The sequence below is a fragment of the Thermobia domestica genome, chromosome 11, assembly GCF_964235325.1.
Source record: "Thermobia domestica chromosome 11, izTheDome1.hap1.1, whole genome shotgun sequence".
NCBI lineage: Eukaryota > Metazoa > Arthropoda > Insecta > Zygentoma > Lepismatidae > Thermobia > Thermobia domestica.
The window spans coordinates 196,046,899-196,118,987 of NC_137464.1; the positions used below are offsets into that span (position 1 = coordinate 196,046,899).

Genomic DNA, 72,089 nt, shown 5'->3' on the forward strand with positions numbered 1-72,089 from the left:
GTTACAACGATTATATAGTAAAAGAAATCAGCCGCACAAGATGTTGGTCTCTAAACTCTATGAAGTTACAACGATTATCTATTAAAAGAAGTATCCAAACTCTATGAACTTACAACGATTATCTATTAAAAGAAGTCTTCAAGATCTATGAAGTTACAATTACCTACTAAATGAAATCTCTTAACTTCATGAAGTTACAACCATTATACAGTAAAGAAAACCTACTGCACAAGAAGTTGATCTCTAAACACTATGAGGTTTCAACGATTATCTATTAAACGAAGTCTCCAAGCTCTATGAACTTACAACGATTATCTATTAAAAGAAGTCTCCAAATTCTGTGAAGTTACAACGATTATCTATAAAAAGAAGTCTCCAAACTCTGTGAAGTTGAAATATTATCTATAAAAAAAGTCTCCAAACTCTGTGAAGTTGCAACGATTATCTATTAAAAGAAGTCTCCAAACTCTGTGAAGTTACAACGATTATCTATTTAAAAAGTCTCCAAACTCTGTGAAGTTACGACGATTATCTATTTAAAAAAAAGTCTCCCAACTCTGTGAAGTTACAACATTATCTATTAAAAGAAGTCTTCAAGATCTATGAAGTTACAACTATCTACTAAATGAAATCTCTTAACTCCATGAAATTACAACCATTATACAGTAGAAGAAACCTACTGCACAAGATGTTGATCTCTAAACACTATGAAGTTTCGACGCTTATCTATTAAAAGAAGTCTCCAAACTCTGTGAAGTTACTCTATGAAGTAGCAACGATTATCTATTAAAAGAAGTCTCCAAACTCTGAGAAGACACAACGATTATCTATTAAAAGATGTCTCCAAATTCTGTGAAGTTACAACGATTATCTATTAAAAAAGTCTTCAAACTCTGTGAAGCTACAACGATTATCTACTTAAATAAGTCTCCAAACTCTGTGAAGCTACAACGATTATCTACTTAAATAAGTCTCCAAACTCTGTGAAGCTACAACATTATCTATTAAAAGAAGTCTTCAAAATCAATGAAGTTACAATTATCTACTAAATGAAATCTCTTAACTCCATGAAGTTACAACCATTGTACAGTAAAGGAAACATACTGCACAAGATGTTGATCTCTAAACACTATGAAGTTTCAACGATTACCTGTTGAAAGAAGCCTCCAAACTCTGTGGAGTTTAAACGATTATCTTTAAAAAAAGCCTCCAAACTCTGTGAAGTTTCAACGATTATTTATAAAAAAAAGGCTTCAAACCTGTGAAGTTTCAACGATTATCTATGAAAAAAAGTCTCCAAACTCTGTGAAGTTTCAACGATTATCTATGAAAAAAAGTCTCCAAACTCTGTGAAGTTTCAACGATCATCTATAAAAGAAAAGGTGTCCAAACTCTGTGAAGTTACAACGATTATCTATAAAAAAAAAGGTCTCCAAACTCTGTGAAGTTACAACGATTATCTAAAAAAAAAAGTCTCCAAACTGTGTGGAGTTACAACGATTATCTATAAAAAAAGGTCTCCAAACTCTGTGAAGTTTCAACGATCATCTATAAAAAAGGTCTCCAAACTCTGTGAAGTTTCAGATTAGCTATAAAGAAAAAGTATAAAACTCTGTCAAGTTTCAACGATTATTTATAAAAAAAAGTCTCCAAACCTGTGAAGTTTCAACGATTATCTATGAAAAAAAAGTCTCCAAACTCTGTGAAGTTTCAACGATTATCTATGAAAAAAAGTCTCCAAACTCTGTGAAGTTTCAATGATTATCTTTAAAAAAAGCCTACAAACTCTGTGAAGTTTCAACTATTATTTATAACAAAAAGGCTCCAAACCTGTGAAGTTTCAACGATTATCTATGAAAAAAAAGTCTCCAAACTCTGTGAAGTTTCAACGATTATCTATGAAAAAAAGTCTCCAAACTCTGTGAAGTTTCAATGATTATCTTTAAAAAAAGCCTCCAAACTCTGTGAAGTTACAACGATTATCTATAAAAAAAGACTCCAAACTCTGTGAAGTTTCAACGATTATCTATAAAAAAAAGCCTCCAAACTTCAACGATTATCTATAAAAGAAAATGTGTCCAAACTCTGTGAAGTTAAAGCGATTATCTATTAAAAAAAAGGTCTCCAAACTCTGTGAAGTTACAACGATTATCTAAAAAAAAAGGTCTCCAAACTGTGTGAAGTTACAACGATTATCTATAAAAAAAAGGTCTCCAAACTGTATGAAGTTACAACGATTATTTAAATAAAAAAAGAAATGGTCTCCAAACTGTGTGAAGTTACAACAACTATCTATAAAAAAGAAATGGTCTCCAAACTGTGTGAAGTTACAACGATTATCTATAAAAAAAGAAATTGTCTCCGAACTATGTGAAGTTACAACGATTATCTATATAAAAAAAGAAATAGTCTCCAAACTGTGTGAAGCTCCATTGATTATCAACAAAAAAAATTAGTCTCCAAACTGCGTGAAGTTACAACGATTATCTATAAAAGAAGAAATGGTCTCCAAACTGTGTGAAGTTACAACGATTATCTATAAAAAAAATTAGTCTCCAAACTGTGTGAAGCTCCATTGATTATCTACAAAAAAAAATTAGTCTCCAAATTGTGTGAAGTTACAACGATTATCTATATAAAAAAAGAAGTGGTCTCCAAACTGTGTGAAGTTACAACGATTATCTATAAAAGAAGAAATGGTCTCCAAACTGTGTGAAGTTACAACGATTATCTATAAAAAAAAAGAAATGGTCTCCAAACTGTATGAAGTTACAGCGATTATCTATTTAAAAAAAGAAATGGTCTCCAAACTGTGTGAAGTTACAACGATTATCTATAAAAGAAGAAATGGTCTCCAAACTCTGTGAAGTTTCAACGATTATCTATAAAAATATTAGTCTCCAAACTGTGTGAAGTTACAACGATTATCTATAAAAGCAAATTAGTCTACAAACTGTGTGAAGTTACAACGATTATCAAACTAATTAGTTTCCAAACTGTGTGAAGTTACAACGATTATCTATAAAAAAAAGAAATGGTCTCCAAACTGTGTGAACTTACAACGATTATCTATAAAAAAAATGGTCTCCAAACTATGTGAAGTTACAACAATTATCTATAAAAAAATGGTCTCCAAACTGTGTGAAGTTACAACGATTATCTACAAAAAAATGGTCTCCAAACTGTGTGAAGTTACAACGATTATCTACAAAAAAATGGTCTCCAAACTGTGTGAAGTTACAACGATTATCTATTAAAAAAATGGTCTCCAAACTATGTGAAGTTACAACAATTATCTATAAAAAAAAATGGTCTCCAAACTGTGTGAAGTTACAACGATTATCTACAAAAAAATGGTCTCCAAACTGTGTGAAGTTACAACGATTATCTAAAAAAAATGGTCTCCAAACTGTGTGAAGTTACAACGATTATCTACAAAAAAATGGTCTCCAAACTGTGTGAAGTTACAACGATTATCTACAAAAAAATGGTCTCCAAACTGTGTGAAGTTACAACGATTATCTACAAAAAAAATGGTCTCCAAACTGTGTGAAGTTACAACGATTATCTATAAAAAAAAAAGAAATGGTCTCCAAACTGTATGAAGTTACAGCGATTATCTATTTAAAAAAAGAAATGGTCTCCAAACTGTGTGAAGTTACAACGATTATCTATAAAAGAAGAAATGGTCTCCAAACTCTGTGAAGTTACAACGATTATCTATAAAAAAAAACAGAAATGGTCTCCAAACTATGTGAAGTTTCAACGATTATCTATAAAAATATTAGTCTCCAAACTGTGTGAAGTTACAACGATTATCTATAAAAGCAAATTAGTCTACAAACTGTGTGAAGTTACAACGATTATCAAACTAATTAGTTTCCAAACTGTGTGAAGTTACAACGATTATCTATAAAAAAAAGAAATGGTCTCCAAACTGTGTGAACTTACAACGATTATCTATAAAAAAAATGGTCTCCAAACTATGTGAAGTTACAACAATTATCTATAAAAAAATGGTCTCCAAACTGTGTGAAGTTACAACGATTATCTACAAAAAAATGGTCTCCAAACTGTGTGAAGTTACAACGATTATCTACAAAAAAATGGTCTCCAAACTGTGTGAAGTTACAACGATTATCTACAAAAAAATGGTCTCCAAACTGTGTGAAGTTACAACGATTATCTACAAAAAAATGGTCTCCAAACTGTGTGAAGTTACAACGGTTATCTATAAAAAAAAGAAATGGTCTCCAAACTGTATGAAGTTACAGCGATTATCTATTTAAAAAAAGAAATGGTCTCCAAACTGTGTGAAGTTACAACGATTATCTATAAAAGAAGAAATGGTCTCCAAACTCTGTGAAGTTACAACGATTATCTATAAAAAAAAAACAGAAATGGTCTCCAAACTATGTGAAGTTTCAACGATTATCTATAAAAATATTAGTCTCCAAACTGTGTGAAGTTACAACGATTATCTATAAAAGCAAATTAGTCTACAAACTGTGTGAAGTTACAACGATTATCAAACTAATTAGTTTCCAAACTGTGTGAAGTTACAACGATTATCTATAAAAAAAAGAAATGGTCTCCAAACTGTGTGAACTTAAGTAGATAATTTTCAAAGAAGTAGTTTAACCAATCAGAGAGCGAGTTGATTCATTGGTGTTAAGAGAAGGTTATTTGACAATAGGTCTTTTGTTTACAGGAATGTTATTTAACCTTGACGATATTTGTATACAATAGATGTTTTATTTTTATTATATTTTATTGATTGTTTATATTATTTTATATTGCTGACAGGAATTTCTATTATCCTTGAGTATACACGTACACAGGTGGGAACAATGGATGTCGCAGATGTGTGTACATGTAATCTTTTAAACGATTATTGTTGACAGAGAAGTAGTTGAAGAATGTGGTGGGTGGGGGTGAGAGAAGCGTATATTGTTTATAACATTTTCTATTGTGACAGAAAAGTAGTTTGACCTTGATTAGTCACGTACGCAGAGGTTTGTTTTGGAATTTCGAAGAAAAGCTTTTGTTTGTTTGGGGGGAAGAGGTAGAACACAGGTGTGCGTTAAAAGTTTTTATTGTGGACAGGAATGTCGCTTGTCCTTGACAATATTTGTATACAATAGATGTTTTGGAATTTCTAAGAAAAGCGTATATTGTTTGGGGGAGAGGTAGAACACAGGTGCGCGTTAAAAGTTTTCTATTGTATTCAGAGAAGTAGTTCGACCTTGATTAGTCACGTACGCATATTGAAGAATGTTTGGAGATTTTTGGAAAAGTGGTTAAAAGGTAAATGACCGTGAATTTCATAGAATTTTAATTAATTCCAAGAATTTAAGTAATTCCAAGAATTTTATACGAAGATTACCGAAGATTGCCGAAGTTTTCCGAATGATGTTAAAATTTCCAGAACTTTCTTGAACTTTTACGAAGATACACGAATGAATTAGTTTGGGTGTTATAAAAATTATTTAGTTTGGTGTTTGAATAGCATTAGTTAACATAAAAAGTAAAATAACTATGGAAAGTTAAATACAGTTACGTGAAATTGTTTTTGAGTGTTTGAAAATTAATTTAAAAATTTATAAGATGATATTATCATATATGGATGATACAGAAATATTTTCGGAGAAGGACATAAGATGTAAATGCGGTGTAAATAAAGTAGACACGAACTGTATAAAGAAAGCGATACATGAGTGGAAAACAAAAGATATTTTGCTATGTGCTGCTTGTAGTTATGGATATTTTAATAAAATGGAACATGAATGTTTATTTCTGGATGAAAACGATATGAAATCACGAGTAAAGGATATTATGGAAAACATAGATGTGGAAGAAAATATATTTTATACGTATGCGAAATCACATTTTATCGGTTTGCTAACAAGAGAATCGTTTTATAACACATACTTTAAATTATTGAAAAGTGAAGTGTTTTTAAGTGATCTTGTGGATATTCTTCTTGATAAAGATAAAAGTAAAAGTGCTGAATAAAAACAAATATTTTATGCACATAAGTAAAATTTTGGTGTTTGTGAAAAAAAAACGCGTTTAAACATTTAACGTTTGCAAATATTTCATAAAAGAAGAAGAAGAAACTTTAAATACTAGTAACTATATTTGTATTACGGAAGAAATTAATGTGTGTGTGTGTGTGTGTGTGTGTGTGTGAAGTTTATACAAAATATTATTTACAACACTTGATGTCAGGCAATGTTATTATCAAATATTTTAAGAAATGTTGGAAACTAATACATGTTTAATATTTATCTTTATATTTATTTTCTTATATTATTTGATACATAGTTTTATTTCATATATTTGTATTATATTAATTTTTCATTTTAGTTTACTTCATCTTAAGAAAACATTTAAAGAATAAAATTATTTGGAATTAAATATTATTGCAGACAAGAACATATTTGAAGAAATGTATAATTAAAAACTTTGCGAGTGTTATAATACATAACACGAAAGAATAAATAATTAATATTTCAAAACATTTTAATACGCTCACACAAAGTGTTCGAAACATTTTAACAACTATTTTTATAACTTTCACACATTTTTATATTTTCGAACATTTTAGTATGCTCACACGAAGTGTTCGAGTAATTTATTACGAGAGGTTAAGTAAATAAGGAGTTTACGTAGAAATCATTTAATGGATTATACTCTTTGGGTATTTTTATGGACTTCTACAAGAAGCATATCAATTAAAATTGCACAGGAAACGATCTAACTAAAGTTATATAGGAAAGGAAACATGGAAAAATTACATTAAGATTTATATGTAGTTAAAAATTATTTTGTGTAGAGTTTATATAGAGTTAGTAACACTGTTTTACAACTTAAGATTTTTCCGCTAGAGTGCACTAGTTGTAAAGAAAGAACAAACGATTTTGATACTTTGTTTTAGTTGTCGAGAATATTTTCTTGTTAGAACACGTACTTTTTTTGTGGTGTTAAGAACCGTGTTTTGTGCAAGAATGAATTGCGCGTGTGATAAATCAAGTATTGATATTAATTGTATTAAATTAGCAATAATTAAATGGGTACCGAACAAAGTGTTACTTTGTGGAGCATGTTATTATAATTACTTATTCAAAAATGACATTAGACATATGTGTATGTTGAAAAGCAAAGAAGTGTTGGACTTGGAAGCTTGTAGTATTTTATTAAAAGAAGATACGTGCAAAGAAATTATGAAAATCTATATGGATTTACACAATATCCATAGTAAGAAAGACCATATTCTTAGACAATGCATTTTTAATAATCTTTATGAAAGCATTTTATTTCATGTGATAATGTCTGATTCCGATTTTCCAAGACTTATATTTTTACATAAAGATGTTTTACACGGAGTGTACAAGAATACATTTAAATAATTTGAACGTCGTAGGACGCATGCGCAGTCGTTAAAAGTTTGTGCGCATGCGCATTCGTTAAAAGTTTGTGCGCATGTGCAGACTTGTGATTGTGTACATAGGAACATTACTTAAGTTAACAGTATTTGTGAAGATGTGTAGTAAGCGAGTATCTGTTTCTGAGTATATCTCTCCAAGAGAGAGACAGATTGAGTGTGAAAAGCATCAGAAAATTATTTATCAACAGCCATGGGATCCTGATATTCCTGAAGAAGAACAAGATAAAGTGAAAATATTATATCCTACGCAGGAAATAGAAGAATCGTTTAGAAGATTTTATCGATATGATGATGAAATCCATTTTGAAAAAGTGTTTCCTAATACAGATATTGAAATTGAAGAATTAGACAATGTGAATTGTAAGTGCAATCGTTTTAAAATAAGTGATTTGTGTGTGAAAGAACTTTTTCAGAATTATCAGCTGAGTGAACCATTACTATGCTTTCCTTGTTCAATAAGAATACCAGACGAAAAACTACATAAATGTTTGTTAATATTTAATAATACTTTGAAAGAAACTGTGTGGGAATTTTTAATTCAGAAGAATACTCGTGACATATTGTTTGAACTTTACATACAGAAACACTTTAGTTCTTCGAATAAGAATTATAGAAGAAACAAAACTGTTTTAAATAGATTTAATTTAGCATATGAATCAGTTACATTTTCAGATTCATATATTTGTGATTTAGTTGAACTGTTTTTAAAGAAAGACAGAGATGTGTTTGCAAAACAAATTATGTACGTATGAATGTACTTTTCTTTCTGTGAATGAACTGTGTGTGCTGGAATGTATATCAAGATGGAAACCGGAATATAAACTTCTGTGCGATGGATGCTATCAAAACAGCCGTATTATAGATGAACATGAATGCATTGTTTTAGACCGTGAAATGTTGTGTTATAATGCATGGCGTGTTATGGTGCAATCAGATACGCTTGATGAACTGTACAAAGTCTTTTCTTCGTATCATGAGAGTGAAATTGACGATTGGACATTTGATTATGCTTTATTTAATATTTTATTAAAGAAAAACTACATAAATTTAATTTTAGAATTTCTCTTGAAAAAAGATTTCACTTATAATTTTTAATTCATTTCTTTGTTTGTGATAGTGAAATAACTAACTGAAGTGAAAGTTATATATTGGAAATATATATTACAATTTTTTATTATCAATGACATTTACACAAATTCAAAATTAAAACAACTTTTTTATTTACTATTCATAATATATATGATGCTTTAATACATTTTTATTTGATTATACATACATATCTTTATTACATTTTTTTTATTATATATATATATATGTAATCATTTTATCTTATATGGAAAAAATAAATATTGTATGAATAAAAATATTTTAGCCTTGCTGATTTCTTTAAAATCATTTAGTTTATAATTTTTATATTCAGATACGCTTACTATATAATTTTTTATTCAGATACTTTCCTTTTGTAGTCTCGTCCCCAGGTATATTCAGTTTGTAATCTCGTACCCAGACACATTCAATTTGTACTCTCGTCCCCAGCCACATTTAGTTTGTAATCTCGCACCAAGGTGCAATCAATTTGAAATTTTGTACACAGATACATTTGGTTTGTAATCTCGTACCCAGGTGCATTCAATTTGAAATTTTGTACACAGATACATTTGGTTTGTAATCTCGTACCCAGGTGCATTCAATTTGAAATTTCGTCTCCAGGCGCATTCAGTTTGTAATTTCGTACGCAATTGCATTAAGAAAAATTTCGTATCCAGATGCGTTAGAATCTTGTGTTTATTACATGTTGAATTAATAATTATTATAATTTGTAACTTAAACGATAATCAAATATTAATTTCATGAAATAAAAGTTTTTCAAGCGTATAACTAACAACAACAACAACATATATAACAGAAACAATTTATTAAGAAGTTCACAGCGTACCTGTTCTACCGAGTATGCTTTGGCATACGAATCAATAAAATATTAGTATTTTTGAACATTTTAGTATGCTCACACGAAGTGTTCGAATCATTTTAACAACTATTTTTAAAACGTTCACACATAGTGTTCTGAATTTGCAAAAGCAAATGATCCAATTTAAAATAAATAATACGAATCAATAAATAATTAGTATTTTGATCATCTTTAGTATGCTCACACGAAGTGTTCGAGTAATTTATTACGAGAGGTTAAATAAATAAGGAATTTTGTAGAAAGCGATTCATTAAAAAGATACGAAAGAAAAAAATTATATTCTTCCAACGCTGTTGTTCGTAAAACTTTTACAAGAAGCATACCAATTTAAATTACGTAGCATACACTAAGAACAGAAAAAAGAAATAAAATCAACTTAGTTATTTAGTTAATGAATTAAAATATAAAGAGAATGGAAAAGAATTAGTAGCATACACTTAGAACAGAAAAAAGAAATAAAATCAACTTAGTTATTTAGTTAATGAATTAAAATATAAAGAGAATGGAAAAGAAAAAAAATTATATTCTTCCAACGCTGTTGTTCGTAAAACTTTTACAAGAAGCATACCAATTTAAATTACGTAGCATACACTAAGAACAGAAAAAAGAAATAAAATCAACTTAGTTATTTAGTTAATGAATTAAAATATAAAGAGAATGGAAAAGAATTAGTAGCATACACTTAGAACAGAAAAAAGAAATAAAATCAACTTAGTTATTTAGTTAATGAATTAAAATATAAAGAGAATGGAAAAGAATTAGTAGCATACACTTAGAACAGAAGAAAAGAAAGAAAATAAAATCAGGTTAGTTATCTAGTTAGTTAGTTAAAATATAAAGAGCATAAAAAGACTTAGTATCAAACAAAAAACAGAAAAAAGAAATAAAATAAAATCAACTTAGTTATTTAGTTAATTAATTAAAATATAAAGAGAATGTAAAAGAATTAGTAGCAAACAGAGACAATAAAAGAAAAGAAAGAAAATAAAATCAGGTTAGTTATCTAGTTAGTTAGTTACAATATAAAAGAAAATACAAATAGTAGCAAACAGAAACAGAAGAAAGAAAGAAAATAAAATCAGGTTAGTTATCTAGTTAGTTAGTTAAAAATATAAAGAGCATAAAAAGACTTAGTATCAAACAAAAAACAGAAAGAAAGAATAAATAATTAATATTTTCCCAACAGTAATGTTCCTACAAGGAGCGTAACAATTAAAATTACATGGCAAACACAAACAAGAGAACAAAAATATAAGCAACGATATACCTACTGACTGAAAAATATTACTTAAAGAAAAAAGTATTGCTTAATATAAGAAAGTTTGCTTTGAAAGAAATGTTAAGGTGATACATTAAGAAATATTCAAAAGGATTATTATAGGTATTATAATTTTAGCGGAAAAATTTTTAGTTTAGTTTATCGGTAACTGACAACGATACTTACCGTTTTCATTTATTGTGACTTTCCCCTAAAACATTTACATTAATGAGAAAAAAAAAGTTATATTTTATGATTTGATATACATTATAAGGTAGATATTTAATTTGTACAGTATAAACAACACGCATATTTTCATCTTATTTATTTATGTATTGTATAGTTTATGATATATAACGGAAAGGAAATAAAAATATGTTTGACGTGATGTTTACTATCCAACATATACGCATAGCATTACACATATTTACTGTACTTAAATATAAAATATAAAAGGTACAAATATATGTATGGCGCAAGAAATGAACCGATACAAACTGCTAGGGTGTATATGTACAATGATGTACTAATACTTTATTATACTCACAGAACTCCTATACTTTATTAGATACTAATATAAATCGTTCATACCAATACTAAATGGTATATTGTATGTTTGCTTTACGTGATATGCTTTATTAGGTACGCTGCATAAAAAATCGGTTTAAAAATGTATGAATATGAAGTGGTTGACTTCATATATACCTACCAATCCTATTTGCTATACATAAATAAAATTAAAGTAAACTATATGGTAGACATCAGGCATACCACTCACTGCATGTCAATGCATGTATTATGTAGGGACCCCGGTGTGTTATTTTTAACATTACAACAAGTGTATATTGTGAATGCTATTTTTCTTATATAACTGTATGTTGAGTATAACATATTAGGCATTTTTGTTGACACCCAATGCTTTTACTATTCAGTATGTATTTATATACAATACTGTATCACTTAGCATTCCTTTACATTTGACATTTGTTACATTTACTACGCATTAATCAGCATTTATGTTTCTATGCACAGAGCATGACATTAAGAGAAGATAGTCTTTAATATACAGTATGTAATTGATAATGATAATGTATCATTTATGTAGAAAAGTTGACAATACTATTATTTGTTTGCTAATCGGATGCATGGCACTAGTGTGTCATGGCATGGCATAGCCATGAGAAATTTGCGCGCGCTGTTATACGCGGATGCTGCACGCGGGGCCTGGCGAGTACGGTTTTACGTTTATATTTGCGCCGGACGCACGCGGGGCCGGTGAGTACAGTTTTACGTTTATATTTGCGCCGGCTGCATGCGGCGCCGGTGAGTACGGTTTTTATGATTATACCCACGCCGGGCGCATGCGGGACCGGTGAGTACGGTTTTACGTTTATATCCGTGCCAGAAATATACATGCATGTGTGGAAAAATGGATTTATATTATTATATGGTTGTTAAGTAATAAATCGCAATATTTACTTGTTATACGCACATCTATACATTTAACTCCTGTAATCCGTATATGGTTTACACTGATGTTTCCAATCTTACTTACAAACATTAGAATATGTAATGTGCAAAATATTACCGTATGATTTCCCTTATTTCCTTATAATTCCATTGATATAACAACATTTTGTACCAATTCTACTCACTCGATCTATTTTTAAGTATGACCACATTTGAACATAATACTACTCACTCGACTCATTTTTAAGTATGACCACATTTGAACATAATACTAATCACTCGACTCATTTTTAATTTTGAAATTAATATTTTTAATTCATATTAGTGAGTTCATTGTAAATATAGGAATTAACAGCTTCATTGAAATATGTTTATTTTTTAATAATTATATTTTTATAAAATATGACCCTATATTCTTTAAGTATTATGTTATATACATTCACTTTTACTTGTTTATACTGAAAAGAAAATGTCAACTTCGGTTTCTTTAATCATTTTGCTTGTACTGTATATGTTTATTACGTTGTTTCAATAATTACTATTGTGCTGCCAAAATGTCTTGACCCGTGGCAAAAAATGCAGACTAACGCTCACACCCTTACACACCTACGCGTTGAGCGAATAAGGGTTTAGCTGTTGCTAAGCGAAAGAAAGCGAGTGGAATTCCTTTAACCAATAGCAGCGCTTGCAACGGAAGACTATTTTTAGACTATCTATAGACCATTTTGCTCTCAAAGCTTTATAATAAAGGTTCAGATTCCTATTGATGTAATATACTATTAGTATGTTTTATCTCACTCATATTAATTAATTGATTAACTATGGAATAGAAAAATAGAAGAAGTTACGCATGGCGTAAGTCTGGACATGTCATGCAATTTTATTTTGTGTGTAGAGAAGATATTTAATATAAAATATTCTCATATTAAGTTGGTATTCTTTCCTGAAATAAATTTGTGATCATTTTGCACTGCACGTGCAGTACAAATGATTCTTACCCGGTTCCCGAAACAAAGTCCAATGCTGATGTAGCGCCCTTTCTCTTTCTATCTATTTATCTATATCTGTATTTTATAACGTATCTGCAAGCTTGAATATCTGTAGTTTGTTTGTTGAACTCCTTTCTGCTTGTCCCTTTCTTTTTTCACGTATCCTCTGTATGTGTTTTTTAATCTATCTATGTATTTTATGGCATATCTGCATGTTTGAGTATCTGTAGTTTGTTTGTTGAACTCCTTTCTGCTTGTCCCTTTTTTTTCCACGTATCCTCTGTATGTGTTTTTAATCTATCAATGTATTTTATGCCGTATCTGCTTGTTTTGAGTATCTGTACCTTGTTTTTAATCTATCTATGTATTTTATGGCGTATCTGCTTGTTTTTTGAGTATCTGTAGCTTGTTTTACTCTCTCTTTATGTATTTATGGTGTATCTGCATGTTTGAGTATCTGTAGCTTGTTTTTTACTCTCTTTATGAATTTTACTGACTATCTACAAGTTTGAGTATCTGTAGCTTGTTTTTACTCTATCTATGTATTTTATGGCGTATCTGCTTGTATTTGAGTATCTGTAGCTTGTTTTTTACTCTCTTTATGAATTTTACTGACTATCTGCATGTTTTGAGTATCTGTAGCTTGTTTTTACTCTCTTTATGAATTTTACTGACTATCTACAAGTTTGAGTATCTGTAGCTTGTTTTTACTCTATCTATGTATTTGATGATGTATCTGCATGTTTTGAGTATTTGTAGCTTGTTTTTAATCTATCTATGTATTTATGGTGTATCTGCATGTTTTTCGAGTATCTGTAGCTTGTTTTTACTCTATCTATGTATTTGATGATGTATCTGCATGTTTTGAGTATTTGTAGCTTGTTTTTAATCTATCTATGTATTTTATGCTGTATCTGCATGTTTTTGAGTATCTCTGATTAAAAACTAAGAAAGTACTTTTTAGTCTTATTGTAGAATGGAAATATCGTAAACTTGCTAAGCGTAATCGTAATTTTGAATATAATCATTTGTAATACCCATGACGTTTGCCTTCTCTTTTGTATAACACAAGTTTGTATCCAAGGAAGATCCCCTAAAAAATTTTACGGTAAACTATAATATGTTTCTTAGATTTTGAACTGATTACGACTTTGCTGTAATACCAAAGAATTTATTTCTCACTACAGTTGATAAATATAACTTAAATAAAGACAATCTATAACATAATATAGCACATAGATTTTAACTATGCGGTATGAAATCTGGAACATCACAATTATTCTGTACTAATTTATATTTTAACCGCGAAATCTATTTTAATATTGCTTTTTACATCTATTTTCGGGTATAGGACATGAGTATCTAATTTCCCTATATTTCAGAACAATATACATGATTTTAAGCTTGACATTCTTCACCAAGAGATTTTGAAGTGTGTAATAAGTCAAGTTTCATGTTTTTAGATTCCATCTACTTCTTTTGGTCTTTTCATTAGATTGATTTAGTGCTATACTGTTTTCTTATGGTACATGTGTTCTTTTCACCATGCAGACTTCAATGATACACTGTTTTCTTATGGAGAATGCATCATTTATTCTTCTTCATGAAGAATTAGTGGTAGAATGCTTACTTATGATACATGATGACTCAGTGATACAGTACTTCCTTGCACTAATTGAGGTCCCTGATTGAATTTTGAATGTACTGATTTAGTAATAAACTGATTCCTTATATTACTTGATTCCTTATATTACATGATTCCTTATATAACTTGAGACTTCATCATTAATCTTCAACGTGTTCATTTTTAATACCCATGACGGCTTAGTGCTACAGTGTTTCCTTATGATACTTGAGGTCTCTCCATCAAATTAAGTCACTGATAGACTGATTTCTTATGCTACAAAGTACCTTACTCATTTAATTTTTATAACAGTCACTCAGTGGAAGTGTATTTTACTTCTATATGTTCTTACTCATTATCTTTTAGCCCGAATAATACAAACAAACCCCCCAAAATTCATTGCATCAATCACAAAAGTTCCTGAATGATTTCTATTCATACTCAAATGGTTCTACTTTGTATGCCTATTTCTGCAAGATACATCTTCCCTAGGTCTTCCTAACGGTTGTTTTCCTCTTTTTATTATAACCCTAACAATGTCTGGTAAACGGAATCTAAAAATAATAAGGTTTTTGGTATTTTATTCCTAAAGAATTGCTAAGCTACTTGGTATATTTCTTGAATTAATACTACAGTAATTCACGTAGTATATTCGTTAACGTTCATGCTTATGTTGCATCCCCGCTTACGGTTTTGCTATGTCAAAATTCGTAAAAGTTTGAATAAAGTTTTCCAGGGTTTTTCTTCTTCATTTAATCATTTGAAGCAAATGCTGGGATGGTACCTTACTTATAGTTTTCAGATTGTTTCCCGGATTGTGTGCTCCCTAAAGAATATTATCCTTCAAACCCATCAGTTTCAATACTCAAACTCATCAGTTTCAATCCTAACTAATACTTTTTATTCAAATTGTGTTTTATCTGTAATATACATTCTGTAATATACACTCTCTCAAGGTGTCAAATTTGCTCAACTTTTTCGTTCTACAAGCACCATTAAAAGATTTTCCGTTGTTTCAGAAATTATCATTCTTCTTTACAGTCACATTTTTAAAATGACGTTAAAAGATGCTTATTTTTACAAAGAATGTCATAATGTATCTAATTTAATCATTGATCAATCATTTGCTTTGAACCGATTGATTGATTGAAGATAGTATTTTTCAAAAACCAACACATGATTCTCTATAAAATTTAATGAATCACAAGCTATAGCACTAATTCATTTTAATGGACTTCTCCATGATACTTTAACTAAAATTCTATACCGATCCAAAGAATATTTAATGCTCAAACATATGAAATAACGACCATATTTTTACTTAATTAATATAGAATGAGAAAAATAATAGACTGGCATGAAATATTCATGTAGTTGGACACAATGATTCAATTCCAGTTTGATGCAAGCAGTCCCAGTGGGAGGCACTCGGTCAAAAAAAGTGTACAATACTTTTAAGGCCATCCACCTTGAATGAATTTTTCTTGGATTTTCCTCATCCACACCAGTTAAATGTCTTGATGATACCTAACTTATAGTTTTTAGATCGTTTCCCGGATTGTGTGCTCGCCAAGGGACGTCATCTCTCAAAACATGAAGGGCTAAATGGTCTTAGATGATAAAAGACCAAAATCTAAATCGTAATCTTAATCCTATTCGATTCCAATTTTTGCAAATCAATCTCAAAATGAAAGACTCACATAAGATTTTTAATATCGGGTCAAGTGTTACAGGATACCGTGTGATTTGTATATTTCAAGTTCAACTAAATATTTTTATTCTTCATTTCTAATAGCAACATAAATCTGAAAGACCCTGTTAGAATTTTCTGCTATGATATTATAAGAACAAAAATACATTGGAAAGCGCAGACAATTCATAGCAAAAGATAACCTTCAAATCTTATAGACATTCAGAATTCCTTCCTTCATTCCTAACAGTATTTTATACTTAAAAGGCTATTCCCATCACTTTTGCTTTCTTCAAAAGAATCCCACGTCCCAAAACCAGACCCTCTTTTCTTAGAAAAATACCCAAACAGTAAAACTCCGCTCAAGGGGTGGTGAAGGCAGAGGAAGGAACAAGAGGTTACCGTATTCAACTAAAACTTGTTCTTCTCAAGTGGTTATGAGTGTGTGTGAAGTGTTTATGAATGGGGAACCTTAAAATTATGAATGGGGAAACGTTTCTGAATCTTTCCATGTTAGCAAATGTAAACAAAGAATATTTTTCAGTTAATTTACTTACCACCAATTTCAGGATTTGTTTTTCCATTAAATTTCTAGTCACCTTCAATAACCGTACTAGTCTCATATGATTACAAATCAATATAATAATAATAATAATAATAATAATAATAATAATTGGTCAAGTAGCTAGTGTGTGTGCCTTTGGTACACGTGGTTCTGGCTTCGATTTCTGCCAAAAGAGCACAAAGTTAGTTTTTCTGTCATTCAGTTTCCTTAATCAATAGTCTAGTTTAGCCTAAAGATCATAACTGTTAAATAAAATAATAATAATAATAATAATAATAATAATAATAATAATAATAATAATAATAATAATAATAATAATAATAATAATAATAATAATAATAATAGATCTTCTTCATATCCACATTTGACGAAGATAATTTTGAGTTCAACTTGTTTATGTGGTTCGGATACCATCTTATTCTGTAGATCCATGTCTCAAATAGGATTGAAATTTTAAAAAATAAAAAAACAATTCAAATTGAGCTGATTGAAATCAGATAATAAGTTGCAGGTTCATGTCTCAAAAGTCTTTTTTTTTTTTTTTTTTTTTTGCTGAAAACAATATTTTAAAATAACTCACACATATTAAAATGGGAAAAGAACGATTCTCATTTTCTTGAAATAAAAACATCAAATTTTCAATATAATTAATTTTAAACTAGAAATCACTTTATTTTTTACTATTTACAAATCTTGATTTCTATGTACACTTTTTTTTTTCACTTTTTCTTTTTTAATCTTAATTTCTCCATTGCTTCAACTCTTTTCATTATAATTATGATATTAATAATGGATTCTTCTTCTAAGGGGAACAGTTCCCATAAAGCATCTTCTTCATCTTTTATTCTTTTTCTCCTTTCTTCGTCTTCTCCGTTTTCCTCTCTTTCCTTCCTTTTTCTGCTTTCTTCCATTTCTGATGTTCTTCTTTTTTCTTCTTCCTCAATGTCTATTAAAATACAATCAATCTCTTCAATTGATTGAAGAAGTTGAAAGGTAGATTTAGCCTCTGCCATCCTGCAAAATAACAGAAACAAAATTATCAATAATTAAAATTACAAATCTATTTATTTTAACTTAAGTATCCTTATGGCTAATCATTTATCACAAAAGAGGTAAATTTATATCCTCTAAAAATCAGAACTGAACATTTTTAGCAATACCATACTCTCTAATACTATTAATTTTTGATCTTTTAAATCAACAAAATTTCAAAACTAAACTTCAGTTCTACAAATTAAAAGTCTATGTAAGTTTAATTTCATATATTGGTCTTGTAATATGAAGGTATCGTACGGTCCGTTCCTTTAATTATCTAACGTATCATTCTTATTGGTCTTTGGAATAAAATATGCGTTAATTTACATATATTTATACCTTAAGAAAATAATCAAATCAGTTGGACAGTACAATCAAATTATTTCGTTACGAAAAACAAGCACAATTCTTCCTTATTCCACAGGTTATTTTCAAGTGTTTTATCCTAGCTTAGAATAATAACTAAAATTTAGTGAATTCAAATGATTTTTTTGGGTTCTTGGTGATTCAGTAATACAGGGTTCACCTCTGGTGCTTGTGGTCCCGGGTTCGATCTCCGCCCCCGCCAAGTGAACATTGTGGTGGACAAACACCGTCTGCCTAGCTTTTGTTGGAGTTCTATATAATTTTATGTGGTTTCTTTTTCTAAAGTGATGGCTCAACAAATCACAGTTTCCTTTAGCGTAGCGGTATAACCATCAGACGTAAAACTCAGTTATCGTTCAGATTAGATAACCCAACAGTACACTGAATCATATTGGGTTGCCTAACATGTAGGGATTATACAACACTACAGTAAAACATATTGGGTAGCCTAACATGTAGGGATTATACAACACTACAGTAAAACATATTGGGTACCCTAACATGTAGGGATTATACAGACATTTTCTTTCACGGATTATTCTCTCTCCGAGAGATGTCATCCCTCAAGGGGCACAATAAGTTTAGATGTCCAACTCTATATTCTAATTTCGAAATTCTTTTCTATACCCACATGTAATGAAATATACACTTTTCTACGATATATACTGTCAAATCATTCAATCAAAAAAAGCATTAATGCTTTTCTTTTTCAGACTAGGCAACATATGTCAAGATACCCTTTCATTGAATTGTGTACATGTCATGAGACGTAACGTTATAACATATTCTTAGATGATAAAAAGTTCGGGAAATCTTGTCTTCTGTAAACGGATTTAATCACTGATTATATTTCAAACTATATTCCTAATTCAATAATAATAATAATAGGAGTAAGGGTGACGCGAAAAAATCAATGGTAAAGCCTTCGTTTCTGATACAAGGATTACTTGATTTATGTTTTCAGTTTAGATCTTCCACAAACATCATGCTTCTACATTTTTCGTGGAGAACGCTTTCTACTTTCATTTTAATTTAATCTAATATAATTGTGCGAAACTATAGATTTCATTTTTCCAATAACATTACTAAAATGTTTGGGAAATAATTACTTATGAAAATTATGTAAATCAATCGATCAAATTAAGAATACGATATCATATTATAAAACAACAAACAATCCAAATGTGTTTAGCAATCAGTTCTATTTTAGAAAAAAAAAGTGAAATAATATCCTTAAAATTTTTTTCTTATTATCGTTAATAAGTATCTATTTATTCAAGTAACTAACTCTATGGCTTATGAAACCCGGAGGCCGCGTTCACAAAAGCTCTCCACTGACTTCTATCCATACCCAACTGATTCTACTTTGTATACCTATCTCTGCGAGATCCATCCTCCCATTTGCGCCTAGGTCTTCCTAATGGCCGTTTTCCGATTGGTCTTCCAGTCAAGACTTTGAAAGCGTTTCTAATTTCTTCCATTTTAGCTACATGATCCGCCCCCTCCTAGACTTGACGATCCTAACAATGTTGGGTAAACCGTATAAATTATGTAGTTCCTCATTATGAAGTTTCCGCCATTCCCCATTCCCGTTCCTCTTGGGTCCAAATATTCGTCTCAGGATCTTGTACTGAAATACTTTTAGTCTATGTTTTTTTCCTCAGAGTAAGCGATCATGTTTTGCAACCATACAAAACAATGCAAGCATAATTAACGTTTTATATATTTTAAGCTTCGACAATATGAACTGAATAATGCATGAATTCCCTGGTTTTAGTCGCCATTTAATTTCTCCGTGAATTTGATTTTTTCCTCTGTTAATACTGATCTTAAATATTTGAAACTACCCACTTTATCAAAAGTATTATTTAATATTTTAATGCATCCATAAAATGCAGTATTACGGTCCCAACGCACTTTCGTGTATTTACTTTTCTCTGCATTTATTTCTAAAGCCATGTCCCTGCAAGCATTTCATAAGATCTCTGCATTTATTTCTAATGTTTTCCTATCATCCCCTATTAAATTTACATCATCAGGATATACCATAACTGTCGAATACCGTTCAACTCTATTCAACAATTTAATTATTCTGTCAATATATGAAAAAAAAAAAACACCAACAGGAAGACCAAATATAAAAAGAAAAATCGTTTAATCTACCATGAATAATTCATTACTCTTTCTGATAAATTCACTAAATATTATGATATATTTTGTTCAAACAACCTAGTAATCACGTACAGTATCTAACATCTACCATTTTCACAAAATAATATAAAGATTTCTTTCATTCAGAACAAATAAATGCTCGAATCTTGGTCCATCATACACACAAACAAATATCACTTTGTATCTTTCCACAAATAGTACGATTACTGAAGGAAATATTGTACAAACGTGTTAAAATAGATGTAATTCCGACCTATAATTCAAAACTCGATCTTAATCTTCTGTAAAACATTCCATAAAATTTCATAAAATTTCCTCGTAACTTCTTAGTTATCGGCCATCCCTTTACCGTAAAAGAGCGGTGTTCAATTCTTGGCAAAGCCATGTAGTTCAGATTCAATGTTAATCACTAGGACCTATCTCATATAGACTAGTTATTGCACAAAAAATCGTACTTAGTTATTGTACTTATCGTTAACATAAAAAATCCTAACGTGGTTCACGAGAAAAAAGTTAAATTTCACTTGAGGATCCCGTCTCATATAGTCTAGTTGTGAAAAGGCTATTAATTCGATAACTCAATAATTTTTATAAATGTGTTCGTATATAAAACATGGTTTAATAATACACCATTTGTCTTCCAATCAGTCCAAATATAAAATATGAATTCAACTAATACGTGAAAGCTCGGCACTGATTTCATTTCTTAGCTAAAAAACAATGATTTGGTGTCTACTGTTTGTAATTTACGTTTTCCTTATGCTTGTTACGCTTTCCTAAGTGGGGAAAAATCAACTGGAAGCCTTCAAAATGTAGATATGGAGAAAATGGTAAGAATTAGTTGGGTAAAGCAGAAAAAGAAATAACAGGATGTTAGAAGTGTTGGGTGAGAAAAGAACATTTTTTAGACATTATTAGGAAAAGAAATTGGTTGTGACATTGCCTAAGAAAAGAATCTATCATGAGTGATATCCTAGAGGGTATAATAACCGTAAAAAGAGGGAAAGGGTTAATATTAAAACAAAAAGATCGCACGCAAAAAACAAAAAAGGTTAGCGGTGGAGCATAGAAGCTTCTCAGCTGTCCCCTATCAATAAAAGCAAAATACCTATGATAATGATAAATGTTTGTTTTCAATTAAACTTTAAAAGCAATATGTATTCTAAACACGGTTAATAACCAACTAATAAATGATTTCATTCTGTGGTCTTCAACATTACATATTATATAATAATAAGAAATATATTATTTTTCTTACCTGGTAATTCTTTCTGGAACGTAGTCCGTACTTTGGAAGTGGTATAATCTAAAAAGAAATAAAAAAGGAATTAATATATTTGAATTTTTCTATTACAAAAATAATCAGTGTTAAGAAAGAAAAAAATCAAATGAATATTTATTATAAAATTAATTCTTTCCGAAAATGAAGAAATTTTTTCATTTCAATAAACTAAGTCTAAGAAATTAGGAACAAAAATCCAATTCTTTCTCAAAATGCCATGTTTTCAGGATACTATAAGTCAGCTTGCATGTATTTGGTAAAATAAATGTGATATGAAACAAAAAGAAGTTAATGATTTCCAAATGAATTCATACAATCAACAAAAATTACTCTAAGATAAATTTTCCAATAATAATAATATTAAAAATGTTTCATATCTTGTAATCAATTAATGAAAATGAATTTTTATCTGAATATATTTAAGAAGACAGAAGTCCACTTACCTTTTCAAATATAAAAACAGATGAAGTAACGCCGATAAAAAACAACTTCGAAGCAAGAACACCGTCACAATCTATCCAACTAACTTAAAATGACAGAAATCTTCAAAATTCAGTTTTTATATTGATCAGAAGAAACCCACGCCAATTTTCACAATTCCATACAACAATAATAATAAAAAAGGATTCTCTAAAAAGATTGTAAACCACTTCTCTCTCTCTCTCTCTCTCTCTCTCTCTCTCTCTCTCTCTCTCTGGAATTCTATATGGACGATAACCCCTCATAGCAATAACGGTATGGTTTGCAAAACAACATTTAAAAAAGAAAAAGAAAAAAGAAGCAATTCTACCTTTTCCTCTTACTCCGAGGGTAAGAAATCCTGTCCTTCAAACTGCAATAAGACGCCCAATAGTCTACCACCGGATTTTATAGATTCTGTGAGTATTTTTTCTTTCATTATATAATTAGTATATGTGTAACTAAAGTTCATTAAAGTATGGTAATTAATTATGTTCTAAGAACCTCACCAAGTATGTATTTTTAATCAATTTCATAACAAACATTGTATTGCATTTACTGTACACATGACATACATGTCCATGCATTCAACACTTATTTTTCCTTACATCATGCTTCTTGCCTTTAATACATGTGGTCCTAAGTTCATTTTCAATAGTGTATGTAACGTTTCCAATTTAATTCCCGGCAAAAGCCTTTGGCGTAGGAAACCGAGTTCAATTCCCGGCAAAAGGGCGTGTGGGGCAAATTCCACGTTAAAACCTGTAGGTTTACGTCTCATATAGCCTCGGTGTTAAAATACATACTAATCTAAATCAACTCAACTCGATTCCTGACGGATGCCTTTGGCGTAGAAAACCGGGTTCAATTCCCGGCGGAGGTGTATAGTTCAGATTCTACGATAAAACTGTAGGTTCACGTCTCATATAGACTCGCTGCTAAACGGAAAGTTAAACTCAAAATCAAGTCAATTCCCGGTGGAGGTGTATAGTTCGGATTCTACGATAAAACTGTAGGTTCACGTCTCATATAGCTGCACTGCTAAAAGACACACTAATATAAAATCAACTCAACACAATTCCCAACAGTTGCCTTTGGTGTGTTAGGCTCGGATTCCACGTTAATCAATAAGTCGATGTCTCATATATCCACACTGCTAAAAACACGCTAATCTAAAATCAACACAAATCAAATCTAGTTATAAAAATTCTGTACCAATCGTCTCGTGCAGAACCCAATTAATATAATTAATAATGGTACAAACTAGTTCAATGGTAGAGCATCTACCTCTGCTGTTGGATTTTCTCATGTCAAGCATGTCCATATCATTTTTAGTGTTCTTATAACAAAAAGTATATTCTATAAATTGATTTATTCACCATCAAGTTCATAAGTCTTCTTAAAGTTCCCCGTTCCCTCCCACTTCCTCATTCCGCTATTTTATTTTTCATAAAGGGAATATTACAACAAAAACGGATTCATATAAATTAGTCTAACAGAATAATTCTCTGACAATAAACTTAATATATTCATATAGTCTCAGTGGTAAAGAGTTCTCTAGTATATGAGGTTCTTGGTTTATTTCCTCGTCAAAACCATTTTACTAAACTCAACATAAACAAGTGTCAATCAATATTATCTAAGTAAAGATTCCTCTCACTTTCTAAGGGCTAGTACCACAGTAAAAAGTCTTGTTCTCTGTTAGTTGGGAAATCCTAGGTCACAAATTATTTAAACATTTTCTAAGTATTTAGTGTATTGCTGCTACAATCCACATCTCCACTGCTTGAAATATCTTGGTTCGATTTCCATTCAAGTAAATTTGTAGTGAGCAAACACCTTGCTCATGAGTTTTCCTCTCACTTTCTACATTCCAACATTTTACTTATCATAAGGGGATTGTTATGATATGATTGTTATAAGTTAACCTAAGTGATATAACCATACGGCACAATATTTACAAATCAATAAATGATTTCGTCATACATCATGGACATTACACGTTGCATATGCATTTTTAATCGTAGGAGTTAATATTCATTTATTCAGAATAACAATTTTATAAACAGGTCTTCCCGTCAAAACAAGTTTGGACAACTCGGTCCCCCGCCCTTCCACCTTTGCGTTCAATATGGGATCCGGCGCGGGTCTCTTTCTTTTCCAGCGGTCTTAACCATTAAAAGAAAGAATATTTCGTTTCAATACAATCTTTACAAAAACTCGAGGAAAACAAATTCATGTAACAACCTAACTGTTACGTAAAAGGGGAAGAATACATAAAGCTTTTCCAAGTTCAATGTCAACTTTGGGTTTTATTTTCTCTTTTTTTCTGTAAGGGAGTAAAAAATTTCTTGAAGGACATTCACATTCCTAGGATGCAATCTTCACAAAGCTCTCTAAAAAGTATACAATAATCCCTAACAGTTTCTTTTTTAACACTAACTAAATTGCACAATTGTGTTCCAAAAATCTTTTTGAGGGGTACTCTGGTATCTATGTGAAGGCCACTCTGTAATTAAATCTGATGGTTGTATCTAACGGTCAATCCTAATTTTTTTCACGGCTCCTTTCGGGTGAAGGACGGTCTCACGTCATAAATACCTACACAGAATCACAAGTATATCCTCCAACAAAGATAGATAAATCTTTAAAGAATTCATCAAAGAATTCGTATATAGCCAATAATAAAGCTTTACTTGGCCTTGCATCAACTCTCAAAAACCTTGAGCAAATTGTAATTTCTAAGAATTCAGGTGTCAAGGATTTTTCCAACATCGTTTCACATATTGGCAATAATAAATGATGAAAGAACGTATCAAAAACAACAATAAAGTTTTATTTTTCAAGATAACCTTCAGTCAAATTGTATTTTCTACGAATTTTAACTTTCACAGCCATAAATTGTCATTGAACACATATTTTCACTCAATAAATAACATAAAAAACACTCATAAATAGCAAACATCCCTTTCATTAATCAATAAACAGCATTGTCTCGACTCGGAAATGCCTCGTCTCGCTCTCTGATTGGTTAAACTACTTCTTTGAAAATTATCTACTAACTTACAACGATTATCTATAAAAAAAATGGTCTCCAAACTATGTGAAGTTACAACAATTATCTATAAAAAAAATGGTCTCCAAACTGTGTGAAGTTACAACGATTATCTACAAAAAAATGGTCTCCAAACTGTGTGAAGTTACAACGATTATCTACAAAAAAATGGTCTCCAAACTGTGTGAAGTTACAACGATTATCTACAAAAAAATGGTCTCCAAACTGTGTGAAGTTACAACGATTATCTACAAAAAAAATGGTCTTCAAACTGTGTGAAGTTACAACGATTATCTACAAAAAAATGGTCTCCAAACTGTGTGAAGTTACAACGATTATCTATAAAAAAAATGGTCTCCAAACTGTGTAAAGTTACAACGATTATCTACAAAAAAAAAAAGAAATGGTCTCCAATCTGTGTGAAGTTACAACGATTATCTATAAAAAAAAAAGAAATGGTCTCCAAACGGTGTGAAGTTACAACGATTATCTATTTAAAAAATGGTCTCCAAACTGTGTGAAGTTACAACGGTTATCTGTAAAAAAAAAGAAATGGTCTCCAAACTGTGTGAAGTTACAACGATTATTTATAAAGAAAAAGAAATGGTCTCCAAACTGTGTGAAGTTACCACGATTATCTATAAAAAAAACAAATGGTCTCCAAACTGTGTGAAGTTACAACGATTATCTATAAAAAAAAGAAATGGTCTCCAACTGTGTGAAGTTACAACGATTATCTATAAAAAAAATTATTCTCCAAACTGTGTGAAGTTACAACGATTATCTATAAAAAAATTATTCTCCAAACTGTGTGAAGTTACAACGATTATCTATAAAAAAATTAGTCTCCAAACTGTGTGAAGTTACAACGATTATCTATAAAAAAAATTAGTCTCCAAACTGTGTGAAGTTGCAGCGATTATCTTTTAAGAAAAATTAGTCTCCAAACTGTGTGAAGTTGCAACGATTATCTACAAAAAAAATAGTCTCCAAACTTGTGAAGTTACAACGATTATCTACAAAAAAATTAGTCTCCAAACTGTGTGAAGTTACAACGATTATCTACAAAAAAATTAGTCTCCAAACTGTGTGAAGTTACAACGATTATCTACAAAAAAATTAGTCTCCAAACTGTGTGAAGTTACAACGATTACCTTAAAAAAAAGAAATGGTCTCCAAACTGTGTGAAGTTACAACGATTATCTACAAAAAAAAATAGTCTCCAAACTGTGTTAAGTTACAACGATTATCTATGCAAAAAATTAGTCTCCAAACTGTGTGAAGTTACAACGATTATCTACAAAAAAATTAGTCTCCAAACTGTGTGAAGTTACAACGATTATCTACAAAAAAATTAGTCTCCAAACTGTGTGAAGTTACAACGATTATATATATTAAAAAAATAGTTTCCAAACTGTGTGAAGCTACAACGATTATCTATAAAAAAATTAGTCTCCAGACTGTGTGAATTTACAACGATTATCTATTAAAAATAGTCTCCAAACTCATGAGGTTACAACGATTACACAGTAAAAGAAATCTACTGCAGAAGATGTTGATCTTTAAACTCTCTTATGTTGCAACGATTATTTATTAAATGAAATCTCTAAACTCTATGAAGTTACAACTTTTATCTATTTAAAAAAATCTACCTCACCAGATTCTGTAAAATGTATATAGTTACAGCAATTATCTATTTAAAATCTACCAGATAGGATGCCAAGTCAAAACGCTATGTTTTTATAACGATTATCTATTAAAAGAGGTCTTCCGCACAAGATTCTGACTTTTCAAATATTTGAAGTTGTAATAATTAGCTATTAATAGAAATCTACCGCATAAGATATTGATCTCTAAACTTTATGAAGTTACAACGATTATTGAAAGAAATCTAAGAAATCTACCGTACAAGATACTGTACTCTCAACCTCATGAAGTTACAACGATTATCTATTGAAAGAAATCTACAGTACAAGATAATGCTTTCTCAACTCTATGAAGATACAACGATTATCTATTAAAAGAAATCTATCGCATAATATGTTGCTCTCTAATCTTTATAAAGTTACTAGTATCCATTAAAAATCTGCAAGATAGGATGGTGAGCTCTAAACTCTGTGAGTGTACCACAATTTATCTATTGAATGAAATCTACCGCATGAGATTGTGATAGAAAATAACTATGTACTTAATTAATTATTATTGCATAAAAACATAATTATTCTTAGTAAATATTTTTATAATCTATTTTGCCATTCAACCTATTATTCATCTGTTCATTTTATAATTTAAAAATGAATTTTATCATGCCGCAAGTAGCAAATGAAGAAGTTCCTTAACTACCAGGAAAGATTGTTTAAAACAAATATATTGGATAAATTATATTTTAATTATTATTACCCGCGGACCAACGCTAACGCGGTTTGACCTAATCAGGAAACCGGATAAAAATTGAATAAAATAATGCGATACACTTTTGTTTTTTCTTATCTGGTAATACTATTTACCAATAAATATTACTGTACATTTCAAATCCGTTTACACTTTCTGCAACTCCCTTAGAATTCTACATAACAAAATTTTACAGATATAATCAAATGATTGCGATTAGAACTAATCTTTCTTTCACACTTTTATTTGACTTAACGTAAGTACTAGTTGAATATACCCATGCTTCGCACGGGGGCTGTATTTGGAAGTCAAGGAATGTGGGAGTATCACCATTGATCTCAGCGACTGCGAAAACTATGGATTTGACACTAATATCGGTCATTTTGAATTACTTTTATATGTCTCGGTATCTCTTCCCCGCCCGGTGACCCGGCCCTGTAACGAGTCGCCGTTGAGAACACCCCCCCTGACTCTTTAAATGGATGGACTCGTCCCAAGAGTTTGACAAAGGAGAAGCAAAAGATTGTAAAGAAAGGAGAAAAAAGGGAATAGATACTAATATTATTTATAAGTTTGTGGCTAAAATTAATGTTAGCTATTTTAAGAACTCTTATTTAATAGTAGTTGCTAAGTAATTGTTTTTGTTTTTAAAAAAAAGTAGAAATGAAGAAAGAGTTGGGAGTGCGCGAATGCAAGAATTTTTCTGGAAACCATTAAGCTAAACAAAAATTCATGCACGAATCAACGAATCTTACTTAATCTACAATACCAAAACATATCCATAAGGAATAATTGTCTAGCTTCGTTCTTTTCTCTCAAATTACTAAGAAGTTGTTCTCCCGAATTCTCATTCCACCAAATTCAAATATTCTTCTGGGGAGGATTTGTCTAATACAATGAACATTTCCCTACTTTGGAAAGTTAAATTGAATAAAAATAATAACCTGAGCAAAGCGGAAAGTCTGCAAACGACCAAACAGGAAATATTCATAACGTGACACATCTACTACTTAAAATAATGAAGTTACACTCACCCAACGTTTTGTTCTTTCGTTACCTTTGCTCTCAATCTTTTAACATTGACCTGGGCTTCATCGTCTGACCAAATAAACGTCACAAGGAGCAATCGAACATATTGGTCAAAACCGGCACTGAGTGCATAGAACCTTTTAGAGGATTTTCAGCAAATTTTCTGGCATAGCAGTTTAGCTCTAAAACGGCTTGCTGCATTAAAATTAAAGCAAAAAACTCATTCGTTTCCCAGTTCCTTCTTTTCTTCCACAAATTTAACGTCCCACCAAGCCGCAGAATTTATCCTTAGAGCAATAAAACTCCACAAATTAACCAGAAATATTTCTAATGAGAACCTAATCAAAGGATTATTCTGGTTATTTGGATAAATCCCAAAAATAAGCGGGATAATGTTAACCTCCTTTGGTCCCCCGCAAAAATCCTGCCTCGGCTCCTAATCACCTGGAATCTTTCAACTTTAAATCGAAAAGAAGCTTAACAGAATAGCTTGTCACTGAGAAACTTTGATAAATTTCAATTCACAAATCACTATAACCAACTAAACTCTTTCTTTATTTCTACTTTTTTTTAAAAAAAAATAATTACTTAGTAACTAATATTAAATAAGAGTTCTTAAAATAGCTAACATGAATTTTAACTACAAATTTATACATAATATTAATATATATTCCGTTTTTTTTTACTTCTTTACAATCTTTTGCTTCTCCTTCGTCAAACTCTTGGGACGAGTCCATCCATTCAAAGAGTCGGGGGGTGTTTTCAAGGTCGACTCGTTACAGCCCGGAGCCGAATAGCGTGAATTTGGAGGTTAATGCGATCGGAGTTTCACCATAGATTTCAGCGGCCGCGAAAACCATGAATTCGACACTAATATAGGTAATTTTCTACTACTTGTACATGTCCCGGTAAACGCCCCCCTGAGACTCCCTGCTTCGAATTTTAACAAAAACTTTTAACTCTGGTCTGGAGCCTGGACCAAGGTATTCGTGACTAAAATTTGGTAACTCTCGGTCAATTTGTCTGGTTCGAAAGCCGGTTCCGTAAACGCCCCCCTGAGACCCCTGGTTCGAAATTTTAAAAAAGGGCTTTGTCTTGATCTGGGACCTGGGCCAAGGTACCCCTGACCAAAATTTTGTAACTCTCAGTCCGATCGTCTGGTCCCCAGGCCACACACAGACAGACTGACAGACAAACACACAAACAAACTCTTTATTTATATTAGATTATTTTAATAGGAACAAAATAGTTGGTATATTTTCTAACAGATGGTATTTGTTGTACTTTCATGCAGTTTTCAAATATATTTGTGAAGAAGTTTATACTAATATAGTTGACTGAGAAGTCAGTAATTCAATCATTTCAATATAAAATTTCAAGATTACAGCAGAAATTCAATCTCCATATTTATTTCTACATTCTGAATCTTTTAACCCTTCAGCGCGAAGCTCTGCACATATGCAAAGTTTACTTTGAAATTGTATTGCACGTGGTAGTTTTCAGTTCGGACATAGAAAAGCAGTTTGCGTATCAGCTAAGATGTCCTAATGAAGTTCTGAATTTCCCGCTAGATGCCATAGTAAGCCAGCGTTGGACTCTTTGTCTTACTTGTTATACGCGGAGTTAAGCCATGTTGTCACTTCTGAGATTTCTTTGCTCGTTAGGTGGACAGCTTTGAACTGTTGACTTTTTTCTGTGTTAGAAGTGTAATAACTGTAAAAGTGCAAGTACGCTGACCTAGCTTTAGAGGACTTTGCATATGTCAACGCGCAACTTTGCATAGACCCTATATGCAAACAACATAAAATATCCCATAGACTCCATATTATTTGCAGTAACGTTTTTTAATCCCGTGTTTCCTACACTTAAACCACTCCAAATTTTAAAAAAATCAGTCCGGTCGGAAAAATGGTGCATTAAAGGGTTAATAAATTAATTAACACTACATGCAATTATATTCTATTAAACTCATGCAATAAGCTATTCAACAGTACATTAACATTCACTCATTCTTGGCTGGAAATTATTGATAGGTTCCGGGCTTTCGTCATATACATTTAATACTAACTACCAGGTGTCCCAGAAGTAGTGACTCACTTGTTGTTTGGTGCGATAGGCTAGGTTGTATGATTGATATAGTTTTTTTCTTTGTTTCTTGTTTTGTTTGTGTTTTGGTGTAATGGAGCTTTAGCTTTCTTCAGTTGGCAATACTACAAGATGGCGGCTCTTCTGATGCTTGAGAAAGTGTCAAATGCGTTAGCCTATTTTCTTAGACACACAATGTTACGGAAGTCTGTCAACGAATTAAGAAGCTGTACGGTGATCCTGCGTCACAGCGGAAGACAAAAACAAGGGTAATCAAAGCCATCGATACCACTGGTAGTGTAACTGATACCATGAGGCTGGGTAGCCCTAGGTCCGTCAACAATCCTTGAAAAGCAGCTCGTATACAGGGGAACTTGCAAGGCCACCAAAGAAGTCGAAATCGATGCGACTGTTATCCTTCAACCCCAAATATCTCGAAGTCATCGGTTACCAGGCTCATCAAGGATCTCAAGTTGCGTCCATATCATCCTCGCCTGCTGCATGCCCGATGACCGTAGTTTGCTGAGTGATACCTGCGGACGGTGGAGGTAAATCTCGACTTCGAGAACCACATAGGCTGGACGGGCAAGGCCAAGCTCCATATGTCAAGTTCAGTAAACCGTCACAACTGTTTGTACTGCGTCCTGAAAAGCCAAATGTGGTGATTGAACATAATCACCAGAGTGCTGGTGTGATGGTTTGCAGTGGGGTGTGCTGGGGCCGTTTTTCCTTGATGGTTCGGTGACTGGGAAGACGTACTTGAATTTACTGGAAGAGTCAGTGATACCTCTGTTGCAGGAGAGGGATGATTTTGACACATTATGGTGAGAACAACACCGTGCTCCACCACACTTTGCCCGGATTGTTGTGACTTTTTGAACAACATTTTCCCCGGGCGATGGATTGGTCTTCGCGGAACAGTGGAGTGGCTACCACCGTCACCAAACCTCACCTCTCCTGACTTCTTTCTATGGGGACATTTGAAGAACAAGGTGTATGCAAGACCCATACACAGTGATGCGGAATTAAGGGCGAGAATCTCCGAGGAATTCAACAACATTCCCGTTCAGATGTGCCGAGACGCGTACAGAAATATGCATGCATCGACGTTAGTGTCGCAACGTGGACCTCCAAATGGAGAATTGGGATTAGATACTGTAAGGCAATTGATTTTTACATCATTCTTCTCTGAATACAATTTTGTTTCATGCCATTCTTGTTCATAATAAAAATGAACTGATCAATCAAAAAGTTAATCACTACTTCTGGTATAACCCTATACATAGAAATTATTTTTTTAATTCTATATTTAAACATTACACTCATAATTACGATTTAATTATTTATAACATAATTAGTCCACTTTAGGACCGGAAAACCTCATTGAATCTATAAATAAGACCAATATCTATGCTCTACTATCAATAACTAAATCTGAAGAGAAAAAAATATGTTGACAAATGATCTGCTTACTCTTAACTGAAAATTTATACTTTCATTGTGATAAAATAGATCCGCGGATTGCAATTGTGAAGCACCATTGAAATTCAATCATAGCTTTCGTTCCTGTCAAGAATAATAATGCTAACAAACGATATAAAGTATAAGTCGACCTGAACAAAAATATTAAGGGATGTTGCTCCCAAAACACAATTCTTCTGAATTACCAGGATTAGCTTGCTTTAGGCAAAACAATTTAAATATTCCTAATGTCAAATATAAATTAGTCTAAGCAAAGTGACATAACGTAAGCATTCTGTGGTGATTCCTAAATAACAACCATAGATTTAAAAGACGCTCGCTTCATGATAATATCTATGTCACTGTAGAAACTAAATAAAGATCCACATAACATACTTAGTTGAACTGTTAAAATTTACTTTTACCTCGTTGTGTTGAAATATAATTTCAACAAACAATTACTATTTTTTTTATTTTGATTCTCAATGCTTCGAACAGCTATGCTTTTGCTAACTTCATTAGAATTCATCATCTTCCTTTGCAATTACAGGTAAAGTATAGTCAATAAACAGCTACGTCTTTTTATCTTAAATCTTATCTGAACTTCCCATAACTTCCGTATATTTCAGTTCAAATTCCTCTTATGAGGCAATTTCAGACAACAACTCGTATTCCAAGTAATTGAGGTTGTTGAAATCAGGAAATTTCAATTTTTTACTTCACACAACAAAACTTACAGTAGTTCCATTTTGAACTCTCCAATAAGTATCTTAACCTCGACCCCAGCAACCGTTTTCCGTAGAATTAAATATGTGATGTTTTGAGGTCTATCGCGTGGGCCGCGATGGCTCAGTGGTAGAGGGCTCACCTCTTATACACAGGACCCTTGGTTCTATCCAGTTCGCACCAAGTGAGCTTTGAGGTAGACAAGAACCGTGTGCGTGAGTTTTCTATGGGTTCTTCCGTTTCCTCCTACTTTTTTATTCCACTATATCATTCATTTCTTATCATCACTATCTCCTTTAGCTTAGCTAGCATAAGCGTAGGATGTAAAACTTGAAGATTTCAATATTTTTAATTCTATCGTCATAACAACGCACATAGACGAGATTATGAATATAATTCTATCTTTTCAATTAATCATCGGTTCCTAAAATCGGCTGCAATCAAATTGCGCGCAGTTTTCTGGTTTTGCCAATTGCATCTGATAACCCATTCACAAGCTGTCATAATGTATAAAATTGCGCACAAACACATTAAGCAATGTTGTCAGATGGAAAATATTTTCTCTTCTGTTAGAAAGGAGCAGCGAAATATCCAAACGAAAGGCCAAATAAAATTATTAGGACTGAGGTATTTAATTTTAAAAGATGCAAAGGAATTAATACATAATGATAGAAGAAGTATAGAGAAGCTATGTATTGTATTCGGAAAAAAATTCACACCAGTTCGTCTGCCCAGGTTTGACTCCAAAATTGAACCAATCTCGAATCTGGGGATAACCTAAATATATTTCCTGAAAGGGTTTTATCGAGTAAGTTCCAAACCAAGTTTCAAATTCTTACCTGGAGGTGATCCCATCCCTTCAGAGTTGGAAATATACAGAACAACTTAATATATATATATATATATCCTATATATAAAAGTGATCTGCATGACTAGTAGATTAAGATTATAATATGCACTACTCAATTACATATGTAGTAATGAACAAAACCAAAAAAACATGATTATTTCACTATAAGTACCCTGTACTACTGGACCTATAAGACCCTGTATTACTGGTTGAGAAAAGCATATCTATATGGTATGTGGATTGTAAATACAAAAACTTGGTTTTGCAGGTATCTTGACTTAATGTATTTACTGCTCAAATTATATTTAGGCAATCCTCAATATAATTTGTACTATATTTCTAATTTCTGTTTCTAACCTAATTTGAAGGAAAATCTTGTTTACGCACAGATTTTAAAGCTACCCTTGTGGCAACGTTGGACAAAAATCTCTGTTCAAAAAGGTCAACAGAGATTTGTGCGAAATTTGGGATCTACAGTGTGCGCAATCCAGCTGCTCCCCTAAAATATACCTTTACGGAAAGTATTTCTTGTATATAATAAACCTCATTACTTAGACATAAATAGTTTTATAAATAAAATAAAATGTAATTTAAACATTAAACTTAATATAAAAATTATTTGATTTTATATGGAATATTAACTTAGCTTTTGTGTATCCACGCACGGACACAGATAGCATCTTAAATAGATGGAAAGATTTATTTGACGATTTGCTTAACACGCAGCCATAAACTAATATGAGTGGGAAAAGGGAGATACACACCGCAGAACCGTATATTGCACAACCCAACCGAATAGAAGCAGAAAACGCTATAAACAAATTCAAGAAGCACAAATCTCCGGGTGTAGACGAAATTCCGGCTGAGTTAATTTTAGCTGGAGGCGAAAAATTGTTTAACAAGATACACAAACTCATTCTCCTTATCTGGTAGAAGGATGAATTGCCACAAGAGTGGAGAGAATCAATTATTGTTCCAATTCACAAGAAAGGCGACGAAAGGGAGTGTAATAATTGTCGAGGCATTTCTCTTGTCAACGTCCTATTAAATACTTTCAGTCATTATATTAGCAAGATTGACCCCATATGCAGATGAAATTATTGGAAATTATCAGTGTGGATTTAGACGAAATCGATCAACTATCGATCAAATAATTACCATTCTCCAAATACTCGAAAAGAAGTGGGAATACAATACACCACTTCATCAACTATTTATTGATTTAAGAAAGGCTTTAATCCGGCGGTTAAAGAGTTCAATTCTGCATTTTATGACTAAAAGGTCACACTTCACATACATATTCTTTGGACTCTAGTCAACAATTTTAGAAGGGGAGCCAATCTGAAATTCTTGGCGGGTGACTTTGCCAAGCATGGTGGCCTACCTACAGGAGTGGATTAATATTTGCAGAGTTTGATTCTGTATTTGGCATTCAAACGTATCTCCTACGACACAAAATGTATAAAAATGGCACGAGTCAATCATTATCTAATTCTATAAATAATGTCGATACTATTCAGTTAAAATAGGGCAGTGTTTATGGCGGATTGCCTACATTTGAAACTAGCTCTTCAAATTTCAGCCCTAAAAGTATTTTATCCTTCAAATGTTTTGGCAAATTGTACACCTGAGTAGGTAATCAGAAATCAATTAAACTAAAAATAATGGTCACTAATGTCAGATTTCGAGAGCTGTCTAATTATACCATAAGAATGCCTTTAAGATTAGCACAAATATAAATAAAATACCATCATTGTTGCTTTACAAGAGCAATCCATAGTTAACTGTTATTTACAACACTGTACGCTGTCACAAAGTTATTTACACTATAAAGTAATTGACAAAAGGAAATACAGAATCCAAAAAAAGTTTTTAAAATGTACTCGAAACAGTTTATTCGCAGTCTCTTTCGCACTAGCAAAGTGGTGTACAGATCGACGAAGACTTCCGGAATTTGTATCCTGGAGCATATTATCTTGGAACCGCGTTTAATTAACTCCAAACAGGTTTTTGCAGCAATGAGGATCGGGGTCCCCTGCGGGGTTATCTTGCCTTCATTTTCTTTCCAACCCCACGAAGTTGGTTGGGGAAGGTCATGGTGTGATTTCTAACATTGAGCCCAAATCATACGCTGATAAGGTGCTCTGCGAACATGTAGCATCAGCGCGTCTTGTGTAGGTGGGATTGATTCAATAGTTCCTCTTTGCAAAGTAAATAAATGCTTCCTTGCTTCATTTACAAAATCTATAATCGATGACTAATCATATAGTAGCACAACGTACTTTTCTAATTATGGAATCGTCTCATCTATATTCCCGTTGGGCAGTGCAGTAAAAGCTCCAGTCACTTCTGGTACTGCGTTCCAAATACCTTGTCCAAATGCCGTTTTCGTGCCTTTTCCGTAAAATTAGGATGTGGTATCCTATCCCATAAATGCATGGAACATTGGAAGAGCTTCCGCCATTGATGGTCCCAATGACTGAAATTTTTCTCACGTTTATGTATCTGGAATAAAGAAATAGCATATGCCTTGGGCGTTTGCAATTCTTAAGTAAGCGTAGCGTACAGTGTCACTCGATTAACAGTAAATAAAAGGATATTTCACGCAGATATATGTGAGTGCATTAGAGCAAACACTTTCTCGCGTTGAGGGAAGTGTTGGAGAGCCAGGAACAACAACTTCAGTGGTCCCATTTATAGACATTATATATATTTGCTTGGAACGCCAAGCAATTATTTGTGGATAGTTTATATTTGTAGCAATTATAGTAGTCCATACCTAATTCAGTCTAAATCAGTCAGAAATGGCATTGAAGGATAATCCTAAAAATTTTTGGAATTATATCAAAAATAAGAAGAATCAAAATTTAGAAGTAAATCATATGACTTTCAAAGGTAAAGTAATTACAACAGATGCGGACATAGCTTACAACTTTGCTCAATATTTCAAAAGTGTTTATTCTCCTCATCCTTCTGATTACGATATTATCCCCCATACCAATTCAATCATACCGTATTGTCTAACGGTGAATTCCATTTCTGAATGTGAACTTAAAGAGGCTATTAAAAAATTAAAATCTTCTAAATCAAGTGGGCCCGATCTATTGCCAACTTATTTATTAAAAGGATGTGGAGAACTTTTAATAAAACCATTAAATTACATTTATAGCCTGATATTAACAACTTCAATATTTCCAGAAATCTGGAAGATTAGTAAAATTCGTCCAATACTTAAGAAAGGAGATGCCAAGAGTATTGAAAATTATAGACCAATATCTCTAATTTCCACAGTAGCTAAAATATTTGAGCATATTCTTTATAATAGAATATTTCATCATGTTAAACCTTACATATCTAATTTTCAACATGGATTTTATCCACGGAGATCGACCGTTACCAATTTATTTCTATTTATACAGTCTATTGCGGATTCCCTTAATAATGGTTTTTCTGTGGATGTAATTTATACAGATTTTGCGAAGGCCTTTGATAAGCTAGATCATGCTGTATTACTTGCAAAATTATCTAATTATGGCTTTTCAAAGAAACTACTATCATTAATTTCTTCCTACTTAAATGGTCGAAAACAATATGTTGTGTATAATAATCACAGTTCTCCATTGTTTGATGTTAATTCGGGTATACCACAAGGCTCCAATCTTGGACCTCTCTTCTTTCTACTATTTGTTAATGATTTACCATCTGTACTTGAACATTCACACTGTTTATTATATGCGGATGACATGAAATTGTACAAGGAAATAAGAGAACTTGACGATGTTCTAAAACTTCAGAGTGATTTGAATAACTGCTATTTATGGAGTGTTGAAAATAAGTTACATTTTAATATAAATAAATGTAATGTAATCACATTTTCTAAAAATAGAAACCCTGTACATTACAATTATACCCTAACAAACACTATTCTTAATAGAGTTCAGGAAGTAAATGATTTGGGTGTCATTGTAAATACTAAATTATGTTTTATCGCTCATATAGAAAAGGTTGTCAATGAAGCTTTCAAATCTCTAGGTTTTGTGATAAGAAGTACTAGAGATTTTAATAATCCATATGTCATTATTATGCTATTCAATTTTCTAGTACGAAGCAAACTTGAGTATGCAAGTATAGTTTGGACTCCGTATTATAAGCAGTACATTGCAAAAATTGAACGGATTCAGAATAAGTTTCTGAGATACTTATATTACAAAATCTATAGAATAAACTCTTATGAAAATAAAATATCGTATGCAACTCTTCTAAGTTTATTTGATGTTGGAACATTATCTGCTAGACGAAGGTATTTTCAACTTATATTTCTTTTTAAGTTAGTAAATGGAATTGTTGATAGTCCTGAGTGTTTGCATTTATTAAATTTTAATATTACACATAACTGTTTGAGGACAAGATTACCATTTATTTGTAAAAGATCCAAAACCATTGCACATTTGAATACACCTTTGATAAGTATGTGTAGATTATTTAACAGTTTAATACAAAATAACATTGAAATTGATTTTGCTATGCCATGTGTTGCCTACATAAGATCGCTTATAAAAATTTTACAACGTTTAGATTATCTATAGTATTGATATTTCTATATCTACTTATTATGTAAGCCAATTTAATTGTAATATGATTATAATGTAAGTCTTCAATATTTGAACAATTCTTCTATTGTTACTATTTTGAATTTGCTTAGTAACAATATTGTATATATTAAAAATTGTTTTGATAAGTTGGTTTATGGATTTTGTTACGCTCCTTCACTGGAAGATGGCTTTATAAATCTACTTTAGAAGTATCTCACTGATCCTGTGCTCATAAAAATTATTTTATCAGACTTCTAATGTATTTTCTATTGTTTTTGGTCGTATGTGATTTGATAGTTTGTGTACCTTCTCTTTCTGGTATCTTATTCACATCTTGCTCTCTCTCTCTATGCATTTAGCATTTTGCCATTATATGTTCTGATGTTTTCTTGTGAATATTTTTATTTATTTTTTTTTCTTCTTTTTATTTTTTCTTCTATTGTTCATTTGTAGATGTAATATTAATTTTGTAAGCCTGTTGTAACTGGGATAAAATCCTGTAATAGGCAGCAATAATAAATAAATAAATAAATAAATAATCTTAATCATTCAAAAAAATATATCTGTGGATAGTGTGAAATGTGTATACAGACATTTAATGCCGCATCCAATACCAGCTGAATACGGTTCCGCCGATTCCACCCTTCGCGAAACCTTTATAACATAAAATCCTTCATTAAATGACATTTTGCACTAGCAACGAATATCTCCTTGCTCCTGCAAGTGCTAGTTTGTCTCAAACGCTCTTAGACAAAACCACAATATCTGTGTCCGTAGTTCGAATGAGCACCTTTGGATATCCACAAGAGACAGCGTCTGCAAGATGAAGCATCATCCGTGTGTCCGCTTCCTCGTGGTTGCAGGGGCTTAAAGAATTAATATTCGCGTAAAGAATTAAAACATGTCGTTTATTGCTATTTTATCGTAGGAACTGTAGAAAGTTCTTGGGAATTGAAGAGTTAGGTGAGACTCCATATTTCCAACTAGTTCCCCTTGATTTTTATGCTATTTCTTTTATGGAGTTGGGAAAATATTCATCAAATACCATATCGATTCGTTTCACTGTTGCAAGCTGTTTTCGGAAGTATTTAAAAATATTACTGTCGATATGGTGCCTTCCATTTCAATTCAGGCAGAGCATGTACCATCACCATCTCAGATATTGTTGAAACTTTTTTTATAGCAACTAGACATGTTTTTAAGAGACCCATATTTTTTTGTTTTGTCGAAAAAAATTTTCCCGCCAAGTAATGGGCCATCAAAGACGGGGAGTACAATTTATGAATTGTAGAAGACATGGAAAATGGTCAATTTCGGAGCCTCACCATTCGGCTATGGAGACAGGTAGAGTTATAATTCTTGTTGTGGTGTGTACATAGGGATATAAATAAACTATATTTTATTATAGTTTGGTTTGCGCATGCGTATCTTTTTGTACATAAATTAACAAATGAACGTCAATTTATCTGAAAAGTCGAAGTTTGCGAATTTTTTTCGAGCACTTCTGTTTCGAATTTTAAAATTCTGTTTTCACGGTTGGTAAGACCTAGTTACCCACTTTCCGAAAAAAAATTGTATCGCTTCTGTAGTCAACCGTTTTGTCGCAAAAAATTCGAGAAGTTGAAAAATTTTCAAAAATCGCCATTTTTGGGCGCCATTTTCTCGAAAACACCATTGTTTAAAATTCTGAAATTTTGTCAGATGTTTCAACTTTACCTGAATAATAAACACACTAAAGATCATTCTCGACCAATGCTTCATGGATTAACTGCAGCCTTTTAAAGTTAGCGAAGTTTCGCTAATTTTGATGCCACAGTTAGCAACACTGGGAACAATAAAAGTGCAATGATTTGATGATGTTTGTGGTTCATATTCATTAAATGAAGAATAAAAGGTTTTCTTGGCTGTTTTTTTATTATTTTGAACAAAGAGGCTCTCTGAAATAGTAAAATGAGCCTCCCCCTACTCCTCCGTTTTCTTAAACTGAAGTAATCTGAGGTGGAAATTACGATTACGAAACACACAAATTTTAAGTTTACTTGAAATGGCCATCCAATGAATTCTGATGATCTATAAAAGGCCTAAACTATTACCTCAGTATGATTTGGAATGCTCCAGACAAAGTCTCAATTAAGTGCGATGTCATTACAGTGATCGAAAAATGACAAAAAGTTAAAAAAAAAAAAAATCGAAACGTTTTCTTACGCGTTCCAAAGAAATTTACTGAATTTTTAAACAGAACAATCCCAACATAAGAATGGGTCACTCGGAATTTTAGAGTATTCGACTAAAGTGGGTCAGTCTGCAACCTGCGAGGGAAGTGTTATTTGTGTGTGTGTATTGTGCAAATTTTAAGTTAGCTGCTACTGCGTTGCTGCAAATCAAAGGTGCAACCTGTATTGAAGCTGTCATGAGTGACCTATTTCCTTTAGTAGTATGATCCGTAGAAAATGACAGTTGTCTTCTACAAGAATGTGGTGAATGTCCTGGAGTGGAAGAAATAAGTGTGGTGTCTTTAATTATTGATCCTGATGAAAATGAAAGTGGTTACGTATGCCACATGGGAGAATAATAATCTCGTTAAAAAAAGAAAAAAAAATGCCACTTTCTGTTTTCGTATCGTACATTGCCGGTTTAACTGTAAGAATTGTAATTCGTGACTACATCAAGAAAATCCAAAGAGAATCAATTGCTACCGAAGACCACCGTATAAAATTTCAAGATACAAATTCTATTTTACTTCATGTGGACTTCGTTGAAAACTGGACTGTTTTTCTGCAAAGTGAAATTCAGAGTTATCACCGAGATATGAAACAATTGACAGTTTTGTTGTAATAAACGACGATAAAACACACGATTCGGCTCATGTACTCATAGTCATAGACAAGATTCTAAACATACTCGAAGAAAAGCGAAAATATATTTTATAGAAAAAGGTTTGAATACGTGAAAATAGGTGTCTACAATTTCCCAAACCGTGTCAGTGATTTCTGATGGTGCTGCATCCCACTTTAAAAATCGCTTTCAGATGTTCGAGATGCAGACAGGTCCGATAAAGCAGTGGTTTTGCAGTGAAACCGGCCATGCAAGGGTCTCTGCGACGGTAGTGGGGAAGGGGGGGGATGTGGCAACGCGCCATAGCCTTAGGCTAAAACAGATACACAGTATTAAAACCGCAGAAGAAAAATGAAATGAAATCTTTAAGTTTTACGTTCCACGCTTATGCCGGTTAGGCTAAAGGAGACGGTGATTATGAGAAATGAATGAAATGGTGGAATGCAGAAAGTGGGAGGAAACGGGATAACCCCAAGAAAACCCACGAGCACGGTGTTTGTCCACCACAAAGCCCACACGGCACGAGCTGGGATTGAACCAGGGACCCCAAGCACCGGAAGTGAACGCTCTACCACTGAGCCACCGCGTCCCCACTAAAACCGCAGGACAATTCGTGAGTATAGTGCAAGTACAAACTCCGGATATTACTCTCGTTTTGTTGCCTGGAACTGAATTTGACGACTTCCGCAAGAAAAAAAGGGAAAGTATGCGACCGGTAACTGGTATTCAACGAAGTCATCTTTGGCTTTCGGAAAATTGCGAAGTTTTTATGGCAGTAACGGGTCGCCATGAACTAACTTCATACTTCCCCCAAAATCGAACTTTTGCAATTCAAAGTGTAGATTTAAGAAATCTGCAAAAAGGAACTTTTGTTATATACATATACGTATGATAACCAGTGATGCGTAGCAGAAATATTATGAATAAATCATGAATTACGTGAAGTTGAAGTTCTGTTTATGCTTCCACATGAACCTTCAGCAGGGTACAGGTTTCCAGAAGAGCATAAGAGAAGTGAAAATAAGTGTTTTGTGACTATCGACAATGTGCTACGCAGGGGCGGATCCAGGACGGACTTCTGGGGGGGGGGTTGTAATACTGCTACTTAGAGCTACTTTTAAGAGCTCCAAACTCTGGGATGGGTTTTATTTATATATAAATAAGAAAGTTTCTTCTTCTGGGGGGGAGGGCGGCAATCGTCCCCCTAGATCCACTCCTGGATGAGTTATGAGTGAACCAACATCTATTGGAGCATCTGCACGGTTACATGCTATTAGCAAAGAAGACAACAACCAAGCAAATGATTGGTCCATGTAAAAAAAAAAAAAAAAAAAAAGTGAAATTTTGTTTCCGAAGACCATTTTAACTAAGTGAACTTGAAATTTGTGTGTTTCGTAATCGTAATTTCCACCTCAGATTACTTCAGTTTAAGAAAACGGAGGAGTAGAGGGAGGCTCATTTTACTATTTCAGAGAGCCTTTTTAATCAAAATAATAAAAAAACAGCCAAGAAAACCTTTTATTCTTCATTTAATGAATATGAACCACAAACATCATCAAATCATTGCACTTTTATTGTTCCCAGTGTTGCTAACTGTGGCATCAAAATTAGCGAAACTTCGCTAACTTTAAAAGGCTGCAGTTAATCCATGAAGCATTGGTCGAGAATGATCTTTGGTGTGTTTATTATTCAGGTAAAGTTGAAACATCTGACAAAATTTCAGAATTTTAAAAAATGGTGTTTTCGAGAAAATGGCGCCCAAAAATGGCGATTTTTGAAAATTTTTCAAATTCTCGAATTTTTTGCGACAAAACGGTTGACTACAGAAGCGATACAATTTTTTTTTCGGAAAGCGGGTAACTAGGTCTTACCAACCGTGAAAACAGAATTTTAAAATTCGAAACGGAAGTGCTCGAAAAAAATTCGCAAACTTCGACTTTTCAGATAAATTGACGTTCATTTGTTAATTTATGTACAAAAAGATACGCATGCGCAAACCAAACTATAATAAAATATAGTTTATTTATATCCCTATGTACACACCACAACAAGAATTATAACTCTACCTGTCTCCATAGCCGAATGGTGAGGCTCCGAAATTGACCATTTTCCATGTCTTCTACAATTCATAAATTGTACTCCCCGTCTTTGATGGCCCATTACTTGGCGGGAAAATTTTTTTCGACAAAACAAAAAAATATGGGTATCTTAAAAACATGTCTAGTTGCTATAAAAAAAAGTTTCAACAATATCTGAGATGGTGATGGTACAATTTTATATTTTTTTGCCTGAGTTGAAATGGAAGGCACCATATATAGTTTCGGCTGCTCCTCGAGAAATCATATGAATAATAGCTGCTCCATCAAAAATCTTCACCTCTACTTCAGGTTCTAGAAAAATTTCTTCCTTCCTACTGTTAGTGACGGGGGGTGCAACTTATTTTCACGCTTAAAGAATTCTTCCAAATCGTCCTATATATATTGGCATGCAATGTAGAAACGACTAAACAACACACCGTTATTTGTAAGGGTGGTACTCTTTTCAGTAAGACGTGTTCGTCTCTTCTGTTGGTTCTTGAATGTGGAAAACCTGTTGCATTTCAACGGATCAGTAAGTTTCTTAATTTTGCTCTTCAGCTTCTCTTCAACAAATCATGTGAATCGGGATTCTACTTTTCTTTCCATCATTTCGTGGGTGTCAGCAGCTTTAAATTGTGCTATTATTTTGTTCTCGATCCGGGTAAAGCTCTCCTATTCTTTCCAGAAAAGGATTACTAGCATGCTCTAAAGCCATTATTAACGAATGACCATGGTGTTTTTTTCAGTAAATGTTTTAGATGTTTCATGATGTTTAGTATCATCTTCTGTGCATTTAAAAGTGAATTCCATATGTTCAATATATTGACGTATTTCTGGGGATGTTAAAAGAAATCTCCTTAATGTTTCCGGACTTTCCTTCAGTTCGATAATTCTTCTGTCACCTTTGAGCGTGGCATTAATTTGCGCGTAAGCTTGGTCGAGAACCATCGCTGAAAAAGATGGACGACTTTTTCGTACAACAAAGGCACCTCGTGTGAAAGCTTTCAACACGTCGGAATGCAAGCTACGAAGGGAGAGCAGGTCACTAATATGAACTGTAAGCCACCAAGCGTAGTGTACGTGGCCCAATGCAAAGAACCATAGAAGTATGTTGATAATACACTTTACGTAGAAGACGAAGTTTGCTTCACGAACAAACGTGAGCACAGTCAACTCCAGTGTCAAAATAGTATCCCAGAATCGGAACTGCGACTGTGTTTCACAGCAATGTTTCTTCCACATTTCGTCAATCAATGAGTTATCTCTATCAGAAGACTCGATGTATGAATTCTTTTGCAAAGCTGCAAAAGCAGCAGCTGTGACTTCATGGGCGTAAAAAGGCATCTTGATATGTGCAGCGCGAAGCGTGGATTCCACTTTGTCTTAAGCTGTAATTCATGATTGAATCAAAATCTTCATCCATCCACGGTCTTCCTAACCATGGCCCAAAGCTCGCATGTCAGCTTGCTCGATATGAAGCCCACCCATCATTTGTAGAGACTTCTTTTATCCAAGGGAACTGTTTGAAAGGACGTATTGAACATGTTTGCATATAGCATTCAGAACAAGAACTGGTGTTTCTTTCTCATTGACATGTCTTACGATGTCTTTCACAGTTCTCATAGAATGCAGCATCATGGTAGGTGAATGAGTCAGTTCTACAAACAGTGGTAAAATCGCAATTTTTGTTGTCGATCCATTTGGCAATCGCTGAAATGATTCATGATAGGATGCCCAATTTTGATGCTTCTCAGATTCAGATGTGACCTGAAACTTAAGGAACACATCTACTTTAATAGCCTGTCTACTGATATACTAATAAAAACGTGGAACTTTTATGTCGGTAGGGGTCTTCCCTCTCAGCCAAATCTGAAATGATGACCCTGAACCATGCATTTAAGAAACACCAAACAAGGATTTAAGCTTTGCGCCTTTCACAAATAGACGGGTATAGTCTGAAGAAAAAATGTGATTAATATAACTTTTTAGGAACAAAATGCAAAATTCACCAAAATTTGGGCTTGCCAAAATTTTCATTTTACTTTTATTTGTGCTATTTTTAAATATATTCTTTTGCTACAATTAAACAAAACTTGAAATCTAACAATAATAACATAACTTCAGCTTAATTGATTTCTGATTACCTACCTATAATTCGACAAAACATGTAATGGATCAAACACTTATAGGGTTGAAATTCGAAGAGCTATCCTCGAAATATAGACAATCCGCCATACACACTGCCCTCTTTAAACCGAACAATGCCGATATTGTTTGTAGATTCAGTTAAGGACAAATTCGTGCCATTTTTACACATTTTGCGTCGTAATGAATACATGGGTATGTCAGATTCCGAATTAGTGGCGACAACGCTTCTCCTTGTTTCAGGCCATTATCGACGTGAAAGCTCGTGGTAAAAAATTTTGCTAAAAGGACTTTACTTTCGGATTCATTTAAGCATACCGCAATTAACCTAATTAGTTTTTCAGTATTACAAATTCTGTAAGGACATTGTACAATGTTTTGTCCACGAGCTTTCACGAGGATTATGCCTGAAACAAGGAGATGCGTTGTCGCCATTATTATTCAACTTTGTCCTGGAATACGCTATAAAGAAAATCAAAGATAGCAACCAGGGCCTAGAATTGAACGGAGTTCACCAGGTTATGGCGTATGCTGATTATGTAAATTTAATAGGCGATGATAGGAAAACAATAAAAAGAAATGCAGAGGTCTTATTAAACGCTTGCAGAGACATGAATTTAGAAGTAAGTGCAGAGAAAACTAAATACATGGAAGTGCGTCGGGACCGTAGTACAGCAAATTATGGATGCGTTAAAATATTAAATAATACTTTTGATAAAGTGGATAGTTTCAAATATCTAGGAGCAGTATTAACAGAGGAAAATCATATTCACGAAGAAATTAAATGTCGACTAAAAGCAGGGAATTCGTATTATTATTCAGTTCAAAATCTCTTGTCGTCGCGAATTCTGTCGAGGAATTCGAAGCTTAAAATATATAAAACGATACTCATGCCTGTTGTTCTCTATGGTTGCGAAACAGGGTCGCTTACTCTGGGGGAAGAACATAGACTAAAAGTATTAGAGAACAAGATCCTGAGGCGAATATTGGGAGCCAAGAGGAACAGGAAAGGGGAATGGCGGAAACTTCATAATGAGGAAGCACATAATTTATGCGCTTTACCAAACACAGCTAGGGTCATAAAGTCTAGGTGGCTTTGGTAGGCATGTCATGTAGCTAGGATGGAAGAAAGTAGAAACACTTTCAAAGTCTTGACTGGAAGACCAAACTGAAGACGACCATTAGGAAGACATAGGCCTAGATGAGAGGACAATATTAAGATGGATCTCGCAAATATAGGAATACAAAGTAGAAACTGGACCCAGTTGGCTAAAGATAGAAGTCAGTGGAGAGTTTTTGTAAACGCAGCATTGAACCTCCGGGTTCCATAGGTCATAGAGTTAGTTATATCCATGCACACAATATTCTCAAGAGTCACCATATTCCCAACGACATCAATACCATTACTACATAAACTACCTACAATAAAACACTTGAAATTACTACAATACTACAAAACTTTCACTAGAACTTATGTAGTGGAACGTTACAAATAGGTCCAATACGAGATATTTTTCCACGCTACGGAGTTACATCTATAAACCTTAAAAACCGCATAAGATGTTGTTCTCTATTTTATGGAGTAACATCGATAATCTGATACAAAACCATCGCATAAAATGTTGTTCTTGACCTTTATACCTATTTTAAAAGATATACAAGATTGTATGTGTAACCGCATAAATTTTAAAATTTTAAAACACAATAAAAATATATATTATAACGCCAAAACATCTTCCCACTAGCTGAGGTACGGATATCTCGCCAAGATATCAAATTGCTTTTAAAATGCAATTCCCCTACGTATGTGATTACATACTAAATTTTAATTATAAACATACAACTATATATATAAGTAACAACTAAAATTTTTCTGATTCTGCGCATCTGGATACATTCTTCTTCTTTTTTTTTCTAAAAGAAAATCAAATATTTATTGTAAATAACATGTAGTAACATATTTGAGAATTTCGAAAGTGGGAAAGGATCCTAAAAAGGGATTTAAAATTTAAAACATTTAATAAAAATATAAGGACAAAATATCTTCCCACTAGCTGGGGGTACGGAAATCGCGCCAAGATTTCAAATTGCTTTTAAAATGCAATTCCCCTACGTATGTGATACGTTAATTATTTACTAAAAGATCTAAATTCAAACATCTGAAATGAAAACAAGAAAAAATTAATGACATTAAACTAATAGTAAGTCAGTGATAAGGTTTGCAACACAAATGCACAGCTGACTGAGGTATGAAGTGCTACACGGAGCAAAGACAAAAAGAGGAAAAGAATTAATCAGCTGTGTATCACCCGTTATTCGTAACCATAAACACAGGTGGTCGAGAATGCAGCGACTATCTTATCAAAATAAAGAAAGAAAAACGTGTTATCTGCTCTTTGCTGAACAGTTAAAAGCTGGAAGCAAAAAAGAGTTTTAAAAGAAATGCGTAGTTCTTCTTTTCGTGTCCAGGTGTTCTATCCAAAAACTAAAAGCAAAAAGAAAGAAAATGAATACATGTTTATCGCTTAGAAATGCGTCGCTCTCCTAGGAGAAAAATTTGTATCAACACACAAAGTCTTGGTTACTTTTTTTTTTCTATGATTACTGTTTCTGCTTTGATAATTACGGTTTGTTCGTCTATTTCTACGGTGGTTACCTCTATGTACAAAAATACTCTTAATGTTCTCACTCAAGTTGCGTTTCCAATCTCGTTTGTGATAACTCATATTTCGTGGCCATGATTTACGACTCCTTCTGTTTCTGTTACTACCTTTTCGAGTGCGGTCTTGGTTCTGATTCCCTTTAAATTTCGTATTGTTTACGATCTGAACTTGGTATCTTTGCTTATTACAATAACTGTAACTTCGTTTACGCTTTTTCTCTCTGTAGTTTGTGGTAGTTTGTTTTGTGCGCTTACGACCTCTGTCGTCTACAATCATATGTTCGTGGATTTCACTACTTCTGATACTACAAGTGGTGTTGCTAGATACTGAATGAATAAAATCGTTGCCAGATTTGTTACGAGGTTGGTTTAGACTACCTGTCTCTGGTTGGAGTTCAGATTTCTGCGTTACCTTTTCATTAAGAGTGTTAGTGTCTGGCTCAGGTTCCAATTCCAATGTTTTGTTTACACTAGGAATATCAGTCACTAACTGAGGTTCAATTTCCGGTGTTTCGTATTCAGTAGGAACATCTGACTGTACCTGGGGTTCACATTCCGGTATTTTGTTTTCAGCAGTTTCCGTTTGCTGACTATTTTCACGAAACACGTCCCGTAAACCGTCTATCTTTTGCCCTAATTCGCTCTTTAGTTCTTTTTCTAATCTATCAATATTCTCTTTATTTCTTTGTTCTAATCCATCTAGGTTTTCTTTATTTTCCTTTTTTAAATCTTCAATATTCTCTTTAAAAAGTAAGTTTATCTTAGTAAACAAATCTGCTTCGTTGTATGCCATCTTCAACAAGAATAAAACAAAACGTACAATTAGGATAAAATAAACTATCACTAAAACATATTATTAAAATCACCTGAAAAAGAATATTTTTTCAAATTCCTGGTACTAAGCTGAAAGAGAAATGGTATATTAAAATATTAATCTTATAAGTATTCGAGCACCAACGGTCTCGATTCGGGTCGGTAGTTCGGGCGTCATTTATTTATAACCACCTCAGTTCTGTTCGCTGTCCTCGGCTCGTGGTATTACCAATAAGTATACTCCTGATACTTTAACTTACCTGGACAGGACGACGAAGACCTCTCCAAGAAAGGTTACAAACTGTTTCCCAAAAAGCTCGTCGGTCTCAATAATGAGATGAGCATTAGGCGCCGAGAGGTTCGGGTGTCTCGTCTCGAAAACCTCACGGACGATCAGACGGTCATCCAGACCATAACGCACACAAACATCACTCATACAAACAACGAAAACACACTGGATTAATTGACACTATACTTATTTATTAGAACACTATTTTGAAAAAAAAATAACGAAGAGAAATGAATACAACACTGGACACTAATAAATTTTGCCGCTGAAATTACGTTTTGCCCTTTTCGGGAAATAGAGCCCTTTCTCTATATATGATTATAATTCAGGTATCACTATAAATACTTTGCTCACACCATTAACACACTTGGGGGATTCGCACTGGGGAAAAGTTGTCTGGATCGTCCCACGATGAATCCAGTTGTTACGCTGAACAGTCCTGCAGCGTAAAGGTGAATCTTCAGTAAACACACAAAAGAAGATCTCCACAATGGAATACAGATATTGGAGGGCGCGTATGTAACATTTTAAACGCACAAGGTCTGAGGACCTGGGATTTCACTGATTGGGGCTAGCCGTAAGAACTCGTCCTTCACCGGCTAAATAGCTTGTGCCCCTTAACACAACTTATGTTTGAAGTTCAACGCGAGATGCGTGGTTGCATCTTCCAGACCTGGAGTCAAACTCCCTGAGCGTCCAAGCTCAAGCTACGGGTTGCAATGGTCAACGGAATAGTGTTGGCAGTTCATTTCAAAAATTACTCAGTTACTCACCTGTATGCACATACAAACAGAATACGGAAAACAATTTATGTTAATTTTAGTCAACTGCCCATAATGCACTAGACACGGCGATAACACTGGCGTGAGAAAGTACAGATAACGAACTGGAATACAACGCAGTCGGCGCCACTTCGGCTACTGGGACATCTGGTCAGCCCATATTTCTCTAATCTATTATAATGTTTCCATAAGCGATTAAAGAAAGCACTTAATTCAGTTCCAAATAACTGCAGAATATATACTGTGCATATAATAAGTCAGGGAGAAACACTGAAATGGTTAGTCACTAACTGAAATGTTCTCAGCAAAATCAATGTTTTAAATATATATATGAAAAAACGATGAAAGACTTCTTTGTCCAATTGTGTGGGAAAGAAGCAATTCCCACCAAAGAAAGAACTTATATGCGTTGCAGAATAAAGTATAAATCGAAAATAATAATCACTGTCTTCACGAAATATACAGAGTGTCCACAAAAAATCCTTCTATAACCTGGTAGCGGTTATATATGAAATAAAATCTTCTCGAAATAAAACCTTTTGACAAAATAAAATTTTTAACCCGTTGTAGCCATCTTCCTATTTATTGTAAATAGACATATAATAACCATAGTATTCGACACTGATGCATTAAGGGTGGGCACTCTCTTATGTTATTACTTTTGTAACGATCAGAGAATGCATTGTATCGTATTGGAAACATTTTTGTCAACTTGATTACTGCATGTAAAACCAAGTGTTTATCAATAAAATTTTATTTTTTTTGTAGATATTTGAATTTTACAAAATTTCAGTTTTCTTTTTTTTTCTTTTTCTTTTTATCTACAAGCTTATAAGTCAGGATGGTTTCAGAATACATTGTCAGTACTCTATATTTCTTTTGTTTAATGCATAGAAGCAAATATAAGATTCAAAAGTAAGACCTTGAACTGGGTGAAGTTACAACGATTACTTGTAGATTATGATTATTTGTTTACCGTTGTATTTCTGCATATACAGTCAATAATTTACCTGGCAAGCTTGGAGAAACAATAGAATTTTGGTTAAATATTATTAATTTTCAGATTAATATAAATCAAGCAACATACTGAATGTATGCAGCAATTATTAAATATTGAAAGGCTAAATTCCCAGTACAATGTACAGATTAGTTTCAAGTATTATATATATTTCAAATCTCCAGCCATCTATATGTGTTTAAGATAATACGACTCTTAAAAGTACGGACATTCAATGTTGTTCAAGTTAACTTGAATTTGAAGAGATTTTAATTTTTATACAAAAATTAAATGTTAGGGAAGTTGATAGATAATTCCAACAGATACAGATTTATATTACAGTTCTATATCATACGAAAGTACTACAAGCTACTCTTCTGGTCTTTTTCATGAAAATTGAAAACAATTTTCAAATTATTTGTCACCCTTCCTAATAGTCTAGTGGCTAGTGCATGTGAATTTCGTCCTGGGTTTTATTCCTGGTCGTTTCTTATTCTAGCCTAAACTTCAAGTTCACATCTCTTAACTTCTGTACTGGAAAGTAAAATAACTAATAAATTAAGCATTAGGCAACACCTTTTTGTACGTAAACGATACTACTAAGGACTAATATTTTTAAAATAGGCCTACTACGATACTACTAATATTTTTAAAATAGTGAAAGCATCCAGAAAGCTGTTAGGTTTAGCCACGGCTCAGTGACAACACCAGCTTTAAGTTCTTAGGGGGGCAAAGGAGGGACAGATACATTTTCAGGGGGGCGGCTATTTGCCATACCAAATATGACATATTTATTACGTTTGACTTATTTTACATTACATTGTGTAATTTCGTTGCTGTTTTTATATTAGACCTATATGATTATAAATTAAACTTATTTCAGGTAAAATTTGTAACTAACAAATAAGTAACGTCTGCATATGAAATATTTTTCAATGAAACTTTTGAAGCCTAAACATAAATTGAATTACTTTCGCGTATGTTACGAGTAACACATTCGTCTAGTATTATATGCTACGTATCTCTCTCTCTCTCTCTCTCTCTCTCTATATATATATATATATATATATATATATATATATATATATAGAGAGAGAGAGAGAGAGAGAGAGAGAGAGAGAGAGGGAGAGAGAGAGAGAGAGAGAATTTACGAGGAGTTGCTGAAAATGTTCTAATCCAATCCAGAAAGAGTGTAGGTACTAGGTAGAAAAATGAAACCGTAGTTTAGAAAAACATATCTCTGTATGTACAAATACAAATTTTCATATTAATAATGAAATTCTTGTTGTTTCTCAGGCCTCTGATGTGATTATGTGTGCCCAAGCAGCGAATTTCACGAACATCCAGACCCTAACTGTTATAACATTTTTGTTCCACCAAAGAAAGTCACCGAAGTAAATTAATTAGGAAATCAGTGAAACACCACGGGACTCTCCTCCGTTATATACAGTGGTGAAGAAATAAGTGGCTTAGTATAAACGTGGCGATTTCTCAACAAATTATGCTTTACATCCAGGATGATTAAAAGTAGGGATGGTATCGAGACGAGACGAGACGAGACTTTGCACAGTCTCGGTCTCGTCTCGGTTGATAAATAATGGTCTCGGTCTCGGTCTCGTCTCGAGTAAAAAGTCACCATCTCGGTCTCGGTCTCGTCTCGGTCAACAAATGCGTGTCTCGATCTCGGTCTCGGTCTCGAGTACCAAATCTCGGTCTCGTCTCGAAAGTCTCGAAAGTCTCGAAATAAATAGTGTGAAATTAAAATAGTGAAACTATCATTCTCGTACAGTCTGTCGTTTCCGCTTATTTTTTCCTTTTATTTTGACTTTGAATTATGGTATCGTGTACCTCTTCGTAGCTAATTTGCTAGTGGTAATGCTTTCCATGCGCGTATTCCAGGTTCAATGATCAGTGGATATATCACGCTAAAACCCTAATAGAACTCATATTTGACTCTCAGCAATAGACTTTGTCTCATATAGCCTCAGAACTGCGGATACATTTAAACTCTATTAAATTAACTCCAGTACTCTACAGTAGTTTATTTCCTTCCTTTGAATCAGAATTGTTCAATACCTCCTAACGGATAACGCAACACATAGCAGCACGAATGTATTTAATCGTACCGAAATTGAAACTTCACAATTTCTCATTTATTATTCAATACATTCTGCTTTGACTGTCATTTTAAAAACCAAAAATAACGTTCACTATCTTAACAAATAGGTTAAATTATTACTACAATATACGTATTTTGTTTGAAATTGATGAAATGTTATATTACCGTTTCACATCTCCGTGTTTAATTGACACTTTATAACACGAACGTCCTGAACCTTGTGGTGGGAGCTACTACACTCATCTTTGCTATCTGAGGTCTCGAGTTGGATCACAAAACAAGTTAGATTCAAAGTCCGCTGTTTCATATAGTTCGCGTCTCATTTTAAGTGCATTCTGTGTCTTATACAAGTTCATAAGATCGTAATGCATTACGTAAGCACATATCCAGTGCCATAACATAGATTAATCTTATTCCTGAGCTCTCAACGGTGCATGCAATCTTTATTCGAGAAAACTAATCTTGCTTCATTACCTAGAAATTTTATATTGATTAAAAATTACTTGCGATACATGGACATACATATTATATAAGTATATAGGTAATTCGAGCTATCTCCAAAACAAATCATTCTTAACTTTCTAGTTTTCTTTTGTATTAATTTTCCTAGATTTGCTGCAACATGATGAATTGAATAGTCAAAAATATTTTTTTCGCTCTATGATTTTCATTAAATTTTGGATCCATTTTTACCCTACCTTACCTAATAAAAGTAATATATTTAGTCTTAGTTGAGGAACCGGTTTTTTGCATCTGTAAAATTACGAAATTATGACTTGGTTTAGTTTACCTCCGAGGTCCAGATATAATAAAATCATCACCATCATCATAATCAACAATTATCAATCCATTGCTAGATGAAGGTCTTTCCAATTCTTCTCCACAACTATCTAACTTGGGCAATTCTTTTCCAGGTTACTCCTCAGTGGCTCTTGATTTCGCACACCTTCTTGTTTGGGGAGGTTTCCTAGGCTGGTTTTGTCTCGTGGTATCCAGTCTAGAATTGTTTTCGTCCGTCAATCATAATTTCTTCTTGCAATACGTCCAGCATACTTTCCAGCTCATATTAAATTATTTCATTAGCACCATCAGTATTCGTTTCTATATATTTGAGCTGCAAATAGTTCGAATTCGCTACTTTCGGAGTACAGACACGCTACTTTTTAATCTTCAGATCTGGAAACACTGACGGAATGATTTAAATCAACACAATATGAGGACCGCCATTTGGTCTGGCGACTAGCACTTTTGATTTCGGTTCCCGTGGTCTGGAGTTCGATTTCCGGTAGGGGTAAAGTTGAACGACCGAAGTGGTTCCGATTCCACTATAATCATTAGCTCCACGTCTCCTTTAGCAGCCCTAGCATAACTGTGGGACGTTAAACTAAAACAAAACAAAACAAAAGTGAACACTGTGTATTACTAACTGTAAGTCCTTGAATAATTGCATATAGCTATATGGTATAAATCGAGTTTGAGGTGGTCGGTGGTCAAACTAAAGCAAGTGAAATGTAATTAGAATGTAATTAGAACTTTTAATTAAGTACGCTCTTAATCTAAAGTGTGCACCAGGCATAAGGCTTAGCGGGAACAACTAGTGTTACTGAAAATATATCAGTTACATTTAATTTCAGTTACAATTTGCATTTACATGTATTGCTGGAACGAAGACTTAAACATTAACGTTATAAGTAGCCCAAAGACTATGAAAAACGTCGTCTCTTGAAAGCATTCTTGCACCATGAAACAAATTACGAGTAATTTTAAAATATTTTTCAGTTTATCTATTTGCACATATTTAGAATAATATTTAGAAATTTATTTAAGTGAGCAACACTGCTTAAAATAATGTAACTGCGACTTGTAATTAAAACCACCAGAAACTATTGTTGTAATGTTATAGAAGCAAAGAAAAGCAATAATCATTATAAAAATTTAATACAAATACGTCATAAGCCGTATAACAATCACTACCAATGTGTTTGGTATCTCTGAAACGATTTGAAATAACAATTGTTGTAAATGGCGTTATAAGCATATAAGTCTTTTGGAAGCATCTGCATGATGAGACGTGATATGTCAGCGCGTTTTCGAAGTAAAGTCTTTAGAAACATTTAAATTTTCCGTTTCTTGTAGCTTTGTTCCTTCATTCATTCGAAATATATTATACCATGATCATAGTATTTGACGCTAAGGTACAGTTGATGCGCATTGCACTATCCATGTCATTTGAGTTATTAGAGATTTCCAAGCTACACTAAATAATGTGTGGGCTATTGTGGTTTTGTTAAATAACTAAATTAGAAATATGTAATACTTTACGTAGCGCAATTTGAGAAAATACAACTTTATTTTGCTTTAGTAACATTGCTTGTTTATCTAGTGATATGCAGAGTATATCCAGGATGGCTATATATATCCAGGATGGCCCATTTTAATCTTTCCACAGAGATATCTCGAAAACGGTTGATCATAAATGAACCAAACAAAAACTCAAATAGGAAATGCCATGGGGGACACTGAATGGTGTTATCGCGGTGCCTCCCGGGGCCGCCTTTCATGGGATACCAGGGCCAAACTTTAAAATTTTAAATGGAAACATGGGGCGAGTAATACCTCGTTCCATAGATCTTTAAAAAGCAAAAAGCGTTGTGGCAAAAGATTTTTCATATCGGTCACCGTATTCAAGATGGCCGCCAAGACATGATGCCTGTATCTGATAAAACGTCCAGTACTACTAATACGAAAACAGTTGGAGATAAACGAACAGTCAGAAAGTGAAACAGGAAAGGATGGGGCGCGTCGAATAATGTTCTCGCGGTACTCCCAGGGCTGCCTTTCGAGGGAGCCAAACTTAGAAATTTTAAACCGAAATATGGGTCAAGTGATACGTCGTTGAATAAATCTTGAAACACTAAACAGTATTGTGGCAAAAGATTTTTCATATTGGTCACCGTTTACAAAATGGCCGCCAAGACATGGTGCCTGTATCAGATAAAACGTCCAGTACCACTAGACTCCTAATATGAAAATAGTTGGAGATAAATGAACAGAATAAAACTCGTATAAGAAAGCACAGAGGGTATTTATCATTCCACGGCTCGAGTATAATGTAACGGAGAAAAAGATTATTAAAATATAATTGACATGATGCAAAAGAGGAAATGATAGAAAATTATCTTTCCGGTCTCTGTCCGTAAGTAGGTGAAGCGGGAATGAATGGTAAAATCTCAAACGAGAACCTCACTTTTATTTGCAATAGATGTGGTTTGTCTGAAACACTTGTGTGTACAAATGACTGGTACTATAATGAATAAAAATAAAGTGAAATAAGGTGAATAAAAATAAGGTGAAATTCAAGTTTAACAACATTTTACCCGCCTCTTCGCCCTGATAATTTAATGCATTGCATGCAAGATTTTTGGGACATATCTGCATCAGTATGTATCGTTTCGTTACCAAGGATCACAACTCAAATTACCGCTGAAAGTTATTCGGAATGTAGCTGTGGACATTTCAGTGAAACTCATCACATGGAAGGAACAGAAGACAGAAGGAAAAGAATCGAACCAATATCATAACATCATGCAGAGGACTGTTGAAGAAAACCAACGTTCGTAAACATTGTTCTAAAATTGCATTGTTCGACAAATTTGTTTTGCATTTCAGTTGATTCATTTCCGCATCAAACCATTGCGCGCAATCAAAATGGAAGGTACCATTTAACAAGAATTTTATATACTTTATCCCATTACAAAGACATTTATCTCTTTTAAAAACATATTTCAAATAACTTTGTTTCGTAGATACAATTTGCAAAAAACTAAGGCTCTCATTTGCAATTTCACCGATCCTTCCCGCTTCACTCACTTACGGAGTGAGGTTGGAGCGATAATTTTCTAGAAGTTAAATTTCTTCCTTTCCATTATGGCACTTTCACTCTAATCATCTTTTCTACTGTTGCAACATTCCCGAGCTATAGAATGATAAATACCCTCTGTGATTTCCCATTCGAATATTTATTCCGGTGTTTTCATATTAGTGATACTTGACGTTTTACCTGATGCAGATACCATATCTTGGTGGTCATTTTGAAAACGGTGACCCATATGAACAATCTTTTGCAACAACACTCTTTAGTTTTTAAAGATATGTCGAACGAGGTATCACTCACCCCATGTTTCCATTTACAATTTTGAAGTTGCGCCCTGGGCCCAATGAAGTGTGGCCCTGGGAGTCTCCGCGACAATATCAATCGATTTGCCACATGACATTTTCTGTTTGAATTTTTGTTCGATTCATTTATGTTCAACCGTTTTCATATTAGTGGTACTGCACGTTTTACTGTATCCGATAGAGGCAACAGGTCTTGGCGGCCATTTTGAATACAGTGCCCGATATAAAAGATCTTTTGCCACAACGCTTTTTAGTTTTTCAAGATCTATCGAAAGAGGTACCACTCACCCCTTGCTTCCATTTAAAATTAAAGTTGGGCCCCCGGGAACCCGCGCAGGGCGGACCTCGGTGGCAACGCGACCAGATCTATCTATCTATCTATCTATCTATCTATCTATATATATATATATATATATATATATATATATATATATATATATATATATATATATATATATATATATAGAGAGAGAGAGAGAGAGAGAGAGAGAGAGAGAGATGAATTCTAGTTGCATCAGCAGTGGATTTTGTTTCGGGAGAGGCTTGAGGAACGAGTAAGAAACATTTGCGTTGTACGTGCAATGCAAAAAATTATCACATTTTTTTTTCGGGAGGGGTTTGAGCCCGATAACCACCCCCTAAATACGCCACTGTACATGAGTCAACCGTTCTCATATTATCAAACACAGCAACGAAACAAATTTTGAGTGAAGGTAATTTTAGTATCTATCAATATCAATATTCGAGACGAGACCGAGACTTTCGAGACTGACCTAAGTCTCGTCTCGGTCTCGTCTCGATTTATAGAGGTCTGTCTCGGTCTCGGTCTCGTCTCGGTGTTTGAAAGTCCGTCTCGGTCTCGGTCTCGTCTCGGTGTCTGAAAGTCCGTCTCGGTCTCGGTCTCGTCTCGATAATTCGAGACGAGACCGAGACGAGACCGAGACTAGGCTCGGTCTCGGTACCATCCCTAATTAAAAGCAATGACTCTTCCCGAAGTCATAAATGCAATTTGTGACATTATTCTTGAAAATTGCAGCATTTCAGCCAGTGGTGGATATAGCCCGGGGCCGGAGGGCCTAGGCTACCCCAGTTTTTGAGTGACAAAAATAATTTAAGCTATTATTTATATAGTTTTTTAAGTGTGTAACTCACGATATACATATTATAGTCTGAAGTCTGGCTGCATCCCGCTTTCTCAGTTTTTACCTTCTCAGCAAAACTTCTGTCAGAGATTCTGAGAATTTCTTTGTAACTCGTCGGTAGCATAATTCAGAATGGCTTGGGTATGCTCAAGTTCTCGACATAATTGGTTCCCAAAATATCTGTCAGGAGAATAAAAGAGTGGCGGCATTAAGAGAAGTCTTCTTCCAATTTGGCCGTAATGCTGATCAATTTCGCTCACGAATAGTAACCATAGACGAAATATGTTTGTACCACTATGATCCTGAATCGAAACAACAGTCAATGGAATAGTAGCACTCATTTCTTCATCGCCCCAAGAAGTTCAAGACACAGAAGTAGGTTGAGAAACGGTTTGCAACATTCTTCTGGGATAAGTATGGAGTCGTACTCATAGACTACCTCCGCAACGGTCAAATATTTAATCCAGAATCTCTACATTCCTTACAAACCTGAAAGAAAAAAGCAAAGTTCAACGCCGCGGAAAATGAAAAGAAAGGAATTCTGTTTTTTTCAGGAGAATACATCTGTCCATCAAGCCACAACTGACATTGCATAATCTAGGATTTCAATGTCTAGATCATCATTCTTATTCCGCAGATTTAGCTCCGTCTAACTATTACGTGTACTTATTTCCCAAACTTAAATAACACTTGAAAGACGCCATTTTAGATCTGATAGGGGTAGTGCTACTAACAGTGGTGCGAGGAAATCTAGATTTTTTAAACTTTTCTGCAAAAGCTGGAGCACTGTACAAGGTAGTATATTGACTCTCGGGGGAAGAGAAGAAGAAGTGAAACTTCACCAATACACGTGCACTCCTTCTGGGTTGGGCTACGAATTTTTCAGCAGTTCCTAGTCAATATGGTAGACGTCACGTCAGTACTTTGAAACAAAATAAGTAAGGGAGCACTAGTGTAAACCAATTACTAACTAAAGATCAGCACTTTGACAATACGTTTTATTGGGAATCAATTTAATTCCATAAATTTATTATTATCATTTGCAGGAAGGGAAAACACAACTCTTTTTACCCATTCAAAAAACTAAGCCCTGGTAGTTGCAAACTAAGCTGTTATAAGCACATCCTCTGAATATTAAAAGCCGAGAATAATGTTTCAGAAAAAAGAAGTATAGAACCTTTAAATAAAACAAAATATGAAACTGAAAAATTCAATCTGGATAAATACAAACAAGTTACGTAACTGGTTTTACCTTTCTTTTGTTTCCAGTCGAAGTTGATCCAATGAGAAGAAAACAAGTCGACCAAATCTACTATTGTTCGTTAGGCACAATGATTAAAAATCATAAGAAGTATAACTAAAATTTACCTCAAAAGGCGCTAAATTAGAAAACAGAAATACTCAGACGCTCAAAGAAGAAAGCTTGAGGACTTATCTGCCACATAGTAAATGCATGCAAAGTAGACTACAATTTGACAATGAGCTTGGTTATGATACTGATATAAAATACTACATGTAGAATGTTTAAAGATTGTAGGAGTCTGGGGGGGCAGTCTAGGTGGCAGTCAGGGGGCAGAAGTAGCTACTAGGGGGGCGCTCGCACCCCCTTGACCCCCCTCTGGCGTCGTCACTGCCACGGCCAGGGAGTCGAAAGGGCATATCTCTATCGTTTATGATTGACAATGATGTTGCTTGCAATACGTATATGCATCTCCAACATATCATTTTCTTAGCAAGAAGAAAAGGAACTTGGTAACATGTTCCTAGGTACAACTTCAATCAGACCGCCCATCTGGCGGCCTCGCTAGCCAAAAGCTTCTCTTAAAATTTTAATTGATATGAAACTTGCAGCTCTATAGACGGTACACACAAGTGTTACATTGTCAAATACTTTCAGTCTGCGTTCTTCCCGCAGAGTAAGCGACCATATTTCCCAACCATACAGCAGACCAAGCATCATTTTCGTTTTATATATTTTAAGCTTCAAACTCCTCGACAAAATTCACGACAAAAAAAGATTTTGGGTGAATAATAATACTAATTCCTTGTTTTCAATCGACATTTAATTTTTTACGGATATGATTTTGGTTTGTTAATGTTGATCCTACATATTTGAAAGTATCCACTTTGTCGAATATATTGTTTGAAATTTTGATGTATAAATAATTTGCAGTATTATGAGTAGATTAAGAGTCACAAACATAGTAACTTTCAATTCTATAATATAGATTTTTATCAATGTCTTCATTCTGAATGTTGCAAATAAATCAGCAAAGCATGTTTTCTTTTAAAGATATCAAGTCAGCTGTATGATGTCATGGTTCAGTAATTCATGTCTTCGCTGATAGGAATGTGGTGATGTACACAGAACCACAGACGCGTTAGTTGACACAAATAAATGTATAGCTTTTGTGATTTCAGCAAAACGTTTAGATGCATAATTTTTAAGGATACAGCTGAATGCTTAATAAAAATCGTGTTAAGTGATGCACGTGTGTGCATAAAAATCATTGTGCATGTAAACGTTTCGCTGGTCGCAAAATGTTATGCATTTTTTCGTCTCCTACTGAAGCATATGCATCCATTAATTGAAACAGTGATTTGTATCGCTGGTTGCATATCCCTTAAGATATACAGGATTTCCAAGGTTGTGGAAACTATGAAATAACTTTAGAACACTACTAAAATATGCAATCGAGGGTTTTCAGTGCGATGCAGGACAAAGTGGAAATATTTCATATTACATGAGAGGCTCTACGGCCATTTTGGACGTTGCCATACTGGATTTGAGTTAATTCAGTGAAATATGTACTTTACGATACACTACTATTTTTTAATTAAAGTGTGATTTCCTAAAGACATTAATATGATTGTTTTCTATATTCTTTGTTAACGAAATTTTGATCACATAGGTCTAGAACATATACAAGAAGTTTGTCATTGTAAATTCGGGATCACAATTTCGTTCAGGATGTTAACAAGCAGAGAGAAAACTACCATACTAATATATTTTCGAAATCATACCCTATTTTAAAAACAGTGTCACATTGTAAAGTTTCCATTCTACTGAATTAATTAAAATCCAGTATGATACCTTCCAAAATTGCCGCAGAGGCTCTCATGTAATGTGGAATATTTTCACTTTGTCATGCGTCACACCAACAAACCTTGAAAATAGTTACAAATATAAATCCTTCAAATAATGTATCTTACAAGTCAAAAAAATTCAATTTATTATACATAGCTTTTTATCTTACAGGTTTGTCTACAAGAGCAGTTTTGCCACTTTTACTAAAGCTAAAACCCCAAGTTCTCTTTGGTAAAATGAAAGAGCTTAGGTCAATGTTAGAAAAATCTTTACCGAAGTAGCGATGGGAAACAGAAAACTATACAGAGTGAAAAAAATAGAAGTGGAAGCTACCAACTTAAATTTTATTTTGTAATTTTTTTTCACCTGTTAGTTATCAACTCACATACAGTCTAATTCATTCTTCATTTCCAGTTCTAGATCTTGTATACTGAAAATAGATTCATATAGAAAGCGATACGAAAGATTCAGAGAATATAGGCATACAAAGTTTCATTTTAATATCATCTGAAAGAATTGTTCACTATATTTCTCGGTGTCTAATTAATAAAAATGTATTTTGCAAACGGGACAAATATCTGAACATTTAGAATTAGGTACAAAACTACGAAAATTGTGCTTTTGTGATGTGGCATAATTACAATGTTCTACAAAAAAAAAAAAAAAAAAAAAAATACCAAAGTTATATTTCTGGGATAAAAATCTGTAGTTATAGTAACACACTATGTTAAATTCAAATCTGAAGTCAGAATTTCGCTGTTAAGGTTACTTTTTCAATAATACAGGATGTTACATAAGTACGAGACACATGTTCTGTTAAAAAAAAAAAATCTGAGAATGAAACAGGAACTAAGATGTTACTGGTTTATATTATATCTTGTAGTGGGTGTGTCTCTTGTCTCTACTGATGCATCAGCAGAGGTCTTCCAACATGCTGGGCCATGTTTCTTCGATTTCCCATTCATGAAGCTATGTGTTTTAATAGGGTATAAGTAACAGTCAGCTTAAATCTCATAAGAATCAAAGTCAATATCAGATTGAATTCATTCGAAGAACAAAACACCACTTGAGAATCTTATTAACCTCTGAAAAGTCAACATGATAGTGTTGCCAGAAATTACATTTGAAATTTCCTTCTCTCACTATACGCCATGTTCTACATATATATATATTGTACAAGCTCTCAATATTTTTAATATTTTACTTGTGTTGTGTACTTATGGAACACCCTGTATTATTAAAAAAACTATGCCTGATAGCGAAATTCTAATTTCAGGTTTGAATTCAACGTAGTAACTTATTACAGAATCAGATTGTGATCTTAGTAATATGGCCCTTGCGAAACAGTGTTATTAATTATAATAGTTCTCAATCCATCAAATTCCTAGTCAAAACGATGCTTTTCTCACCTTTCCACCTATCAATTTCAGTACTTTTTCCACCAAAAATCCAATCCCTACTTTATTAGATTGCGATATATATATATATATATATATATATATATATATATATATATATATATATATATATATATATATATATATATAATTTGATTTTTCGTTATTTGCTTCTATTTATTCCATATCCATAAATTCCCGTATAAAACAGAATCTTAGGTAAAAATTTCCTGAGACATCCGTATTTATCCTAGAATAATGTGTCGTACCTCATTCTCTTCAGGCTATAACAGCTTTTGAAACGGTACCGTTCCCATGCCTCCATTATGCATCTTAGGCGGGAACATCGCGAAGAAGGGATTTGCTAAAAAATCCTTTTTTATATATATTTTTTCTCTGTGTTAAAGCAGAGACCTGAAACAAATCTGAAAAATACTAAGGCGTGCATTAAATGTATGTATAAAAGTTAAATCTTCTAGGTGCAAAAGTAAACCCGCTAAAAAATAGTATGCATACGATACCATAAATCCTCGTATAATCAGGTCAAAATATCCCGAAACATCCCTCTTAATTCTAGGATAATGGTTCGTACCTCATTCCCTTCAGAATAGAACAGCCTTTCAAACGGCAGCATTTCCATGTTTTGAACATGTATCTGAGGCGGGAAAATCGCGAAAATAGGGATTTGTAAAAAATATCCCAGGCCACTAAAGCCCCACCCCAGAATCGATGCCCTCGGTGCAGGACTACCAACTTTTCCGAGCTAAGTGTGTGTTTTTTTTTAAATAATCAACGTTCACCTAATAAGAATATTAAGTACTACTACTACTAATATAATAATAATAATAATAATAATAATAATAATAATAATAATAATAATAATAATAATAATAATAATAATAATAATAATAATAATAATAGCGCTCCAGAGCTCACGCATTAATTGGATATTTTTAATGAAAACCTAGCAGCCAGCTCTTTTTTGTTTTAAAGCTGAAATTAATTTTGAAACTATACGTACTTTTATTCAATCAGTCGCATGAGTCACTATAGCATGCAGTCGTTGCGAATTAGGTACAGATGTATGTGTGCGATGAAATACATTTATTGTGTGAAATGATTTTGTCATTTGTTGGAAATTAATCACAAGCAGGTGTCCAATTGACCTAAATATCGTTCTCTCCTCTGTGGTTTTGTGGAGATCCTTTATCTCTATTTATCTCTATTCTTGTTGCTCAAATTTGGAGGGATAGAGAGGACTTGAAGCGTTTATCAGTTGTTTTAATTTAATAACCACATATTTCCACTACCTGACGCTACCTCACTATCATAAACAGTAACCAAAAGACTTAATAATATCATATTTTAATATACTTATCTCGGTCGTATTAATTTTTTTTCAATTATCAGCACACCAACCTATCACATACACAAAGAACAATTATAGTTAGCTCCATAACAACACAATAACCAGTCGAGCATGCGCAGAAAGTGATGGAGAATAGCTTCAATTAAAACACGATAGGTAACGCCTTCGTCAAGAAGAAATGCGTCAGAATAAAAATGCAGACATCTGCAACAATCGAGTAATCTTAAACCACAACACATTTATATGTCTCAATTGACCCGTTTTTATTTTTGTTCGTTTTCTCGGATTGAAATTGCTGCGCATTAGTGGCCAAAAACGATATTTATACATATTAATGCGCCATTTAATGCATGTAAATGTTTCAGATTTGATATGATGCACGTGTGGTTCTGTGAAGCATATTTTGGAAAATGTATCCATTTAATGAAATCATGCCATTCCAAAATATTGATGTGTCGCTGGTTTGAGAATCGCATTGAGAATCGGATGAAATCAAATCATGAAAATATTTTAATTTTGTGTGATGTCACGACAGCTTCTACCCAATCTAATTCCTTGTTATATGTTATGTAGGTTCATGATTAATGAGAAAAATAATGTTATTATACATTTTACATTGAAAATTTCTTGATATTGTGCAATATTTAGAAGCTCTGTTCTGATTGGTTCTCAATTACATAATTCATTAGCTTTCTTCTTCCTGATTGGTCGATGACTAATATAAATATCAATTTTCCATTTTTAAAAATCTACAACAGCAACAGCTGTTGATTTGACTGTGTGCGTATGTTTATCAGCATTTTTTTTTTTTTTTGTATTTTTTTATTTTTTGCTTCAATATACAAGGTGTAAATTTTAAAATTCAATTGAACGAATTATTCTTGAAATTCAACGGAACGAATTTGAGATGAGTTCTGTTTTATTTTCAAAATACTTTTATCCAAGCGTAGTACGTGTGTCATTGTGTTATTTCTCAGGAGAATATTGAATGACATAATACAAAATTTTAAAACTTCGCACAATATTTCTTCCTCAGACATTACTTATATTGTTCCGATAAAGCAACCAAACAAACACTGCAAGTTAGATAACATTTATTAGATTGGATGAAAATAGATTGGAATTGTTTAGCGTCCCGTTCAGCCGCGAGTCTGTATGAGACGTCGATGCACAGCTTAACGTGGAATGGAAACCACATGATCTTCCGGTGGGAAAACAACATTTATTGAAAAGCTAATTTAATAGTATATAATTAATAGAACATATACTGTATATGTTTTATTTAAAATTTAAAGTAACTGTCAGACTGTTACTAAATAGATATGAACAAGCATCATTCACTATTCTGGTAAATAGAGTCAACATTCTTATTTACTCCAATAATAGCACCGGGTTTTCATGACAACCTAAACAATTTCGACAATAAAATTTAATTCATACAGTATGTTGAACAGTAGGTTCAACCAGTACTTAATTCATACAGTAGGTTCATGTATACACTTCATACAAGAATCTTCTACGGTTTAATCAGTAAGTATTTTCATCTTATAGAAGACATACTAAAATATTTAATATTTAGAAGAACAAAATAACTGTATTTACTGAATACTATGCACAGTTATTACCTTTGGTGATAGTTTAATTGCACCTAGTATATACTTGTATTATATAAAATGTACATATTTATTTAGAATAATTACAAATCACATTGCCTGTTGAAGTCAATATAAAAAGCTTAATGTTATATTAGTAAGTTGATAACGAATAACAGTGACGATTTCTGGCGTGAACTAGGGGAAAATCCCCCCACGGAGCTACAAAATTTCCCGGGGACATTTCAACGATTGTATTCAACCTTGCTTACCAGCGTTTTTTTCTGTGGTACTTTTACCCCCCGTTTATTAAAAGTACCTCCTGGGGAAATCATAAATTGTAACTCATCTCTAGTAGTCCAAAATACAGGATACTGCCAACTTTGGCTTTGCCGGACATCTGCTAACGTAACACCAACGAAAGAAAAAAAAACTTTGGTTGAGAGAGTGAGGTCGAAACTGCTTGATAAATGGAAACAAATTGTTGGTTGATCTCTATACTAATATTGCAGTTTCTTACGTATACAGAAGTAATAATCGGCTTGGTGTCCCAATATCAAATAAGGTGGAATCTAACCTTCGCACTATGAAGTTTATTGGTGAAGTCAAATTGGAAGTACGAAATTTCACATCAAGCAGCTAATGACCTGCATTAGAAAAAGACGATTTTTGGCCTCTGTTAATATCACTTTGAAATTATTACGAGAATTATTAAATTACATGGAACATATAAGGAAGTCACATTTAATTTCTATAGAACAATACAGTATCATCATCAAATATCATAGCATCACAAGCAGGTCTTTTGGCAAAAAATTAGAAGGTTTCATGCATTACTGATCAATGCTAATCTTTTGATTTGAAGGTAGGGGACAAAAGTAGCACATCTTATGAATCAACAAAAATGTAGTCATTAAAAAGTCCCACATATCGTCCTTCTTCTTCACTAATTTCTTCATTTCAAGCCAACAATGGTTCTTTTAATCTACAGCTTTTACAATACCGGCATTCTTCCTTTTCCTCTTTTATCTTATATAAAACAAATAATTATAAAATAATATTATAATAGTTTTGTACAGAACTACTCTTCTCCACTCAACAATTACTTATTTCTCATTAATTTACTCCATGTTAACTCTGAAATTATTATTTGAATAATTATTATTTTTCTGACCAGAGTATGTACCAGTGTTTCTTTCAGAAGCAATGTTCCGGGGGGGGGGGGGCTGATCTATTCTATCTATTATATTATAGACGTATTATTTTGGTCTCCTCCGAGGGAAGCACTATCAGAGCTCTGGGAAGGCAGTGCCTCCCAAAAAACATGTCTGGAAGAAACACTGGTATGTACTTCTTTATTAAAAATTAAAATATTTCGTACAATTTCCATAACGTAACGTTATCTTCCTCAGACTTTGATATGAGCAAGATAACGTTACGTTATGGAAATTGTTACGAAATATTTTAAGTTTTAATAAAGAAGTACCGGTACATACTCTGGTCAGAAAAATATTAATTATTCATTAACTTATTATTTCGCCCACTAAAATTTCATCTTTTTGCTTCATATGTACATCTAACCTGCTTCTAGTTATTTGCCATCGCTGCTTTGTAGTGTTAACTTTTCGATTCATATCGTTCAATACTCCAAATTATACTACACTAACCGGCCAAAACATTATTACCATCAGCTACTTTTTGAGCGAAGTCTTTGAGCTGATGTAAGAGGCACGAGACACAGCACAACACTCGCCAAACGTAAAGGGATCTCATTCGATCAAACAAAATAATGCTTATGCGTGGAAAGGGAAAGACTGGCGATATATCAGAGTTTGATAAGGACAGATTGTGATGGCTAAATGTCTACAAACCAGCACCTCGGAAAGAGTGCTACTAGTCAGGTGTTCACCAGGTGTCGTGGTTAGTGCCTTCCAAAGCTGCGAAAAGGAGAGTGAAACAAGTATTAAACCACAAGACATAAGGCGGTCGTATCTTATTAAAGACGCCGTCGAACATCGTGGGTACAAAGGGATAGGACATAAACTGACACAATTAACAACAAAATAATAATAACTAACAAATCACGAATGTGTCTAAACAGACAGTTCACCGTACACTGTTAGAAATGGACCTTTGCAGCCAATGTCTCACAGGTGTACCAATGTTAACTGCACTGCATTATCGATAGCAACTGGAAGGAGAACATAACCATTGTCACTGGAGCAATGGCACAACATTGTATAGTTCGATGAATCACGATGCTACTTTCATCACATCACTGACCGGATCAGAATCCACCGTCTTCCAGAGAAAAAGCTGTTCGAGACGCGCATGGCAGAATGACGAGAGGCTATACTAGGCCCATTAGGAACTGAAGAACTCAAATGGTAATCTATTGGACCGATAATGCGTGTGAAGTGCACCTTGAATGCTGCTATCTACCAGCAGGTCATTGCTGATCATGCACACTCACTTGTAGCGGACATATGTCCAGCTGGGAGTAATATCCTTCAGCAGGACTACACTCCTTCTCAAATCACATTGCTACAGTCCTGCGAGCCAAAGTGGAACATATCAGATATATTAGATAAGTGGTCATAATGTAACAGCTCGTCATTGTTTGTTGGGGTCCCTGGTCCGATCCCAGCTCGCGCCGTGTGGACTTTGTGCTCGACAAACACCGTGCTCGGGGTTTTCTCGGGGTTTTCCCGTTTCCTCCCACTTCCTTCATTCCACCATTTCACTCATTTCTCATCATCACCATCTCCTTTAGCCTAACCGGCATAATCGTGGGACGAAAAACTTAAAGATTTCATTTCATTTCATTTTTTGGTCATTGTTGGCAAACTTCCAAGCAGCACACCGACGTCGAAAACATGTTTTTTGGTGTAAAACCTGAATATCCTGGAAAAGTCAAGGCATTTGAAATTTCTAGAAAAGTTACGGAATTCTTAGAATTTCTGATACCTGTGAGGGAAATTTTAAGCTTTCGAAAACATAGGGCCTTATGCAGAACCGTTCTGACGCGTGATTAGTGTCATATTAAAGAGAACGATTAACATACAGTATGTTTCCTCCAGTAGTCAGGCCTTTAGTACGTCGCTAATCATACGTCAAAACGACTTTACATAAGGCCCATAGTGTGGTTCTGTAATAGTGTGGATGTTTTTATCATAATTTTTCGTCGTCATCGCTTCTCTGCAGTATCTAACGTGTTATTTTGGAAAGAGTTTTCTACTGCTACGAATTTTATTACGTTAAGGTAAACACCGGTCTCAGAGACCAGTTCTGGTTATTTTAGGTTTGTTTGCTACAGTTGTAGGTTTTACTCTGTATAAACCCCACGATAGGCATAAAAACAATGTTTTATAAACAGAAGGAAGTTTTATTCCGTTTATAAGTTCAAGTATAGAAACTTTTAAATTATTTGTCACATAAACCTACTCAAAGAACGATCATTAAAATATGTCTAAAGTAAAAATATATGCTTTAGTCTTCAAAATACTGATGTGTATTAACTGTAGGATATAGCAACATGTCCCAGATCTCTTTTGCATCTGTATCCTCTTTAGACGCACTCGGGTGCACAATCAATGCGAATTGTTCGGCTGCACTCGAGACATATTGGTTTGCAGCACTTGTATGCAGTCTTTCTTTCTTTCATATAAGGATATTTGCTGCATGTCTTCGTTTTTGGGTTTATCGTCAAGAACTCCAGCGTGCACACTTTCTTCTTCTTCTTCAGAAAGCACTTTGATGATAAACTCTTTGATGTCACGAGTAAGTTGTGAGATTTTAGGACGTGATCGCATGTGAGGTATTATCAAATCCAAAGCCAAATTCTTCAAAAACTCGAACCTCTTCCACAGAGGTGAGTCCTTTTAGCTTAAAAACAAAATGAAGGAAGTCACGCTGCTCACATTCAACAATCGGTTAAAAAATGGGGCTAAAGGCCACCTCCTTGTTCCTCTGTTTGAGCTATAATTCGCAATTTCATATCGAGCAAATCGACGCCACATTTCGTCTCATTATAAAAGCAAACGATTTCAGGTTTGCCGTTGTATGGATTTAACTCTGCAGTCTGACGCTGCGGTGATATCGACACGACAGCCCTACTTTTCTTCGGGGCAAAAGATATAAGACTCGTCTGACCATTGAAGGCACGAAAAGAGGAACCTACAGGCCTTTTACTGTCTGGAAGAAATTCTTTTAGAATCACCAACTTGTCCTTTTTCATTGTGCCTACATAAATCAGACCTCTCTTATTCAGTTCATCTACACTCTCTATTGAGCTGCAGTAATTATCAGCGGTAATGTTTCTATTCGTGTGTTCAATGGGTCCGCACAGTCGAACAACGGATTGTGTAGGTTTCATGAGAATGAACTAGAATACTTCTGTTCTGTAAGTCCAACACCATCAAATCCAGCAAAAGTATAAATGTAGGCATTGTACAAATACGACGTCTTAGCATCACACAGACACATGATCTTTACTCCATATTTTTTTAAAATTTTGGCAGGTACACTTTAGAGTTGGAAATAAACATGTAAATAACTCGTGTATTGCAGCTGCCTTATCCGTACCTTTAAGTTCCAACCTAGTACTAGAATCATCAAAAAGTAAACAGGCAGTCAAAACCTTATAGCGTGTGAGAGATAAAGTTGAAAAAAAGTCGGTTTGCTACATCTTTTGAAAACAAGGAATCCATTTTTTCATTACTTGTTTTGAAAATCCTTGACAAAAGCAACAAATCAATATAGGCATTTATTTCTGTAGCATCTGCATCCCTGTAGTTAGATAACTCTGTTGTAGGCACAAGAGAATTTCATACTTTCGCTAGTTTTTGGTTTCTAAAGGCAACGATTAGTTCAATCATATCTTTATCAAACAGTAAATTCCAAACATCAATTTGTTTGGGATTTGTTCCCAGTGCTCTTGCAGGAGCAGCAAGGCCAGATATACCTCCATTTACAATATTTCGAGCTGGAGTTCTGACTGCTCTGGGAGGCTCTTTAGTTGCCCATATACAAGGCGAATTATACTCTTTTTCTCGTAATCTACCAAACAAAAGCTCTGGTAATTCGTGTTGATTTATAGGTTCGTTTTCTTATAGTTCATCTTCAACCAACACTTCGTCACCATTTCTGCTTCATTGCCACTACTATATCCTTTTTCATTAGGCAAAACGTAATCTGGGTCGACATCTGAACTATCTTCTTCAACAATGTTGTCATTGTCGGTGCATCACCAGCCTTTCTAGTACAAGTGTTGTTCTCGGATGAGGCATTATTCACACGGAATGGGATCACAAAATTTCCACAATGACCATCGATTGGCACCCAACAACGCGCATGCAATTGTAGAGACGAAGCATCAACAGCGTTTCAAATTGCATGTGTTGGCTGGCATTATTGATGACAACGTTGTGGGACAACGCTTCTTACCAACCACGGCGATTGACGCAATGTCCTATCTCCAGTTTCTTACTCAGGACCCTACCTATTCTGCTTGAAGATGTGCCACTGAGGACACGACAGTGTATGTGGTTTATTCAAGATGGCGCCCCTGTCCATTCATGTCACATCATTCGTGCATATGTGAACGGAAAATTTCCACGTAGGTTGATAGGTGGTGGCAGACGAGCATACCCTTACGTTCACAAGACCTAAATCCCCTAGATTTTTTTCCTATGGGGTTACGTGAAGTGTCTCGTGTATATACGGCCCGTGCATGATGCTGAAGATTTTCGCCAGCGTGTATGTGCTGCATTTGCCACACTACGGCAAACGCCAGCCATATTGGCACCAGTCAGACAATCCTTACGCCATCGTGTAACTGTCTGTCTCGAAGAACAAGGAGGACATATTGAACAGCTGCTATAGAATGGCATTATGTTGACCATGGTAAGTACAATACCTCTTGTTTTTACAGTACACTGGGTCTCATCTTCCATACGTGTTTTGTACGATCTGCACGTTTCATTACTAAGACTGTTTATCAGTTTCTTTGTAGCTCCCATGCGTCGCCACTGCTCCGCAGTACGTGTGCATAATTGGATTCTTCGGATGGAGTTTGCTTTGACATCT

At 33.6% G+C, this 72,089-nt stretch overlaps 1 protein-coding gene across 1 annotated transcript; it reads right to left on the reverse strand.

Annotated features, from left to right (window-relative positions):
* Positions 1-17,662: 17,662 nt before the first annotated feature.
* Positions 17,663-44,775, reverse strand: LOC145665410 (uncharacterized). Its single transcript, XM_081732716.1, has 3 exons — positions 44,591-44,775; positions 21,847-21,894; positions 17,663-18,029 (listed from the first exon to the last, which is right to left on the reverse strand). The coding sequence occupies exons 1-3, from the start codon at positions 44,773-44,775 to the stop codon at positions 17,735-17,737; spliced, it is 528 nt and encodes a 175-aa protein (XP_081588842.1). The 3' UTR covers positions 17,663-17,734.
* Between the last annotated feature and the right edge of the window lie 27,314 nt (positions 44,776-72,089).

Excerpts from the sequence above, each read along its gene's own strand:
- LOC145665410 (XM_081732716.1), bottom strand. The coding sequence starts at position 44,775 with ATGCCTTTTTACGCCCATGAAGTCACAGCTGCTGCTTTTGCAGCTTTG. Across the intron at positions 21,895-44,590 it reads CTGGAGTTGACTGTGCTCAC|ATTATACCACTTCCAAAGTA; the intron begins GTTTGTTCGTGA and ends ATTTCTTTTTAG. Across the intron at positions 18,030-21,846 it reads GTTCCAGAAAGAATTACCAG|GATGGCAGAGGCTAAATCTA; the intron begins GTAAGAAAAATA and ends GTTATTTTGCAG.